We start from the raw sequence: 72,089 nt of genomic DNA, 5'->3' as shown, positions 1-72,089 counted from the left end.
AATACCTCCACACCATAACCACATAGTGACTGAAAAATACCCCCATACTGTTACTGAATAATACCTCCACACCATAACCACATAGTGACTGAATAATACCCCCATACTGTTACTGAATAATATCACCACACCATAACCACATAGTGACTGAATAATATCCCTGTACTGTTACTGAATAATACCGCCACACCATAACCACATAGTGACTGAATAATACCCCCATAATGTTACTGAATAATACCGCCACTCCATAACCACATAGTGACTGAATAATACCCCATACTGTTACTGAATAATACCCCCATACCATAATCACATAGAGACTGAATAATACCCCCGTACTGTTACTGAATAATACCTCCAAACAGTGACTGAATAATACCGTCATACTGGTACTGAATAATACCTCCACACCATAACCACATAGTGACTGAATAATACCCCATACCGTTAATGAATAATACCTCCACACCATAACCACATAGTGACTGAATAATACCCCCATACTGTTACTGAGTAATACCACCACACCATAACCACATAGTGACTGAATAATACCCCCATACTGTTACTGAATAATACCTCCACACCATAACCCCATAGTGACTGAATAATACCCCCATACTGTTACTGAATAATACCGGGACACCATAACCACATAGTGACAGTATAATACCCCCATACTGTTACTGAATAATACCTCCACACCATAACCACATAGTGACTGAATAATACCCCCATACTGTTACTGAATAATACCGGGACACCATAGCCACATAGTGACTGAATAATACCCCCATACTGTTACTGAATAATACCTCCACATCATTACCACATAGTGACTGAATAATACCCCCATACTGTTACTGAATAATACCTCCACACCATAATCACATAGTGACTGAATAATACCCCATACAGTTACTGAATAATACCGCCACACCATAACCACATAGTGACTGAATAATACCCCCATACTGTTACTGAATAATACCGCCACACCATAACCAGATAGTGACAGAATAATACCCCCATACTGTTACTGAATAATACCGCCACACCATAACCACATAGTGACTGAATAATACCTCCATACTGTTACTGAATAATACCACCACTCCATAACCGCATAGTGACTGAATAATACCCCCATACTGTTACTGAATAATACCTCCACACCATAACCACATAGTGACTGAAAAATACCCCCATACTGTTACTGAATAATACCTCCACACCATAACCACATAGTGACTGAATAATACCCCCATACTGTTACTGAATAATATCACCACACCATAACCACATAGTGACTGAATAATATCCCTGTACTGTTACTGAATAATACCGCCACACCATAATTACATAGTGACTAAATAATAATCCCATAATGTTACTGAATAATACCGCCACTCCATAACCACATAGTGACTGAATAATACCCCATACTGTTACTGAATAATACCCCCATACCATAATCACATAGAGACTGAATAATACCCCCGTACTGTTACTGAATAATACCTCCAAACAGTGACTGAATAATACCGTCATACTGGTACTGAATAATACCACCACACTATAACCACATAGTGACTGAATAATACCTCCATACTGTTACTGAATAATACTGCCACACCATAACCACATAGTGACTAAATAATACCCCCATACTGTTACTGAATAATACTGCCACACCATAACCACATAGACTGAATAATACCATCATACTTTTACTGAATAATACCACCACACCATAACCACATAGTGACTGAATAATACCCCCATACTGTTACTGAATAATACTGCCACACAATAACCACATAGTGACTGAATAATACCCCCATACTGTTACTGAATAATACCAACACACCATAACCACATAGTGACTGAATAATACCCCCATACTGTTACTGAATAATACCGCCACACCATAACCACATAGACTGAATAATACCCCCATACTTTTACTGAATAATACCGCCACACCATAATCACATAGTGACTGAATAATACCCCATACTGTTACTGAATAATACCGCCACACCATAATCACATAGTGACTGAATAATACCCCATACTGTTACTGAATAATACCACCACACCATAACCACATAGTGACTGAATAATACCCCCATACTGTTACTAAATAATACCCCCACACCATAACCACATAGAGACTGAATAATACCCCCATAGTGTTACTGAATAATACCTCCACACCATAACCACATAGTGACTGAATAATACCCCCAAACTGTACTGAATAATACCGCCACACCATAACCATATAGTGACTGAATAATACCCCCAAACTGTACTGAATAATACCGCCACACCATAAACACATAGTGACTGAATAATACCTCCATACTGTTTCTAAATAATACCCCCACACCATAACCACATAGTGACTGAATAATACCCCCATACTGTTAATAAATAATACCCCCACACCATAACCACATAGTGACTGAATAATACCCCCAAACTGTACTGAATAATACCGCCACACCATAACCACATAGTGACTGAATAATACCTCCATACTGTTACTAAATAATACCCCCACACCATAACCACATAGTGACTGAATAATACCCCCAAACTGTACTGAATAATACCGCTACACCATAACCACATAGTGACTGAATAATACCCCCATACAGTTACTGAATAATACCTCCACACCATAACCACATAGTGACTGAATAATACCCCCATACTGTTACTGAATAATACCACCACACCATAACCACATAGTGACTGAATAATACCCCCATACTGTTACTGAATAATACCCCCACAGCATAACCACATAGTGACTGAATAATACTCCCATAATGTTACTGAATAATACCGCCACACCATAACCACATAGTGACTGAATAATACCCCCATACTGTTACTGAATAATACTGCCACACCATAACCACATAGTCACTGAATAATACCCCCATACTGTTACTGAATAATACCGCCACACCATAACCACATAGTGACTGAATAATACCCCCATACTGTTACTGAATAATACCGCCACACCATAACCAGATAGTGACTGAATAATACCCCCATACTGTTACTGAATAATACCGCCACACCATAACCACATAGTGACTGAATAATACCTCCATACTGTTACTGAATAATACCACCACTCCATAACCACATAGTGACTGAATAATACCCCCATACTGTTACTGAATAATACCTCCACACCATAACCACATAGTGACTGAAAAATACCCCCATACTGTTACTGAATAATACCTCCACACCATAACCACATAGTGACTGAATAATACCCCCATACTGTTACTGAATAATATCACCACACCATAACCACATAGTGACTGAATAATATCCCTGTACTGTTACTGAATAATACCGCCACACCATAACCACATAGTGACTGAATAATACCCCCATACAGTTACTGAATAATACCTCCACACCATAACCACATAGTGACTGAAAAATACCCCCATACTGTTACTGAATAATACCTCCACACCATAACCACATAGTGACTGAATAATACCCCCATACTGTTACTGAATAATACCGCCACTCCATAACCACATAGTGACTGAATAATACCCCATACTGTTACTGAATAATACCGCCACACCATAACCACATAGTGACTGAATAATACCCCCATACAGTTACTGAATAATACCTCAACACCATAAGCACATAGTGACTGAATAATACCCCCATACTGTTACTGAATAATACCACCACACCATAACCACATAGTGACTGAATAATACCCCCATACTGTTACTGGATAATACCCCCACAGCATAACCACATAGTGACTGAATAATACCCCCATAATGTTACTGAATAATACCGCCACACCATAACCACATAGTGACTGAATAATACCCCCATACTGTTACTGAATAATACTGCCACACCATAACCAGATAGTCACTGAATAATACCCCCATACTGTTACTGAATAATACCGCCACACCATAACCACATAGTGACTGAATAATACCCCCATAATGTTACTGAATAATACCGCCCCACCATAACCAGATAGTGACTGAATAATACCCCCATACTGTTACTGAATAATACCGCCACACCATAACCACATAGTGACTGAATAATACCTCCATACTGTTACTGAATAATACCACCACTCCATAACCACATAGTGACTGAATAATACCCCCATACTGTTACTGAATAATACCTCCACACCATAACCACATAGTGACTGAATAATACCCCCATACTGTTACTGAATAATATCACCACACCATAACCACATAGTGACTGAATAATATCCCTGTACTGTTACTGAATAATACCGCCACACCATAACCACATAGTGACTGAATAATACCCCCATAATGTTACTGAATAATACCGCCACTCCATAACCACATAGTGACTGAATAATACCCCATACTGTTACTGAATAATACCCCCATACCATAATCACATAGAGACTGAATAATACCCCCGTACTATTACTGAATAATACCTCCATACAGGGACTGAATAATACCGTCATACTGTTACTGAATAATACCACCACACTATAACCACATAGTGACTGAATAATACCTCCATACTGTTACTGAATAATACTGCCACACCATAACCACATAGTGACTAAATAATACCCCCATACTGTTACTGAATAATACTGCCACACCATAACCACATAGACTGAATAATACCATCATACTGTTACTGAATAATACCACCACACCATAACCACATAGTGACTGAATAATACCCCCATACTGTTACTGAATAATACCGCCACACATAACCACATAGTGACTGAATAATACCCCCATACTGTTACTGAATAATACCAACACACCATAACCATATAGTGATTGAATAATACCCCCATACTGTTACTGAATAATACCTCCACACCATAACCACATAGTGACTGAATAATACCCCCCATACTGTTACTGAATAATACCGCCACACCATAACCAGATAGTGACTGAATAATACCCCCATACTGTTACTGAATAATACCGCCACACCATAACCACATAGTGACTGAATAATACCTCCATACTGTTACTGAATAATACCACCACTCCATAACCACATAGTGACTGAATAATACCCCCATACTGTTACTGAATAATACCTCCACACCATAACCACATAGTGACTGAAAAATACCCCCATACTGTTACTGAATAATACCTCCACACCATAACCACATAGTGACTGAATAATACCCCCATACTGTTACTGAATAATATCACCACACCATAACCACATAGTGACTGAATATATCCCTGTACTGTTACTGAATAATACCGCCACACCATAACCACATAGTGACTGAATAATACCCCCATACAGTTACTGAATAATACCTCCACACCATAACACATAGTGACTGAAAAATACCCCCATACTGTTACTGAATAATACCTCCACACCATAACCACATAGTGACTGAATAATACCCCCATACTGTTACTGAATAATACTGCCACTCCATAACCACATAGTGACTGAATAATACCCCATACTGTTACTGAATAATACCGCCACACCATAACCACATAGTGACTGAATAATACCCCATACAGTTACTGAATAATACCTCAACACCATAAGCACATAGTGACTGAATAATACCCCCATACTGTTACTGAATAATACCACCACACCATAACCACATAGTGACTGAATAATACCCCCATACTGTTACTGGATAATACCCCCACAGCATAACCACATAGTGACTGAATAATACCCCCATAATGTTACTGAATAATACCGCCACACCATAACCACATAGTGACTGAATAATACCCCCATACTGTTACTGAATAATACTGCCACACCATAACCAGATAGTCACTGAATAATACCCCCATACTGTTACTGAATAATACCGCCACACCATAACCACATAGTGACTGAATAATACCCCCATAATGTTACTGAATAATACCGCCCCACCATAACCAGATAGTGACTGAATAATACCCCCATACTGTTACTGAATAATACCGCCACACCATAACCACATAGTGACTGAATAATACCTCCATACTGTTACTGAATAATACCACCACTCCATAACCACATAGTGACTGAATAATACCCCATACTGTTACTGAATAATACCTCCACACCATAACCACATAGTGACTGAATAATACCCCCATACTGTTACTGAATATATCACCACACCATAACCACATAGTGACTGAATAATATCCCGGTACTGTTACTGAATAATACCGCCACACCATAACCACATAGTGACTGAATAATACCCCCATAATGTTACTGAATAATACCGCCACTCCATAACCACATAGTGACTGAATAATACCCCATACTGTTACTGAATAATACCCCCATACCATAATCACATAGAGACTGAATAATACCCCCGTACTATTACTGAATAATACCTACCATACAGGGACTGAATATACCGTCATACTGTTACTGAATAATAACCACCACACTATAACCACATAGTGACTGAATAATACCTCCATACTGTTACTGAATAATACTGCCACACCATAACCACATAGTGACTAAATAATACCCCCATACTGTTACTGAATAATACTGCCACACCATAACCACATAGACTGAATAATACCATCATACTGTTACTGAATAATACCACCACACCATAACCACATAGTGACTGGAATAATTACCCCCATACTGTTACTGAATAACCGCCACACAATAACCACATAGTGACTGAATAATACCCCCATACTGTTACTGAATAATACCAACACACCATAACCATATAGTGATTGAATAATACCCCCATACTGTTACTGAATAATACCTCCACACCATAACCACATAGTGACTGAATAATACCCCATACTGTTACTGAATAATACTGCCACACCATAACCACATAGACTGAATAATACCCCCATACTTTTACTGAATAATACCGCCACACCATAATCACATAGTGACTGAATAATACCCCCATACTGTTACTGAATAATACCACCACACCATAACCACATAGTGACTGAATAATACCGCCACACCATAACCACATAGTGACTGAATAATACCCCATACTGTTACTGAATAATACCACCACACCATAACCACATAGTGACTGAATAATACCCCCATACTGTTACTAAATAATACCCCCACACCATAACCACATAGAGACTGAATAATACCCCCCTTAGTGTTACTGAATATACCTCCACACCATAACCACATAGTGACTGAATAATACCCCCAAACTGTACTGAATAATACCGCCACACCATAACCATATAGTGACTGAATAATACCCCCAAACTGTACTGAATAATACCGCCACACCATAACCACATAGTGACTGAATAATACCTCCATACTGTTACTAAATAATACCCCCACACCATAACCACATAGTGAACTGAATAATACCCCCATACTGTTACTAAATAATACCCCCACACCATAACCACATAGTGACTGAATAATACCCCCAAACTGTACTGAATAATACCGCCACACCATAACCACATAGTGACTGAATAATACCTCCATACTGTTACTAAAATAATACCCCCACACCATAACCACATAGTGACTGAATAATACCCCCAAACTGTACTGAATAATACCGCCACACCATAACCACATAGTGACTGAATAATACCCCCATAACAGTTACTGAATAATACCTCCACACCATAACCAGATAGTGACTGAATAATACCCCATACTGTTACTGAATAATACCACCACACCATAACCACATAGTGACTGAATAATACCCCCATACTGTTACTGAATAATACCCCCACAGCATAACCACATAGTGACTGAATAATACCCCCATACTGTTACTGAATAATACTGCCACACCATAACCACAAAGTCACTGAATAATACCCCCATACTGTTACTGAATAATACCGCCACCATAACCACATAGTGATTGAATAATACCCCTATACTGTTACTGAATATACCACCACACCATAACCACATAGTGACTGAATACCCCCATACTGTTACTGAATACATACCACCACTCCATAACCACATAGTGACTGAATAATACCCCCATACTGTTACTGAATAATACCACCACACCATAACCACATAGTGACTGAATAATATCCCCATAGTGTTACTGAATAATACCACCACACCATAACCACATAGTGACTGAATAATACCCCCATACTGTTACTGAATGAACCGCCACACCATAACCACATAGTGACTGAATAATACCCCCATACTGTTACTGAATAATACCACCACACCATAACCACATAGTGACTGAATAATACCCCCATACTGTTACTGAAATATACCGCCACACCATAACCACATAGTGACTGAATAATACCCCAATACTATTACTGAATATACACCACACCATAACCATATAGTGACTGTATAATACCCCCATACTGTTACTGAATAACACCACCACACCATAACCACATAGTGACTGAATAATACCCCATACTGTTATGAATAATACCTCCACACCATAACCACATAGTGACTGAATAATACCGCCACACCATAAACCACATAGTGACTGAATAATACCCCATACTGTTACTGAATAATACCACCACACCATAACCACATAGTGACTGAATAATACCCCCATACTGTTACTAAATAATACCCCCACACCATAACCACATAGAGACTGAATAATACCCCCATAGTGTTACTGGAATAATACCTCCACACCATAACCACATAGTGACTGAATAATACCCCCAAACTGTACTGAATAATACCGCCACACCATAACCATATAGTGACTGAATAATACCCCCAAACTGTACTGAATAATACCGCCACACCATAACCACATAGTGACTGAATAATACCTCCATACTGTTACTAAATAATACCCCCACACCATAACCACATAGTGACTGAATAATACCCCCATACTGTTACTAAATAATACCTCCACACCATAACCACATAGTGACTGAATAATACCCCAAACTGTACTGAATAATACTGCCACACCATAACCACATAGTGACTGAATAATACCTCCATACTGTTACTAAATAATACCCCCACACCATAACCACATAGTGACTGAATAATACCCCCAAACTGTACTGAATAATACCGCCACACCATAACCACATAGTGACTGAATAATACCCCCATACTGTTAATGAATAATACCGCCACACCATAACCACATAGTGACTGAATAATACCCCCATACTTTTACTGAATAATACCACCACACCATAACCACATAGTGACTGAATAATACCCCCATACTGTTACTGAATAATACTGCCACACCATAACCACATAGTCACTGAATAATACCCCATACTGTTACTGAATAATACCGCCACACCATAACCACATAGTGATTGAATAATACCCCTATACTGTTACTGAATAATACCACCACACCATAACCACATAGTGACTGAATAATACCCCCATACTGTTACTGAATAATACCACCACTCCATAACCACATAGTGACTGAATAATACCCCATACTGTTACTGAATAATACCACCACACCATAACCACATAGTGACTGAATAATATCCCCATAGTGTTACTGAATAATACCACCACACCATAACCACATAGTGACTGAATAATACCCCCATACTGTTACTGAATGATACCGCCACACCATAACCACATAGTGACTGAATAATACCCCCATACTGTTACTGAATAATACCACCACACCATAACCACATAGTGACTGAATAATACCCCCATACTGTTACTGAATAATACCGCCACACCATAACCACATAGTGACTGAATTATACCCCAATACTGTTACTGAATAATACCACCACACCATAACCATATAGTGACTGTATAATACCCCCATACTGTTACTGAATAACACCACCACACCATAACCACATAGTGACTGAATAATACCCCCATACTGTTACTGAATAATACCTCCACACCATAACCACATAGTGACTGAATAATACCCCCATACTGTTACTGAATAATACCGCCACACCATAACCACATAGTGACTGAATAATACCCCCATACTGTTACTGAATAATACCACCACACCATAACCACATAGTGACTGAATAATACCCCCATACTGTTACTGAATAATACCACCACACCATAACCACATAGTGACTGAATAATACCCCCATACTGTTACTGAATAATACCTCCACACCATAACCACATAGTGACTGAATAATACCCCCATACTGTTACTGAATAATACCGCCACACCATAACCACATAGTGACTGAATAATAACCCCATACTGTTACTGAATAATACCTCCACACCATAACCACATAGCGACTGAATAATACCCCTATACTGTTACTGAATAATACCGCCACACCATAACCACATAGTGACTGAATAATACCCCCATACTTTTACTGAATAATACCTCCACACCATAACCACATAGTGACTGAATAATACCCCATACTGTTACTGAATAATACCTCCACACCATAACCACATAGTGACTGAATAATACCCCCATACTGTTACTGAATAATACCGCCACACCATAACCACATAGTGACTGAATAATAACCCCATACTGTTACTGAATAATACCTCCACACCATAACCACATAGCGACTGAATAATACCCCCATACTGTTACTGAATAATACCTCCACACCATAACCACATAGTGACTGAATAATACCCCCATACTGTTACTGAATAATACCACCACATCATAACCACATAGACTGAATAATACCGCCATACTGTTACTGAATAATACCTCCACACCATATCCACATAGTGACTGAATAATACCCCCATACTGTTACTGAATAATACCACCACACCATAACCACATAGTGACTGAATAATACCCCCATACTGTTACTGAATAATACCTCCACACCATAACCACATAGTGACTGAATAATACCCCCATACTGTTACTGAATAATACCGCCACACTATAACCACATAGTGACTGAATAATACCCCCATACTGTTACTGAATAATACCTCCACACCATAACCACATAGTGACTGAATAATACCCCCATACTGTTACTGAATAATACCACCACATCATAACCACATAGACTGAATAATACCGCCATACTGTTACTGAATAATACCGCCACACCATACCCACATAGTGGACTGAATAATACACCCATCCTGTCACTGAATAATACCTCCACACCATAACCATATAGTGACTGAATAATACCCCCATACTGTTACTGGAATAATACCGCCACACCATATCCACATAGTGACTGAATAATACCCCCATACAGCTACTAAATAATATCACCACATCATAACCACATAGTGACTGAATAATACCCCCATACTGTTACTGAATAATACCACCACACCATAACCACATAGTGACTGAATAATACCCCCATACTGTTACTGAATAATACCACCACACCATAACCACATAGTGACTGAATAATACCCCCATACTGTTACTGAATAATACCACCACACCATAACCACATAGTGACTGAATAATAACCCCATACTGTTACTGAATAATACCGCCACACCATAACCACATAGTGACTGAATAATAACCCCATACTGTTACTGAATAATACCACCACACCATAACCACATAGTGACTGAATAATACCCCCATACTGTTACTGAATAATACCACCACACCATAACCACATAGTGACTGAATAATACCCCCGTACAGTTACTGAATAATACCTCCACACCATAACCACATAGTGACTGAATAATACCCCCATACTGTTACTGAATAATACCGCCACACCATAACCACATAGTGACTGAATAATACCACCATACTGTTACTGAATAATACCGCCACACCATAACCACATAGTGACTGAATAATACCCCCATACTGTTACTGAATAATACCCCCAAACTGTTACTGAATAATACCTCCACACCATAACCACATAGTGACTGAATAATATCCCCATACTGTTACTGTATAATACCGCCACACCATAACCACATAGTGACTGAATAATACCACCACACCATAACCACATAGTGACTGAATAATACCCCCATACTGTTACTGAATAGTACCTCCACAGTATGCGCCAGGCGGACACTCAGGGTAAAATGAGAGAGAGGTCAAGGCAGGCAGCGTTCGGTCACAACTCTATGACCGGAAGAGCAAGACAACAAACACGCAGAGGTAAACAAACCTCTCAATGTAAACAATAGAGAATAATGGAAAATTAAAAATTTAAATGTAGATACCGATATTCAGGGGGCATTAGTAGATAAACTGAAAAGCATTGCAGTGATTAAAAAAAAAAGTATTGGAAAACCCCTTTAACCTAATTGCTCAGATCCAGAAGTATCTTTTGTATCCAGGAAACCTAGGTGGAATGGTGCGCATTGGCACTTTAAGGCGATGTTCACACGCTTCACAAAAAACGGCTGTAAAATACGGAGCGGTTTTCAAGGGAAACCAGCTCTGATTTTCAGCCGTTTTTTATGCATCAGCCGTTTTTTAATGTGTTTTTTACGGCTATTTTTGGAGCAGTTTTTCTATTAACCCAATGAAGAACGTGCCAGTGGGCTTATACAGTTTGATCAAAATGTTTACAAAGAACCTCATGTTCATGTTTCTAAATTATGCTTAGCGGCTCAGATCAACGTATATATTGTGGATTGTGCGGTCCATGTCTAGTTTCTCACAATGCTAAATTATATAAAACACTGCTGAATCCCAAGGACCCCATAATCCAACAGCTAAACTAATCAGCAGCACAAATCTCTCTCCTGATGGTTTGTTACAATGTATCAGTGCAGGTAAAATGTCTCAGTCTCTAGTCCAGGCTGTTTACCTCATAGAGGATTGTCTAGATTGGATACAATTGTAACAAACCCTCAGATGTGCGGAGTATTAGGTCTTTACAGGTGTTCAGTTGTTTTCGTTCACTGAAAACGTGCAGAGATCTTGAGTTAATAGGTATACTTACTAGTGGTCTGGGTAGTCCAGTCCTCGGGGGATGGGGTCGGAGTCTTGCAGGAGGATTTATCTTCTTCTTCCTCCCCCGCTCTACATTATTGGTGGCGGACCTGTCGGCTACTCACAGAAATAATTGAACCCTCCTGAAAATGACATTAGTATATATATTATCCCGGCTGGACTCTCGGGGGGCACCTGGAGCATTGGCGCAGTTCCCTGATGTGCGGTATAGATGATTGTGGGTGACAGCTCAGTGATCATCCGGATAATGAGTTTCTTGTGTTTGTCTTTTTCTTAAGTGTCCCCTGAAGAGTCCTGATGGCCTTATTTTTAGACTTCATGAGTTCTCTCTGCAATATTCACACCGTCAGATTAATTGCTGAATAATGATGATAATTTAAGTGACATTCAACTTCCTGTTGTAGCAAAGCCGAGTTTGTCAATCAGCTCTGTGGACATGTATGAGGTTCAGTCTTTAGCAAGTGTGACCCTTGGGCCTGACCTGAAAATTGTGCAGTAATGAAGTCGGACACAATGGTTCTCAATTGAAACCACAACTTTAATCCACTTGGGGGGCAATGAGGGAATGGTTACAGCATGGCACTCATCTTGGCCATTATGTAAAATGGTACAAAAGTCACAAACGGGCACAAGCTTGGCGGTGACAGCCACTTTGTGCGCACAGGACTTGGCGGTGACAGCCTCTCAGTGAGCACAGGACTTGGCGGTGACAGCCTCTTTGTGGGCACAGGACTTGGCGGTGACAGCCTCTCAGTGGGCATAGGTTTGGCAGATATAGGCTACTGGCAGCAACTGGCTGCCAGTGCTCCAGGGACACCTCTATAGTTCATTTTTATTGAACTTTTTCTTTTACAAGGTCTTGGCCGGCTCAGGAACTCAGGACCTGCTGTATGAGAGGCAGGAACAGTGACCACAGGCTGCACTGTTATCTATGAGAGGATGTTCTCTGTCTAAAAACCTGAATAGTAATCATCTTTACAAGCATAATGTACGAGTATATATATATATATATATATATATATATATATATATATATATATATATATATTCTGCGCTGGGTGATTTTAATTAGTTTAATGCTGGTTCTTCCCATTCTCAAGAATATGTATGTTTAGTCCCAGTTCTGGGTGTATGTTCAGCGTAGCGACCCACCTCATAGAGGTTACATTGTCGTGGCAGGTGGGCTCCCACAATTTGATCAAAATGTGCGCTAAGAACCTCCCTAAGTAGATTTAGCAGGTGGCATTAGTGTTCGCAGTGTGCTGTCGCCAGTGGTGGATTAACTAGACCATGGGCCCTGGGCTGTTACCCAAACTTGGGCCCCCCTTCCAGACCGCCGCCCTGCCGTGCCGTAACTATTTTTAACACTACCTTTTTGGGCAAGCATTAACAAATGGGTGGTACGATTGCCCTTGTCACAGAGCTGTGTCCCTACATACTGACAGTATCACACTGTGCTGGGACACATCCCCCTGACAAGGGGAATTGTCTATCAGTCCTGGACTGCACAAAGACTTTTTGTGAAATACAAGGATTTCCTATAATAAACTTGTCAGGAGAGGTGACAGATTCTCTATATATCTAGTGACTCACAGGTGACGACGTCTCAGATTCTAGTAGTATTTTTCCTCTTTTCTTCTCGATCCGTTCCAGTGCTCATGACGCCTTCTCCCGGCCATGACCCATATCTGCTGAATTTGCCACTCAGAAGTCTTCGGCTCCTCACTTTTCCAACATTTCCATACCTATAAACGAAGATAAAATTATCATGGTGCCACATACTGTACCCCCAGGGTAATGTTCACACGCAGAGTCAAAAACGGCTCAAGGGAAAACAGCTACTGATTTTCAGATGTTTTTTGAGCAACTCGCGTAATTCGCTGCGTTTTTCGCAGCATTTTCGCTGCATTTTTTTACATCCGTTTTTGGAGCTGCTTTCATTGGAGTATATGAGAAAACGGCTCCAAAAACGTCTCAAGAAGTGTCCTCACTTCTTTTGACGAGCCGTCATTTTGCGCGCCTGTATTTTGACAGCGGCGCATAAAATGACAGGTCGTCTGCACTGAACATCGTAAGACCCATTGCAAGCAATGGGCAGATGTTTGCCGATGTATTGGAGCCGTCTTTTCAGGCGTAATTCGAGGCGTAAAACGCCTCCATTACGTCTGAAAAGAGGTCGTGTGAACATACCCTAAATATAATAGCACCAAACACTACGTGCCTGAATATAATAATACCACACACTGTAAAACACCACATAGACACAGACCCCTGTACATAGTGCCACAAACAGCCCCCTGTACATAGTGCCACACACAGCCCCTTGTACATAGTGCCACACACAGCCCCCTGTAGAGAGCGCCACACAGTCCTCCCCCTCTTGTAAATAGCGCCAAAAAGCCTTCCCTATAAAGAGCGCCACACACAAACCGCTGTGGATAGAACTACACAGCCCCCTCTTGTATATAGTGCTACAAAGCCCTCCCCCTTTGTATATAGTGTCCCACTGCACTCCCCCTTGTATATAGTGTTACACAGCGCTCCCACTTTGTGTATAGTGTCACACAGCGCTCCCCTTTGTATATAGGGCCACACAGCGCTCCCCCCTTGCATATTGGGCCACATAGCACCCCCCCTTATATATAGTGACACAGAGCACTCTCCCTTTGTATACAGGCCCACACAGCGCTACCCTCCCCCTTGTATATAGGGCCAACCAGCACTCCCCCTTGTGTATAGTGTAACGGAGCAATCCCCCCCTCCTTGAATATATACACAGCGATAGTCCCCACTTAAAAAAATATATACAGTTTACTTACCTTACCCCGTGGCGGACGCGTGTGAATCCTAGTACCTCATCACGCCAGCCTGCGCAGGGAGTCTTCCCAGCGCCTTATAGGCTGCAAGCCGAATGTGACCGGCTGCAGCCTATAGTATTCATTCAGATACAAATGAATGTGGCTGCCGCTAGCACCGGGGCCCCTCCGGTGCTAGCGACGCCACCGGGCATGAGGGGGCCCGTGCGATCATGTGCCCGAACCGCCCTAATGATAATCCGCCACTGGCTGTCGCCATTTTCTTGTGTGCTCTATATATATATGTATTTATATATATCTTTATACTGTATACCTGCACATTATATGTTGATGAAATAGATGAAAAGTAAAAAAGTTACCTCTCCCCCAGTTAGGCCTTATTCACACGAATGTGTCAGTTTTGCGCTCGTAAAAAACGCCGCGTTTTTCTTGCGTTGCAGTTCTTTGTGACACCCACGTCTGCGTTTTTTATGCGTGTATTTCATCCGTATGTCACGCGTTTTTTATGTCAGCAAGAAAAACTGAAGGTGTTTTTTTTTCCTCTTTATTTCTTTAGCAACTGTTGTGTGAATCACGGACATTACACGGATGACGTCTGTGTGCTGTCCGTTTTTTTTCATGCACCCACTGACTTCAATGGGCTGCGTAGTGCGCACAAGCGCACCAAAATAGGATATGCAGGGAGTTTCATGCAACGGACACACACTGCGTGAAAAACAACGCATGTCTGAATAGCCCCATTGATTTTTATAGGTCTGTGTCGTGAACAAAACGGACAGCACACGAACGTGGAATACGCTCGTGTGAATAAGGCCTTAAGTTACTAACCAACACTGGGACCCACACGGATCGCAAGAATGGGGGTCATGAGCTCCCTGTTCTCCCTCACTGCAACCTCCACAGTCAGCAGCAGCTTGAATAAAGCACGCGGACTGCCGTTTGCGCATGCAGCCCCCCGCTCGATTTCAATGACCTCCTCACTGCCATCAGGCATTGAGGAAGAACAGGAGCTTCTCAACGAGAAGACAATTATCATCTATCCTGTGAATAGGTGATAATTGTCGATTCTGAGAATACCCCCTAATCTAGTCGCCAGCCTTTGAACCCTCTCCAGCTCTCCTATATCCTCTTTACAGCGTGGAGTCAAAAACTGAATACCATTTTCAAGATGTGGTCTTACAAGTGATTTATAGAGCGGTAATATTACATTGGAATCACAGGTTTTTATCTCTCTTTCTATACACCCTAAAATCATATTTGCTTTTGCGGCAGCTGCTTGACATTGAGTTGCTGTTTCGTTTACTTGTAACCAGAATACCCTGATCCTTCTCTTGTTACATTATCCCCAGTTTTATTCCATTTAATGTATATGCATCTGCCATGTTTTTGCCTATGCTTCCAACTTATCTGTAATATTTTATAGTCAAGCTGAGTTTTAATTATCCTACAAAGTTTTGTATCATCAGCAAAAGTTGACACCTTGCTATCAATCCCATCCACAAGGTCATTAATAAAGAGATTGAAAAGAAGTGGGCCTAACACCGATCCTTGTGGTCCCCGCTGCTGACTTCAGCCTATTTTGAGTAGATACGGGACGCAAGCGCGGGACAACAATGGGTTACCATAGCTGTATAACGACTCTTTCTTTTCTGTCCCTTAACCAATTCTGTACCCACTTGCATACATGATCCCCCAGTCCCTGTGTCTGTAGCTTCAGTACAAGACTGTTGTGTGGAACAGCATCAAATGCTTTTGCAATATCCAGATATATCACATCAGCCGCATGATCAACATCCAGTGCACTTACCTCCTCATAGAAACCGAGCCTGTTCGTTAGGCACGACCTGTTTTTCATGAATCCATGGTGGTTATCAGGTAATAGATCAATATACCTTAGCAGCTTATCTCTTAGAATACAGTCAAATATTTTACATACCACAGATGTCAGACTTACTGGACTGTAGTAACTTCCACATCCTTATCCTTCTTAAATATTGGTACAACATCAGCCGACCTGCAATCTTGTGGCACTGATGCTGTTACAGGAAAGTCTATTTCCCTTACACCTTAACGCTTTATGACATGGCACTCCCCGGCACTCCCCTGGCACAGCTGGCCTAGCCAGCCCCAGGTCACGGGCATGGGCATTGAGAGGCCAGGAGGGAGGCCCGTTTTTTTGTTGGATGGTACTCTTGATCAATCTGTGACTGGCACACATGACTGCGTGGAAACTGGTAATCTTGGGGACTGCAACTCATAGGACATTGATAATAATGGCAGCATTGAAATTGGCCATCATGGGATAGATAGGAATATACTCAAGGTTTTGTAAAAAAAAAATATATATATAATAATAATAATAACAAAGTTCAATGTTTCAGGGATTTTATTGTACATATAACATGGGATAGAAACAAAAATATCTACATCAATTAAATCAAAGACATTAATCATTAGATCTTAGTTTTATCTGTGTGCTATAACACATGACTCTGATGTCAACCTTGTTAGATTTGCGAACATTTACGAGGCCATGGACAACAATTGACGGGTGAAGGAACTGGAGAACATTTAAGCCTTAGGGTATAAGATTTAGGGTTGAAGACTTGTGTGGAATATATCTTTTTGATGCATTTACTGAACACTTCATCTCTTATACCATAGATAAGAGGGCTGAGGAGCCTTGGCAAACACATGAAAAACAAAAAGTTGGCCATGATCAAGATGGTAATGTAATCTCCGTTATATGACTCAGTGACTGAAGAGGTTAGTGACATCATGCATAACATGAGTTGAAACGTGTGAAGTATAAGGGTCCTACCAGCCCTGGAGGCAGAAGATTTACCAGAACCACTTTTTCGAGCGACCAACATAACCTTGATGTAGGTGAACAGTATGACAAGAGCCACCAGAAAAAGACTACCAATGTGGGTGGAAGATCTTAAAATGTTCTGCACAGGGTGGATTATGAGCCTTTCTTGTTTGCATAAGACATATTGGGAGAAAAAATCCTTTCCAACGGAATGGATGAGGACAACAAAATCTGCTACACCTGGCAGTAAACCAACAAACCACATCACCACCATGACGGAATATGTCCGTTTAGCAGTACATAAAATTGCATGTCTAAGAGGAAAACAAATCGCTATGTATCGCTCGAAAGCCATGGCCAACAAGTTGTATGGTGTGATCCTAAAAGTGGTCGCTGTTAGGGTGAGAATAAAATAACATATGGACACTTGATTATACAAGTTAAACTGATGAGACAATAAGAGAAAGAGTGTCTGGATGAGGTACAAAGTGTCGTTAATGAGCATATGAGCGAAGAGAATGTAGCGGGCATTGTCTCGTACATGAGTAGTGGTGAAGTAGACAATCAACAAAACCACCATAAAGTAGAGGTAAAGGCAAAAACAGAAAATTGTCAAGGTTAGGAAGACTATTTTCATGATGTCATTCATTTTAGAGGCAAAGATGGACATCTGGGTGACATTGTTGTACAGAAAAGTAGAGTTCCCCACCATCACAGAAGAGTCCTGGTGTCTCCCTAGAAAACAAACAAAAAACAGGAGCTGTTAAAATATTTAGAGAGTGGACCTAAGCTTGAGATCTAAAGGACATATCTCTCGGTGTAGCAGCTTATATGGAGGGTCTTCTGTATTATTGGCCTTGATACTAGATGATCAATCAGGCCTTTCATATATTAAAATTAAACATCTAGCTGTTCAATGGTTGCTTCAAAATGATTCAAAAAAATACTCAAAGACTTACTTTAAATGTAGAGTGACCATGGCCACCAAAATGTTAGGATTTATCACCATGTGGCTTTAATTTGCATCCAGCTGATATTTTTGAGTGATCATATTTAGTGAGTTAGTCTAATTCCCACAGAAAACCTCCCATGAGGAGCCATCTTCCATAAGCAGGGTCAGATTAGCCCGCCATAGTAGAAGAAAATCCTCCAGTGGGCCTAGTCTCTGACATAATAATAGGTCCCAAAGGTCCAGCAGAAGACAACCCTACTTGACTGTGGAGCCAATCGCTTTCCACTAGGGTCTATTCACAAATTATTAATTGAACTGTATTGATAATATGTTCTGTCTATATAATGGTAACATCAAAGATAATTGTTAAATTAAAAAAATATGGACGTGTACATGTTTAGTATAGGGTGGACCTGAAGAATCACTTCCTCTAGTGGGTCAAAGGAATTTTAGTCCAATGGAGTCCAGAACTACTTCTGGCTTCATAAGTGGAGCCTCACTGCCCTGTCCTCTTCATGGGTGGAGCCTCACTGCCCTGTCCTCTTCATGGGTGGAGCCTCACTGCCCTGTCCTCTGCATGGGTGGATCCTCACTGCCCTGTCCTCTGCATGGGTGGATCCTCACTGCCCTGTCCTCTTCATGGGTGGAGCCTCACTGCCATGTCCTCTTCATGGGTGGAGTCTCATGGCCCTATCCTCTTCATGGGTGGAGCCTCACTGCCCTGTCCACTTCATTGGTGGAGCCTCACTGCCATGTCCTCTTCATGATGGACCAACAGAGCATCATCACTGTAACCCCAGGGGGATTTAAAAGGTGAGTAACCTTTCTTTTTTTATTTTAGAACATTTACAGTAGCTACTGAAATGTAAAAAAAATCTTAGACAAACCCTTTAAGTTCACACAACATAACTAATCAACTGATTATAGTTTATGTTAGACATGATATAAGAAAGCTTTGAACCGACTCAGGACCAGCTACCGTTTAGCCTGTCACGATCTGTGGGTGTGTGGATGGGCCGCACCGCCGTAGCGGGATGGCAGCTGGCCAAACTGCAGTGTACCAAATCAATATATATAGTCCAAGCACTAGGGTACCTGTGATATTCCAGACAGTGGCAACGGCTAGACACAGATGGGATATTGATGGCAGGTGATGCAGACGAGACAGATGACACGAGACGTGGTGGAACACAGAAGAAGTGGCAGATGGGAGAACTTGACTCCAACAACTATAGAGGGCACAGGTACAACTACAACACGGGATACAGGATAAAGGTAGCGGGGCACGGGAACGGCGGGAACAGGATCACATTATGGGACCATTTTCAAAACTTCAAAAAGTCCTCCCTGGAGGGATGTCTCTAACCTGCAGGGGATTAGCCGTAATAATGCAGGACGGTTCTATGATACATTGGGGGGACTCCACAATGTCCTCTGTCTCAAACAACCTGGATAGGGAATCGGCCCTCACATTTTTGTCAGCAGGACGGTGGTGGAGCATAAATTGGAAACGGGTGAAAAACAGCGACCACCTGGCTTGACAAGGGTTTAGCCATTGAGCCCACTGGAGATAAGTGAGGTTCTTGTGGTCGGTGAAGATCAGGATGGGATGAGCTGCGCCCTTTAGCAGATGTCTACACTCCTCCAGCGCCAATTTGATGGCCAATAGCTTGTGATCCCCAATAGAGTAATTGCGCTCTGCAGAAGAAAAATGTCTAGAGTAATAGCCACACACCACTGCCTTGCCTTTGAAGCCTCTCTGGAACAGAAGTGCACCTGCACCAACAGAGGAGGCGTTCACCTCCAACGAGAACTGTCAAGAGACGTCAGGATGATGGAGGATCGAGGCTGAAGTGAAGGCTTTCTTGAGGCTATTAAATGCAGATTCTGCCTATGGGGTCCACACCTTGGCGTTCACACCCTTCTTGGTAAGGGTAGAGATGGGAGCCGTCAGTAATGAGAAGTTTGGGATAAACTGCCGGTAGAAGTTGGTGAATCCCAAAAAACGCTGTATGGACCGCAGGCCCTAAGGACGTGGCCATTCCAGGATGGACTTTACTTTCTCAGGATCCATCTTGAGACCTTGATCCGAGATGATGTAGCCCACGAAGGGCAGAGAATTATTTTCAAAGATGCAATTCTCCAGCTTAAAGGGAATGTGTTGCCAGAAAAACATGTTTTTTTTTTTTAAAATTAAACATTTAGTGTGTGGGTGATTAAACATTGTTCAAATTTTTTTTTTTTTTTTCGCGAGTCAGGAAATATTATAAATTATTTCTAATTTATAATACTACCCATTTTTGGTCACTAGATGGAGCTAGTTCCCAAAATTGCAGCATTGCAACATTGGGTTAAAAGCCCTCGCTCTAGTGAGCTCTCAGCATCCCCCCCCTCCTTTATCCTGGCTAGTGCCGGGATAAACGAGGGGTTTGAAAGGTTTAACCTCCTACACTGTGTGTCGCCATTTTTTGAGGTAACCCACAGTGTAGTAGGTTTACATACAGTAGTAAACACACACAAACACTAACATACATTGAAATCTCTTACCTGCTCCTGCCGCCGCGGCTCCCTCCGGCCCGTCCGCTCCGTTTGCTGCCGCTGTTCCATGTGCACAAGTCCGGAAGCCGCGACCGGAAGTAGTAATATTACTGTCCGGCCGCGACTTCCGGTCCACAGGAAAATGGCGCCGGACGGCGCCAATTTCGAATAGGACTGTGTGGGAGCGGCGCATGCGCAGTTCCCACACAGACGCCGTACACGGCAGTCAATGGGACGGGAGCCGTTCGCAGTCCCTATGGGACTGTGGCTGCCGTATTCCATGTCTGTGTGTGTCGTTAATCGACACACACAGAAATGGAACAAAAAATGGCAGCCCCCATAGGGAAGAAAAAGTGTAAAAATAAGAAACAGTAAAACACAAACACACAAATGAATATAAACGTTTTTATTAAAGCACTAACATCTTTAACATATAAAAAAATTATTTGTGATGACACTGTTCCTTTAACATACATGCAATTCTCCCGTAAATGCAGCAGAACTTGATGAACATCCTTCAGATGAGTCGCCAGATCTGGAGGGAAAATCAAAATATTTCATCGTGATAAACCACAACACAGACATAGAAGATGTCTCGGAAGATATCATTGACAAATTCCTGTAAGATCGCGGGAGCGTTACACAGTCCGAAGGGCATCACTAGGGATTCGTAGTGCCCGTCTCGAGTGTTGAATGCCGTCTTCCAGTCGTCACCTTAACGGATTCTGATCAAATTATAAGCCCCATGTAAGTCTAGTTTAGAGGAAAACCTGGCTCCTCGTATGCAGTCAAATTGTTTGGATATTAGTGGCAGGCAAATTGTATTTGATCTTGATCTGGTTGAGACCACGGTAGTCAATTCAGGGTCGAAGAGATCCGTCTTTCTTCTTAACGAAGAAGAACCCGGCCCCGTGTGGGGAGGAAGACTTTCGTATGAAACCCCTCTCCACATTCTCCTTGCTATAGGCCGGCATGGACTGAGACTCTGCCGAGGAGAGAGGATATACACGTCCACAGGGAGGAGAAGCGTTAGGAACCAGTTTAATTGGACAGTCGTAAGACCGGTGTGGAGGAAGCATCTCAGCCTCCTTTTTGCTAAAGACGTCTGCAAACTGGGAAAAATAAGTGGGTAATCTCGCTAATGACTGAGGCAGCGGAGGCTGGATGGGATGGATCTGTACCAGGCTGCGGTGGGAACATTTGGGGCCCCATTGGAGAACGTCCCCTGAATTCCAATCCAGGACTGGAGCATGCAACTGGATGGCAGACCCAGCAAAACCGGATTGACGGTTTTAGGCACTGGCAATTGCGACCGGGCCCCGAAGCCAGGGGGGCCCACGGCCCCCCGCGCCACATCAATAAAAAGTTACTATAGTAACTCGGGCCGCGGGCCCCTGTTACTATAGTAACATACTTTACTTACCTTCCTGGTTCCGGATTGCAGCGGAGGTCCTGACGTCAAGCGCTGTGCGCAGCGCATGACGTCACAGCGCTATGCACCGCGCACAGCATCGAGACGACAGAACTCCCGCCGCGGCCGAAGAGGAAGGTAAGGTTAGCCCTGACTGGTGGGGTCCGACTCCCGGGACCCGCCAATCAGCTGTTTTGAAGGGGCCGCAGCACTCGTACGAGAGCTGCTCCCCTTCATTCCGGTCACACTGTGAATCGGTGTCGGCGATTCACAGTGTGGGCGAGTAGTGAAATGAAGGGGAAGCAGCTCTCGTACGAGTGCTGCGGCCCCTTCAAAACAGCTGATTTTTCGGGTCCCGAGAGACACATCAGCTATTGATGGCCTATCCTGGGGATAGGCCATCAATGTTTAGGGACTGCACAACCCCTAAGCCTACGATGTAGCAGGCTTAGGGGGCCCATGAGACAGGATCACAGATTGTGTGATCCTGTCTGCTGGGCCCTGTATCTAAGCCAATCACATGGTAGGCTTAGATACATGGCCCATGAGTGATCCTGTCTGCTGGGCCCTGTATCTAAGCCAATCACATGGTAGGCTTAGATACATGGCCCATGCGTGATCCTGTCTGCTGGGCCTTAATCTAAGCCAATCACATGGTAGGCTTAGATACATGGCCCATGTGTGATCCTGTCTGATGGGCCCTGTATATAAGCCTACCACACTGTAGGTTTAGATACAGGGCCCCAGCACACAGTAATCTTATACTGTATAAGATTACTGTCTGCTGGACCCTGTATCTAAGCCTACCTTGTGGTAGGCTTAGATACAGGGTCCCACAGACAGTATCACACATCGGCCCTGTATCTAAGCCTAACACATGTGTTCCTAATAATTTTTTGTGTGTTTTCTTACAGGTTCGGTCGTTGGACTACGTCGGATTCCAGGTCTACTTCGATGACGGCTTTTTTTTTATTATCAATAAAATGGTTAATGAGGGCTGTGTGTTTTTTTTTTTATTTCAATAACATATTTTTTCTATGTCTTTGTGTTTTTTTTTAAACTATATTACTACCGCCTTAGTAATGGCCGCCGGCTGATTGACAGCATCCATTGCTAAGGCGGGGCTTAGTGTTAGCCGATGCAGAGGCTAACACTAACCCCCTTTATTACCCCGGTACCCACCGCCACCAAGGGTGCTGGGAAGAGCCGGGTACGATCCAGTACCTGACCATCTGTAGTGATGGTCGGCCACTGGGGTGGCCGCAGGCTGGTATTATCAGGAGGGGAAATGCCAAAAACAGTGGCCCTTCCTACCCTGGTAATGCTAGGCTGTTGCTGCTTTATTGTATCTGGCTGGTTATGAAAAATGGGGGGGACCCCACGTCATTTTTAAAAAAATGAAATAAAAAATAATTGGAAAGACCGATGTCGGGTCCCCCCCAATTTTCATAACCAGCCAGATACAACACAGCAGCAGCAGGCAGCATTACAAGGGTGGGAAGGGCCACTCTTTTTGGCCTTCCCCAGCCTAATACTACCAGCCTGCAGCCACCCCGGTGCCTGCTCGTCACTTCAGATGGTCGGGTACTGGTTTGTACCCGGCTCTTCCCAGTACTCCTGGTGGCGGTGGGTACCGGGGTAATAATGGGGGTTAGTGTAGCCTCTGCACCGGCTAAGATTAAGCCCCGCCTTAGTAATGGAGGTTGTCAATCAGCCAGCGGCCATTACTAAGGCGGTGATAATAAAGTTTAAAAAAATACAAGATCATAGAAAAAATATTTTATTGAAATAAAAAAACACGACCCTCATTAACCATTTTATTGAGAATAAAAAAAACGCCGTCATTGAAGTCCTTGAATCCGAAGTCCAACAACCGAACCTGTAAAAAAACACAAACACACAAAAATAATCAGTAACACATAAAGAAGCAAAATTATTATTCTTACCTATCCTGGGTCCAGCGCTGGAGACGCAATGTCAGCGAGCTGGGCCCTGTATCTAATCCAATCATGTGTGATACTGTCTGCTGAGCTGTGTATCTAATCCAATCATGTGTGATACTGTCAGCTGAGCCACTGTATCTAATCCGATCATGTGTGATACTGCCTTCTGAGCCACTGTATCTAATCCTATCATGTGTGATACTGTCTGCTGAGCCACTGTATCTAATCCTATCCATAGTTTATAGGGTCGTAGTGCCATAGATATGCTATGCTGTCTCCTATACACACTTTTTTTTTTGGGCGGACACATATGTATTGGGGCTATTTCCCCTGACATTTTAAGCACTGAGGGTATGTTCACACGGCAGCGTCTGTTACGGCTGAAATTACGGTGCTGTTTTCAGGAGAAAACAGCACCGTAATTTCAGCCGTAATGGCATTTGCAGGCGTCTTTCGCTGCGTCCATTACGGACGTAATTGGAGCTGTTTTTCTATGGAGTCCATGGAAAACGGCTCCATTTACGTCTGAAGAAGTGACAGGCACTTCTTTGACGTGGGCGTCTTTTTTACGCGCCGCCTTCTGACAGCGGCGTGTAAAAAAAAATGAACGTCGGCACAGAACATCGTAAGACCCATTCAAATGAATGGGCAGATGTGTGCCAACGCTTTTGAGCCGCATTTTTGGACGTAATTCAATGCTAAAACGCCCGAATTACGTCCGTAAATAGGGTGTGTGAACACAGCCTTAGTGACGCCCCCGGCTGCTAGTGCTGCATTGTTGGGTCACTTAGGAGACCCAGCGATGCAGCTGAAGGACCGTCGGCCATGAGAAGTTTGCGGGGGGGGGGGGGGGGGCCAGTAAGAATTTTTGCATCGGGGCCCATGAGCCTGTAGCTATGCCCCTGGCTTTAGGCAAGACAAGGAATGTAATCAGTTCCATGTGAAGGGCTTCAACTTGGAGCTTCAGTGGCTTGGCCTCAGGCACGATCAGATCGGGCAGAGGAAGACCATTCACCGAGGCAACAGCCAAAGACTTCTCCAAAGGAACATTGGGCAACTGGAGATGATCCACCAGATCCTGCTGGATGAAGTTTGCAGCAGATCCTGAGTCCAGATAGGCAGGGACCCGGTGCGTCTTTTCGCCAGACATTATAGTCACGGGGATGTTCAATTTGGGAGAGATTCTTTTATTTAGCGCCCTTCCGCCTAGGGTTGTCTCTCCAACCAAACCTAGGCACTGGAGTTTTTTGTTTTTTGGGGGCACAGACGTACAAAATTGCCTCCGAGGCCGCAATACAGACATAGCCCCGAAGTGCGTCTGCGTTGTTTTTCTTGGACAGACAATTTGAGGCAGTCTACTTACATAGGCTCCTCAGGTTGAGTAGCTAATGAGGGCAACAGGGGTTGCTGAGATGTAGGAGCCAGCCTAGGAAGTCTTCTGGACCGGCGTACCTCTTGAGACCATTCCTGAATCCACATGTCAATCCGGGTGGCTAGAAGAATGAGGTCATCTAGGGTAGAGGGCAGGTCTCGAGCGGCAAACTCGTCTTTGATTTCAGAGGATAGACCCTGCCAGAAGGTAGCCACCAAGGCCTCGTTGTTCCAGGACAGCTCTGCCGCCAGGGTACGGAACAGAATGGAGTACTCGCCCACAGAGATGTCTCCTTGGCGCAGGGTCAGCAGGGATGCAGCTGCTGAAGAGACTCATCTAGGTTCCTCAAATACTGTGTGGAAAGTTTGTAGGAAGCACTGTAAGTCATGGGTCTCTGGTCCCTGATGTTCCCAGATGGGATTCGCCCATGCCAGGGCATTGCCAGCCAGGAGAGAGACTATGAATGCGATCCTAGCACCATCAGAAGGAAATGCTCTGGCATGTAGGCTGAAGTGGATCTGGCACTGGTTTAGAAATCCCCTGCAGGACCTCGCGTCTCCGTCGTAGCGAGGATGTAGTGGCAACGAGAATCGGAAGTTGGTACTGGCACTAGCAGGAGGAACAGCTGGAGCAACAGGAGCAGGTGCTGTGGCGGTTGAAGCTTGTGTATCCAGCCGATGTGCAATGGAATTCACCACCAGGATGAGTTGGTCCTGTCTTGACCGAAGGTCTCGTATGTCTGCCTGCATGGCTTTTGACATCTTCATGGTCTTCGGTTGACCAGCGGGGTCCATGACCTGAGTGTACTGTGACAATCTGTGGGTGTGTGGACCCACTGGGCCGCACTGCCGTAGTGGGATAGCAGCTGGCCAAACTACAGTGTACCAAGTCAATATATATAGTCCAAGCACAAGGGTACCTGTGATAGTCCAGATAGTAGCAACGGCTAGGCACAGATGGGATCTTGACGTCAGGTGATGCAGACGAGACAGATGACACCAGACTTGGTGTAACACAGCAGACGTAGCAGATGGGAGAACTCGACTCCAAAACTATAGCGGGCACAGAAACAACTACAACACGGGATACAGGTAGCGGGGCACGGGAACAACAGGAAAAGGCTAAGACTAAGGAACCATTTGCAAGACTAACAGAGGAATACGAACAATGCTCAGGCAATGAACAAAATGACAGGGCCTTACTTAAGTCCAGGGTGAATATGGTGTAATTTGTGATGTTAAACATGTGCGCGCACTGGCCATTTAAGGCCGAGCGCGAGCGTGTGCATGCACCCTACGGGACACAGCAGAGTGGAGCCGAAGTGAGCTCTGGCGTCTCCTGGGGAGGAGATAAAGACCAGCGCTCACAAGTCCATGGCTGCGGCTGTCGACTGTGAGTAGTCCTGATGGTCCGTGGCCGTGGATGTCACATAGCCATTTTAACGACAGCCCTAGGATTGGACAGTAGTAGGCAAGCAGGGGGCCGATTCACCATCCTTGTCACCAAGGGATATGACTTGGGACTACTCCGGGGTGCGGAGTCTATGGGAACCACAAGACTTTACCCTTTAACACGTGTACAAAGATGTGGACTTTGCTGTAGGGATCCCCAGGTCGCTACCCCTGGAGTACTCTTCCTTGGTGACAACTGACGTTGGAAGACTAGCCCTAGGTCTGGGTAGGCGGCAGAGGTGCAAAATGATACATGTAGCAATAGGTCAGGCATACCTCACAACTTTCAAGTATCACAAAGAGGGACAACTCATGCGGCGCCACGCCTCTAATCCCACCCAACCCCCGCCCATACACACCCTATTCAGCCCACACAGTATAATGCACCCATAGTGCCTCCCACACAGTATAATACCAAATAACTGTCCCTACACAGTATAATGCCCTCTAGCTGCCACCATACAGTATAATACCCCCATAGCTGCCACCATACAGTAGAATGCCCCCATTGCTGCCACCATACAGTATAATGCCCCCATAGCTTCCCCTATACAGCATAATGCCCCCGTAGCTTCCCCCATACAGCATAATGCCCCCATAGCTGCCCCCATAGCTGCCTCCATACAGTATAATGCCCCCATAGCTGCCCTTATACAGTATAATACCCCCAAAGCTGCCCCTAGTGTCAGTGCCCTTGTAAATAGTGGCACAGTGCCCATGTAGGTAGTGCCACAGTATATTGCCCTCTTGTGCCACCATACAGTATAATGCCCCCATACAGTATAAGGACAACACAAATGCCACCATACAGTATAATGCCCACATAGACCAGGGATTCCGCGCCTAGAGGGAAGCCCTGATGTCACTGTCCATATATGGACAGTGACGTCAGTGGCTACTCTTTGAGCAAATCCCCATTGCCGACTCCGGCTGGTTATTCCGCTCCAGGAGGAGCCACTGACGTTAATGTCCATATATGGACAGTGACCTCAGGGCTTTCCTCTAGGAGCGGAATTCCCAGCCAGATCATCTACAACGGGGATTCCGCTCAAGGAGTAGCCACTAATTCTGAAGCAGGGAACTATCAGCTCCCTGCTTCAGAATTAGTTTAGAGCTCCTCCGCTCGCCGAAGACTCCCGGACACAGAGCTACTTTAAGTGCTGTGCTCGGGGAAGCCCTTCACAGTACTGTCCATAAATGGACAGTGACGTCAGTTGCTAATACTTGAGCGGAATCCCCGTTGCCGACTCTGGGCGGGGATTCCTCTCATAAATGGACAGTACCGTCTAAGGCGAGCGGAGGAGCTCCCTCTGCTCCACCGCTATGAACTAATTCTGAAACAGGGAGCTGATGATTCCCTGCTTCAGAATTAGTTTCACAGCGGGATATACCCCCGGCCGCCTGCTACAGCCGGAATCCGGGACTGTCCCGCTGAATTTGGGACGGTTGGGAGGTATGAGATAGGTAGATAGATAGATAGATAGATAAAATAATGTCATGTGTACCCAGGAACTAGATTGTTTAAACTGTGTACTCACCACTGTCCTGTGGCTTCTTCTCCTCTGCAGTGCTCCGCTCCGGTGGGTCTGCTATACTCTGCTCCCTTGCTCCAGGCAGACTGCTAGGGAGGCAGCGTCGTTGCAGGGGGCGTGACTGGCAACAGGGAGGGTACGGGGCCGGGCGGGACATTGCTCAGACCGCACGGGACTTTGGGACAGTGGTGAAAAACCGGGACTGTCCTGCCGGATCCGGGATGGTTGGGAGCTATGGGTCAGGGCAGGCAGCAGGCACGGATGGTCAAAAACAAGCCGAAGGTCAGTACACAGGGATTCAGAATACTTATCAGGGGAACGAGGAACACAAGGGAACTCTAGAAACCAAATTGTTCTGTCACTGGATAGAAGAGCAGGTAGAGCTTTTATAGGAGGTCAGGTGATGGAATGAAAAATTAGCGTGCGTTGATCCATTATAAATACAAGGGTCAGCGTGCACGTGCTCTAGGATTCGGGGGAGCGTGTTGGCGGTTGCAGCAGCCGCCAAACACCGAATGAGGAGGCAGAGGGAAGGCGCTCGGACCAGGACGCCGGGGATAGATCAGTAAAGATCTCTGGGGGCGGACCATTCAGCCATTTTTATCATTGTGATTCCGCTGCAAAATCGCACCTCAGTAAAAAAAAAAAAGCTTATACTTACCCAGATCTCTATACGTCCAGGACTGTCTCGTGGGATGACGTTTCATCCCATGTGACTGCTGCAGCGTCATAGCAGGAGGCCGAGCTGCAACAGACAGAATAGAGATGTGTCGCCATGACTACGGAGACCGAAGTAAGTATAGGATTTATTTTCTTTTTGTTTTTTTTAATTATTGTTTCCCGAAAAACTGCACCACAATTTAGCGAGGTTTTTCGTCTGGAATTCCCGGCGGGCTCCAGGGCGGATATGCTGTGTACTTTTATGCAGCGTATCTGCGCTGTGTGAACATAGCCTTATAGTGACTAATGTCACCCAACAGCAGCCTACTACCGGCGTCACCGCAATCATGTGACCAGTCACATGAACACTGGGACCAGGAGTGGTAGCGGCATCCTTTATTCTATACACAGCGGTCACTGAGCGCTGTGAACGTAAGTACAGGGAAGATAGCAGAGGCAAAAAACACTTCTTTCTTCTATTCGGGGTCCATGGCAATCTCTGAATGCCGGGCACCTGATACTCAGCTGCCCAACGCTCGGGCAGCAAGCTTAAACTCATGGGGTATATATACAGGGGCAGCCCTTAACGTATAGTTGCCTGCAGCACAACATATATTTCCATGGTCAAAAATTGACATTTTGTCTTGATTTTCTCCTCCAAAATATTTTTACGTTTTGGAACAGGTCGGTTAATACAAATCTCAACTCCTGGAGTCGTTTTCCAAAGCAACCAATCAGATTTCAGCATTTACATTTTTCAAAATAGGTCTGGAAATGTAAGCAGTGATCTGATTGGTTGCTATGGGCAACACCTGCAGTTCTTACTGGCACTAGTTTTCCTACATAGACAGGCTTCCAACATGAACGCCATAATTCGGACCCCAGAAAAGAACCCATAATTCAGATCCCTGACCAGGCTTCCGGCGCATTGCGTAAAGGGTCGTCCTGACACCTGGAGCCAAAGAAGAGCTAAATAGTAGTAGGAAGCGAGGAGAGGTCAATATTCCGTTACTATTGGATTAATTAAATAGATAACGGCGGATTAAAAAAAACAAAAAACTGTTAGGGGGTGTGTCATAAATATCAGATAGATGCGGAACCCACCTCTGGGACCCGCACCTCTCACTAGAATGGGGCCCCCAAACCCCGTTCTAGCTTTATGTGCTCACGCTGCATCCTGGCCACTTATTGATTACATGGTCGGGAGTTACGGAAACAGCGGAAGGGTATGTTCACACCGCCTATTTTCGGACGTTTTTCGGGAAATAAACGCCTGAAAAACGGCCCAAAAATCGGAAGCAGAACGCCTCTAAACATCTGCCCATTGATTGCAATGGGAAAGACGACGTTCTGTTCCGATGGGCCGTTTTTTTACACAGCCGTTTTTTCAAAACGGCCGACGGAAAATACGGCCGCGAAAATGAAGTGCAGGTCACTTCTTGGGACGTTTTTGGAGCCGTTTTCCATTGACTCTATCGAAAAAAGCTCCAAAAATTGCCGTAAAAAGCGCAGCGAAAAACGCAGTGAAAATCTCGAGTGGCTTAAAAAAGTTCTAAAAATCAGGAGCTGTTTTCCCTTGAAGACAGCTCCGTATTTTCGGAAGTTTTTGAGTTTGCGTGTGAACATACCCTTACTCGCATGCTACGCTGTTTCCCTAACTCCCGACCATGTAATTAGGAAGCGGCCGGGGGGCAGCGTGAGCACAAAAAGCTAGAATGGGATTTAGGGGGCCCGTTCTAGAGATATGTGGGGGCCCCAGGGTTGGGACCTGCATCTATCTGACATTTATGGCATTTCCTGTGGATTTATCATAAATGTCTCTGATGGGAAAACCCCTTTAAGAAAATTTCTGCAGCATTTCCGCTTGAACTAGCAGACAATCCGCTGGGGAAGAACCGCGTCCTTTCCTGCGGTTTTTACTGCCGAAAATGGTGCGGATTTTGCAGCGTTTTTTTCCAGCCTGTGTATGGAGACATCTCCTCTGAAAAACGCAGGAATTCAGTCCATTTTCCGCAGCAGTAATTGACATGTTGCGGAAATAAAAATACGAATTTCTGGAATGAAATTTTCCACGGATCGTGGATGACGTTTGTTCAATCACACCCACTTTGCTGCTATTTTATTCTGCTGAGTATTTTCCATTCGCAATTCTGTAACGTGTGGAAAAGCCCTTAGCCTTTCCGAAGTAAACCACATATTCACTGACGGCAAACAGAGATCTTGAAAGTGATATACGTACTAATAGTTTGTAAGCAGCAGCTGGGTAGTCCAGTCCTCGGGGGATGGGGTGGGATTCTTGCAGTTATCGTCTTCCAGGAGGATGTATCTTCTGTTTCTTCCTCCACTTCTGTGCATTATTGGTGGTGGACCTGTCGGCTACGAGCAGAAATAGTTCAATCCTCCTGAAAAATGACTTTATATTATCCCGGCTGGACTCTCGGGGGGCACATGGTGCATTGGCGCAGTTCCCTGATGTGCGGTATAGATGATTGTGGGTGACAGCTCAGTGATCATCCGGATAATGAGTTTCTTGTGTTTGACTTTTCTTAAGTGGCCCCTGAAGAGCCAGGTCTCCCTCCCTCATATGTAGACTTCAGGACTTGGGGAGAAGTTTTCTTTTTATTATCCGCACCGTCAGATTTATTCTCCCTGGACTCTGGCTGCACATCCACCACTCATACACTGGACACAGGCCATAGAAACACAAAACTAGAAAGAGAAACAGCAAGGAGCGTAACTAAAGGTTCATGGGCCCTGGGGCAAAAGTCCATTTGGGCCTTCCCCAACTTACTCTCATGGTCGACGGTCCGCAGCTTTCAGCTAAATCGCGGGGTCTTCTAAGTGAGAACAATGCAGCACTAGCAGCCCTGGGCGTTACTAAGGTCTTAAAACATCAGGGCCAAGGTTTCTGGCCTTGTGGTAGGCTTATATACAGGGCCCATCAGACAGGCTCACACATGGGCCATGTATCTAAGCTTACCATGGCCCATGTGTGATTATATCTGATGGGGTCTGTATCTAAGCCCACCACATGGTAAGCTTAGATACAGGGCCCCAGCAGGCAGTAATTTTATACTTACCGGCCTTTTCGGCTCTGGGCACAGCGGAGATCCTGACGCCGTCCAGCAATGCAAAGTTGTGCCATTATGCATTGTGACATCATAACGCGAAGCGTATACTGTTTGTTACTATAGAAACAGGGGCCTGTGTATTTTATTACATAGGCCCAAATTATTGTTACTGAATAATACCGCCACACCATAATCACATAGTGACTGAATAATACCTCCATACTGTTACTGAATAATACCTCCACACCATAACCACATAGTGACTGAATAATACCTCCATACTGTTACTGAATAATACCTCCACACCATAACCACATAGTGACTGAATAATACACCCATACTGTTACTGAATAATACCTCCACACCATAACCACATAGTGACTGACTAATACCCCCATACTGTTACTGAATAATAGCACCACACCATAACTACATAATGACTAAATAATACCCCATACTGTTACTGAATAATACAACCACACCATAACCACATAGTGACTGAATAATACCCCCATACTGTTACTGAATAATACTGCCACACCATAACCACATAGTGACTGAATAATACCACCATACTGTTACTGAATAATACCGCCACATCATAACCACATAGTGACTGGATAATACCCCATACTGTTACTGAATGATACCGCCACACCATAACCACATAGTGACTGAATAATACCCCCATACTGTTACTGAATAATACCTCCACACCATAACCACATAGTGACTGAATAATACCCCCATACTGTTACTGAATAATACCGCCACACCATAACCACATAGTGACTAAATAATACACCCATCCTGTTACTGAATAATACCTCCACACCATAACCACATAGTGACTGAATAATACCCCCATACTGTTACTGAATAATACCATTACATCATAACCACATAGTGACTGAATAATACCCCCATACTGTTACAGAATAATACCTCCACACCATAACCACATAGTGACTGAATAATACCCCCATACTGTTACTGAATAATACCGCCACACCATAACCACATAGTGACTGAATAATACCACCATACTGTTACTGAATAATACCGCCACACCATAACCACATAGTGACTGAATAATACCCCCATACTGTTACTGAATAATACCATTATATCATAACCACATAGTGACTGAATAATACCCACATACTGTTACTGAATAATACCTCCACACCATAACCACATAGTGACTGACTAATACCCCCATACTGTTACTGAATAATACCGCCACACCATAACCACATAGTGACTGGTAGGAAAACAGGGAAACAAAGATAGGATCCAGCGCTGGGATGCGTTTAAAATGGAAATCGATTTTTCCAAGTTTAATGTCATGAGTTAAAAGGAAGTCCAGTGGTATAGGTCCAGGGTGTGCATGAAGTGGAGGGAGGGTATCCTCTGTGGCCTACGTGTTTCGGACGATGCTGCGTCCTTAAACTTGGCTGTGATTCACATTTCGGACATCACAGCCAAGTTTAAGGATGCAAAATCGTCCGAAACGCGTAGGCCACAGAGGATACCCTCCCTCCACTTCATGCACACCCTGGACCTATACCACTGGACTTCCTTTTAACTCATGACATTAAACTTGGAAAAATCGATTTCCATTTTAAACGCATCCCAGCGCTGGATCCTATCTTTGTTTCCCTGTTTTCCTACCTGTAACCCGTGTGCCGACACGAGGAACCGGGCGCTATCAACGACACACAGGAGTGTGTCAGGTGAGCTGGAGGATTTCTCCACAAATTTTTCTTTTGGACACATAGTGACTGAATAATACCACCATACTGTTACTGAATAATACCGCCACACCATAACCACATAGCGACTCAATAATACCCCTATACTGTTACTGAATAATACCACCAAACCATAACCACATAGTGACTGAATAATACCCCCATACTGTTACTGAATAATACCACCACACCATAACCGCATAGTGACTGAATAATACCACCATACTGTTACTGAATAATACTACCACACCATAACCACATAGTGACTGAATAATACCCCCGTACTGATACTGAATAATACCCCCATACTGTTACTGAATAATACCGCCACACCATAACCACATTGTGACTAAATGATACCCCATAATGTTACTGAAAAATACCACCACACCATAACCACATAGCGACTCAATAATACCCCTATACTGTTACTGAATAATATCACCAAACCATAACCACATAGTAACTGAATAATACCCCATACTGTTACTGAATAATACAGCCACACCATAACCACATAGTGACTGAATAATACCTCCATACTGTTACTGAATAATACCACCACACCATAACCACATAGTGACTGAATAATACCCCCATACTGTTACTGAATAATACCACCACACCATAACCACATAGTGACTGAATAATACCCCCATACAGTTACTGAATAATACCACCACACCATAACCACATAGTGACTGAATAATACCCCATACGGTTACTGAATGATACCGCCACACCATAACCACATAGTGACTGAATAATACACCCATGCTGTTACTGAATAATACCTCCACACCATAACCACATAGTGACTGAATAATACCCCCATACTGTTACTGAATAATACCATTACATCATAACCACATAGTGACCGCATAATACCTCCATACTGTTACTGAATAATACCGCCACACCATAACCACATAGTGACTGAATAATACCACCATACTGTTACTGAATAATACCGCCACACCATAACCACATAGTGACTGAATAATACCACCATACTGTTACTGAATAATACCGCCACAACATAACCACATAGTGACTAAATAATACCCCCAAACTGTACTGAATAATACCGCCATACCATAACCATATAGTGACTCAATAATACCCCTATACTGTTACTGAATAATACAGCCCCACCATAACCACATAGTGACTGAATAATACCCCCATATTCTTACTAAATAATACCCCCACACCATAACCACACAGTGACTGAATAATACCCCCATAGTGTTACTGAATAATACCTCCACACCATAACCACATAGTGACTGAATAATACCCTCATACTGTTACTAAATAATACCCCCACACCATAACCACATAGTGACTGAAAAACACCCCCATACTGTTACTGAATAATACCGCCACACCATAACCACATAGTGACTGAATAATACCCCCATACTGTTACTAAATAATACTGCCACACTATAACCACATAGTGACTGAATAATACCTCCATACTGTTACTGAATAATACCACCACACCATAACCACATAGTGACTGAATAATACCTCCATACTGTTACTGAATAATACCTCCACACCATAACCACATAGTGACTGAATAATACCTCCATACTGTTACTGAATAATACCACCACACCATAACCACATATTGACTGAATAATACCCCATACTGTTACTGAATGATACCGCCACACCATAACCACATAGTGACTGAATAATACACCCATCCTGTCACTGAATAATACCTCCACACCATAACCACATAGTGACTGAATAATACCCCCATACTGTTACTGAATAATACCATTACATCATAACCACATACTGTTACTGAATAATACCGCCACACCATAACCACATAGTGACTAAATAATACCACCATACTGTTACTGAATAATACCGCCACACCATAACCACATAGTGACTGAATAATACCACCATACTGTTACTGAATAATACCGCCACAACATAACCACATAGTGACTAAATTTTCCCCCCAAACTGTACTGAATAATACCGCCACACCATAACCATATAGTGACTCAATAATACCCCTATAATGTTACTGAATAATACAGCCCCACCATAACCACATAGTGACTGAATAATACACCCATATTCTTACTAAATAATACCCCCACACCATAACCACACAGTGACTGAATAATACCCCCATAGTGTTACTGAATAATACCTCCACACCATAACCACATAGTGACTGAATAATACCCTCATACTGTTACTAAATAATACCCCCACACCATAACCACATAGTGACTGAAAAACACCCCCATACTGTTACTAAATAATATTGCCACACCATAACCACATAGTGACTGAATCAGACCACCATATTGTTACTGAATAATACCGCCACACCATAACAACATAGTGACTGCATAGTACCCCCATACTGTTACTGAATAATACCGCCTCACCATAACCACATAGTGACTGAATAATACCCCCATACTGTTACTAAATAATACCCCCACACCATAACCACATAGTGACTGAAAAATACCCCCATACTGTTACTGAATAATACCGCCACACCATAACCACATAGTGACTGAATAATACCCCCATACTGTTACTAAATAATACTGCCACACCATAACCACGTAGTGACTGAATAATAACCCCCATACTGTTACTGAATAATACCACCATACTGTTACTGAATAATACCGCCACATCATAACCACATAGTGACTGGATAATACCCCATACTGTTACTGAATGATACCGCCACACCATAACCACATAGTGACTGAATAATACCCCCATACTGTTACTGAATAATACCTCCACACCATAACCACATAGTGACTGAATAATACCCCATACTGTTACTGAATAATACCGCCACACCATAACCACATAGTGACTAAATAATACACCCATCCTGTTACTGAATAATACCTCCACACCATAACCACATAGTGACTGAATAATACCCCCATACTGTTACTGAATAATACCATTACATCATAACCACATAGTGACTGAATAATACCCCCATACTGTTACTGAATAATACCTCCACACCATAACCACATAGTGACTGAATAATACCCCCATACTGTTACTGAATAATACCGCCACACCATAACCACATAGTGACTGAATAATACCACCATACTGTTACTGAATAATACCGCCACACCATAACCACATAGTGACTGAATAATACCCCCATACTGTTACTGAATAATACCATTACATCATAACCACATAGTGACTGAATAATACCCCCATACTGTTACTGAATAATACCTCCACACCATAACCACATAGTGACTGACTAATACCCCCATACTGTTACTGAATAATACCGCCACACCATAACCACATAGTGACTGAATAATACCACCATACTGTTACTGAATAATACCGCCACACCATAACCACATAGTGACTGAATAATACCACCATACTGTTACTGAATAATACCGCCACAACATAACCACATAGTGACTAAATAATACCCCCAAACTGTACTGAATAATACCGCCACACCATAACCATATAGTGACTCAATAATACCCCTATACTGTTACTGAATAATACAGCCCCACCATAACCACATAGTGACTGAATAATACCCCCATATTCTTACTAAATAATACCCCCACACCATAACCACACAGTGACTGAATAATACCCCCATAGTGTTACTGAATAATACCTCCACACCATAACCACATAGTGACTGAATAATACCGCCACACCATAACCACATAGCGACTCAATAATACCCCTATACTGTTACTGAATAATACCACCAAACCATAACCACATAGTGACTGAATAATACCCCCATACTGTTACAGAATAATACCACCACACCATAACCGCATAGTGACTAAATAATACCACCATACTGTTACTGAATAATACTACCACACCATAACCACATAGTGACTGAATAATACCCCCGTACTGATACTGAATAATACCCCCATACTGTTACTGAATAATACCGCCACACCATAACCACATTGTGACTGAATGATACCCCATAATGTTACTGAAAAATACCACCACACCATAACCACATAGCGACTCAATAATACCCCTATACTGTTACTGAATAATATCACCAAACCATAACCACATAGTAACTGAATAATACCCCATACTGTTACTGAATAATACAGCCACACCATAACCACATAGTGTCTGAATAATACCTCCATACTGTTACTGAATAATACCACCACACCATAACCACATAGTGACTGAATAATACCCCCATACAGTTACTGAATAATACCACCACACCATAACCACATAGTGACTGAATAATACCCCATACGGTTACTGAATGATACCGCCACACCATAACCACATAGTGACTGAATAATACACCCATGCTGTTACTGAATAATACCTCCACACCATAACCACATAGTGACTGAATAATACCCCCATACTGTTACTGAATAATACCATTACATCATAACCACATAGTGACCGCATAATACCTCCATACTGTTACTGAATAATACCGCCACACCATAACCACATAGTGACTGAATAATACCACCATACTGTTACTGAATAATACCGCCACACCATAACCACATAGTGACTGAATAATACCACCATACTGTTACTGAATAATACCTCCACACCATAACCACATAGTGACTCAATAATACCTCCATAATGTTACTGAAAAATACCACCACACCATAACCACATAGCGACTCAATAATACCCCTATACTGTTACTGAATAATATCACCAAACCATAACCACATAGTAACTGAATAATACCCCATACTGTTACTGAATAATACAGCCACACCATAACCACATAGTGACTGAATAATACCTCCATACTGTTACTGAATAATACCACCACACCATAACCACATAGTGACTGAATAATACCTCCATACTGTTACTGAATAATACCTCCACACCATAACCACATAGTGACTGAATAATACCTCCATACTGTTACTGAATAATACTGCCACACCATAACCACATAGTGACTGAATAATACCCCCATACTGTTACTGAATTATACCACCACACCATAATCACATAGTGACTGAATAATACCCCATACTGTTACTGAATAATACCACCACACCATAACCACATAGTGACTGAATAATACCCCCATACAGTTACTGAATAATACCACCACACCATAACCACATAGTGACTGAATAATACCCCATACGGTTACTGAATGATACCGCCACACCATAACCACATAGTGACTGAATAATACACCCATGCTGTTACTGAATAATACCTCCACACCATAACCACATAGTGACTGAATAATACCCCCATACTGTTACTGAATAATACCATTACATCATAACCACATAGTGACCGCATAATACCTCCATACTGTTACTGAATAATACCGCCACACCATAACCACATAGTGACTGAATAATACCACCATACTGTTACTGAATAATACCGCCACACCATAACCACATAGTGACTGAATAATACCACCATACTGTTACTGAATAATACCGCCACAACATAACCACATAGTGACTAAATAATACCCCCAAACTGTACTGAATAATACCGCCATACCATAACCATATAGTGACTCAATAATACCCCTATACTGTTACTGAATAATACAGCCCCACCATAACCACATAGTGACTGAATAATACCCCTATATTCTTACTAAATAATACCCCCACACCATAACCACACAGTGACTGAATAATACCCCCATAGTGTTACTGAATAATACCTCCACACCATAACCACATAGTGACTGAATAATACCCTCATACTGTTACTAAATAATACCCCCACACCATAACCACATAGTGACTGAAAAACACCCCCATACTGTTACTGAATAATACCGCCACACCATAACCACATAGTGACTGAATAATACCCCCATACTGTTACTAAATAATACTGCCACACTATAACCACATAGTGACTGAATAATACCTCCATACTGTTACTGAATAATACCACCACACCATAACCACATAGTGACTGAATAATACCTCCATACTGTTACTGAATAATACCTCCACACCATAACCACATAGTGACTGAATAATACCTCCATACTGTTACTGAATAATACCGCCACACCATAACCACATAGTGACTGAATAATACACCCATCCTGTCACTGAATAATACCTCCACACCATAACCACATAGTGACTGAATAATACCCCCATACTGTTACTGAATAATACCATTACATCATAACCACATAGTGACCGCATAATACCTCCATACTGTTACTGAATAATACCGCCACACCATAACCACATAGTGACTAAATAATACCACCATACTGTTACTGAATAATACCGCCACACCATAACCACATAGTGACTGAATAATACCACCATACTGTTACTGAATAATACCGCCACAACATAACCACATAGTGACTAAATTTTCCCCCCAAACTGTACTGAATAATACCGCCACACCATAACCATATAGTGACTCAATAATACCCCTATAATGTTACTGAATAATACAGCCCCACCATAACCACATAGTGACTGAATAATACCCCTATATTCTTACTAAATAATACCCCCACACCATAACCACACAGTGACTGAATAATACCCCCATAGTGTTACTGAATAATACCTCCACACCATAACCACATAGTAACTGAATAATACCCTCATACTGTTACTAAATAATACCCCCACACCATAACCACATAGTGACTGAAAAACACCCCCATACTGTTACTGAATAATACCGCCACACCATAACCACATAGTGACTGAATAATACCCCCATACTGTTACTAAATAATACTGCCACACTATAACCACATAGTGACTGAATAATACCTCCATACTGTTACTGAATAATACCACCACAACATAACCACATAGTGACTGAATAATACCTCCATACTGTTACTGAATAATACCTCCACACCATAACCACATAGTGACTGAATAATACCTCCATACTGTTACTGAATAATACCGCCACACCATAACCACATAGTGACTGAATAATACACCCATCCTGTCACTGAATAATACCTCCACACCATAACCACATAGTGACTGAATAATACCCCCATACTGTTACTGAATAATACCATTACATCATAACCACATAGTGACCGCATAATACCTCCATACTGTTACTGAATAATACCGCCACACCATAACCACATAGTGACTAAATAATACCACCATACTGTTACTGAATAATACCGCCACACCATAACCACATAGTGACTGAATAATACCACCATACTGTTACTGAATAATACCGCCACAACATAACCACATAGTGACTAAATTTTCCCCCCAAACTGTACTGAATAATACCGCCACACCATAACCATATAGTGACTCAATAATACCCCTATAATGTTACTGAATAATACAGCCCCACCATAACCACATAGTGACTGAATAATACCCCCATATTCTTACTAAATAATACCCCCACACCATAACCACACAGTGACTGAATAATACCCCCATAGTGTTACTGAATAATACCTCCACACCATAACCACATAGTGACTGAATAATACCCTCATACTGTTACTAAATAATACCCCCACACCATAACCACATAGTGACTGAAAAACACCCCCATACTGTTACTGAATAATACCGCCACACCATAACCACATAGTCACTGAATAATACCCCCATACTGTTACTAAATAATATTGCCACACCATAACCACATAGTGACTGAATCAGACCACCATATTGTTACTGAATAATACCGCCACACCATAACAACATAGTGACTGCATAGTACCCCCATACTGTTACTGAATAATACCGCCTCACCATAACCACATAGTGACTGAATAATACCCCCATACTGTTACTAAATAATACCCCCACACCATAACCACATAGTGACTGAAAAATACCCCCATACTGTTACTGAATAATACCGCCACACCATAACCACATAGTGACTGAATAATACCCCCATACTGTTACTAAATAATACTGCCACACCATAACCACGTAGTGACTGAATAATAACCCCCATACTGTTACTGAATAATACCACCATACTGTTACTGAATAATACCGCCACATCATAACCACATAGTGACTGGATAATACCCCATACTGTTACTGAATGATACCGCCACACCATAACCACATAGTGACTGAATAATACCCCCATACTGTTACTGAATAATACCTCCACACCATAACCACATAGTGACTGAATAATACCCCATACTGTTACTGAATGATACCGCCACACCATAACCACATAGTGACTAAATAATACACCCATCCTGTTACTGAATAATACCTCCACACCATAACCACATAGTGACTGAATAATACCCCCATACTGTTACTGAATAATACCATTACATCATAACCACATAGTGACTGAATAATACCCCCATACTGTTACTGAATAATACCTCCACGCCATAACCACATAGTGACTGAATAATACCCCCATACTGTTACTGAATAATACCGCCACACCATAACCACATAGTGACTGAATAATACCACCATACTGTTACTGAATAATACCGCCACACCATAACCACATAGTGACTGAATAATACCCCCATATTGTTACTGAATAATACCATTACATCATAACCACATAGTGACTGAATAATACCCCCATACTGTTACTGAATAATACCTCCACACCATAACCACATAGTGACTGACTAATACCCCCATACTGTTACTGAATAATACCGCCACACCATAACCACATAGTGACTGAATAATACCACCATACTGTTACTGAATAATACCGCCACACCATAACCACATAGTGACTGAATAATACCACCATACTGTTACTGAATAATACCGCCACAACATAACCACATAGTGACTAAATAATACCCCCAAACTGTACTGAATAATACCGCCACACCATAACCATATAGTGACTCAATAATACCCCTATACTGTTACTGAATAATACAGCCCCACCATAACCACATAGTGACTGAATAATACCCCCATATTCTTACTTAATAATACCCCCACACCATAACCACACAGTGACTGAATAATACCCCCATAGTGTTACTGAATAATACCTCCACACCATAACCACATAGTGACTGAATAATACCGCCACACCATAACCACATAGCGACTCAATAATACCCCTATACTGTTACTGAATAATACCACCAAACCATAACCACATAGTGACTGAATAATACCCCCATACTGTTACAGAATAATACCACCACACCATAACCGCATAGTGACTGAATAATACCACCATACTGTTACTGAATAATACTACCACACCATAACCACATAGTGACTGAATAATACCCCCGTACTGATACTGAATAATACCCCCATACTGTTACTGAATAATACCGCCACACCATAACCACATTGTGACTGAATGATACCCCATAATGTTACTGAAAAATACCACCACACCATAACCACATAGCGACTCAATAATACCCCTATACTGTTACTGAATAATATCACCAAACCATAACCACATAGTAACTGAATAATACCCCATACTGTTACTGAATAATACAGCCACACCATAACCACATAGTGTCTGAATAATACCTCCATACTGTTACTGAATAATACCACCACACCATAACCACATAGTGACTGAATAATACCTCCATACTGTTACTGAATAATACCTCCACACCATAACCACATAGTGACTGAATAATACCTCCATACTGTTACTGAATAATACCACCACACCATAACCACATAGTGACTGAATAATACCCCCATACAGTTACTGAATAATACCACCACACCATAACCACATAGTGACTGAATAATACCCCATACGGTTACTGAATGATACCGCCACACCATAACCACATAGTGACTGAATAATACACCCATGCTGTTACTGAATAATACCTCCACACCATAACCACATAGTGACTGAATAATACCCCCATACTGTTACTGAATAATACCATTACATCATAACCACATAGTGACCGCATAATACCTCCATACTGTTACTGAATAATACCGCCACACCATAACCACATAGTGACTGAATAATACCACCATACTGTTACTGAATAATACCGCCACACCATAACCACATAGTGACTGAATAATACCACCATACTGTTACTTAATAATACCGTCACAACATAACCACATAGTGACTAAATTTTCCCCCCAAACTGTACTGAATAATACCGCCACACCATAACCATATAGTGACTCAATAATACCCCTATAATGTTACTGAATAATACAGCCCCACCATAACCACATAGTGACTGAATAATACCCCCATATTCTTACTAAATAATACCCCCACACCATAACCACACAGTGACTGAATAATACCCCCATAGTGTTACTGAATAATACCTCCACACCATAACCACATAGTGACTGAATAATACCCTCATACTGTTACTAAATAATACCCCCACACCATAACCACATAGTGACTGAAAAACACCCCCATACTGTTACTGAATAATACCGCCACACCATAACCACATAGTCACTGAATAATACCCCCATACTGTTACTAAATAATATTGCCACACCATAACCACATAGTGACTGAATCAGACCACCATATTGTTACTGAATAATACCGCCACACCATAACAACATAGTGACTGCATAGTACCCCCATACTGTTACTGAATAATACCGCCTCACCATAACCACATAGTGACTGAATAATACCCCCATACTGTTACTAAATAATACCCCCACACCATAACCACATAGTGACTGAAAAATACCCCCATACTGTTACTGAATAATACCGCCACACCATAACCACATAGTGACTGAATAATACCCCCATACTGTTACTAAATAATACTGCCACACCATAACCACGTAGTGACTGAATAATAACCCCCATACTGTTACTGAATAATACCCCCATACTGTTACTGAATAATACCGCCACACCATAACCACATAGTGACTGAATAATACCCCCATACTGTACTGAATAATACCGCCACACCATAACCACATAGCAACTCAATAATACCCCCATACTGTTACTGAATATTGCCTTTCACTTTCCCTTATTTTCCCACATCCGGCCCAGACCATGGTGACAACTTATTCCAGCCACTACTCGTCTCTGCAGAATTTGACCCAAAGACATGTTGGTTTCTTAGTTTTCCAGTATCCCCAACACCTATACCCCATCCTCTAAAAAAACTTGTAATCCACAGTGCCCCAGATGGATATAATGATCCCTTAGTGCTCAACACATTAAAAGTGCCGCCTCAGTAACCGTGCCCCCACGCAGTTATAATGCCCCCTTTGTGCCCCCTTTATATATAACCACACACAGCCCCCTGTAGCTCACAGCACTCACCCCTTGTATACAGTGCCATACAGACCCACCTAGTTGATAGTGCCACACAGGCCCTGTCCCTTGTATATAGTGCAACACAGCCCCTCCCCTTGTATATAGTGCCACACAGCTCCCCTCTCCTCTTGTATATTGTGCCACACAGCTCCCCCTTGCCTTGTATATAAAACCACACAGCTGCCCCCTTGTGTATAGTGCGACACAGTAACCCCCTCCCCTTGTATATAGTGTCACACAGCTCCCCCCTACCCTTTTTATATAGGGCCACACAGCTCCCCCCTCCCCTTGTATATAGTGCCACACAGCCCACCCTAAAAAATAAAAAGAAATTGGACTTACCTTGCCCCGTTCACGTAATGGACGGAGTGCTTCACAGCCTCCGGGCGGGACCCTTGCTCAGGCCAGCGTAATTAAGTGACGTCATCACTCCGGCATGCGCAGGGATTCTTTCTAGCGCATTATAGGCTGCAGGCATAACATGGCCTGCAACCTATTGTATTCAATTGTATCTGCGTCCTGAGGGGGCCCTTCCCAGTGCTAGCGACGCAACCGAGCATGTTATGTGCCAGGCGGCGTGGGCTCCGTAGAAGCCGCTATAGTGGGCAGGTGGCCCTGGGCAATTGTAAACGTGTTGCGGGCAGCCGTGCGACCGCTGCGACCCTTATAATTACGCCACTCAACCACCCCACTCCAAAGCTTCTTCCACCCTATCATGCAACCCAAGATTGAACATGTCCAACCCAATCGCAGTCAGGTGGACCCCATCAGGCCTGAACAGCTCCGTCGCACCCCCTTCCAAAAGCCTGTGATGCACCGCGACGCCAGCTAGGTTCCTGACAATGGAGGCCATTTCTTTGTTTATTCTACTGCTCGACTTGTCAAGCGCCACCAGGTTCTTGGCATGCTGCCAGATAAGCTGAGGCACAGACCAGACCAGTCTCACTCCTGGACAACACCAGGATCCTCCCCCTCATCCCTCTTAATGTGCTTCTCCAGGGGAACTTGCTCTACATTGTTGCCCCCCAAGATCAACACCAGAATGCTAGCAGCCTCCAGCAACTGTGTGAGGCGGGCCAACTCAAACCAAAAACTTCAAACCACCGAAGCACTTCCTGGGTGTAGCGTATATGGCTGCAGGCCATCGGGTTTACTCACCTGCCGATGCCCGCAGCCATGGATCAGTGAGTGCTGGCTCGCAACTCCTTCCTAGGAGACGCCAGCGCTCACTTCTGCTCCGGGCCGCTGTGATCCCAGAGCCTGTAGAGGATTTATTAACCAAAGCACGGTTCATTTTAGGCTACGGGCTCATCTCTTCCCCTCTGAGGAGGCCAAAGTAGCATTTATCATCTCCCCCCTCGCTAGCAAGGCCCTCGCATGGGCGAACCCAATCTTGGAACAACAAGGACGTGTATCCTCGGACCTAGCCTTGTTCCTGCAGTCCTTTCGTGCCGTGTTCGAGGAGCCGGGCCGAACATCCTCTGCCGCAGCCACTCTATTGACCTTCAAGCAAGAAGGTTCCACAGTAGGGAAGTATGCTATCGCCTTCCGTACCCTGGCAGCAGAGCTTGCATAGAACAATGAGGCACTGGTGGCGACCTTCTGGCAGGGACTGCCCTCTCACAGCAAGAACGAACAGTTAGCCCGTGACCTTCCTTCTACCTTGGATGCCCTCATCCTGTTAGCCACTCGGGTTGACATGAGAATCCGGGAGCGCATTCAAGAGGTTCGACAGGAGAGCCGGGCCCACAGACCAGCACCCTCGGTCCAGAGGCCACTATTGCCTACCCCTAGTGCGCTACCTGAAGAACCCATGCAGGTAGACAGAGTGCGGTTGTCCGAACAAAAGAAGCAGCACAGACGCTCCTCTGAACTATGTATGTATTGTGTCCTTAAGGGTAATTTTGTGCGCCAATGCCCACAGAAACCGGGAAACTCCAGCACCTAGAGTTGGTTGGAGAGGCAACCCTAGGTGGGACGTCTCCAAACGTTAAAACCTCTTCCAAATTATCGATTCCTGTGGCCATCGTCTCCGGAGAGACGTCACATCCCTCCTCTGCCTATCTTGACTCCGGAGCAGCTGCTAATTTCATCCAGCAGGATCTAGTGGATTGTTTACATCTACCCACAGTTCTTCTGGAGAGACCCCTGGCTGTTGCCTCTGTGAATTGTCTACCATTGCCCGATCCGATTATGTTCATCACGGAGCCGTTGACACTATGTGTCGGTGTTCTTCACTGGGAGCAGATCTCCTTCCTTGTACTACTCAAGGCTATCAATTCTATCCTACTGGGTCTGCCATGGCTTCACCTACACGCCCCGGTTCTTGACTGGAGTTCCAGAGAAATTCTTCAATGGGGTCCAGATGCCATAGCCATTGCTTGTAACAAGTCCGTACTGTTATGCCCCCTCTGCCTCAGTCACTCTCCGATCTACCATCTCAGTATGCCAGTTTTGCGGATGTCTTCAGCAAGCAAAAGGCTGGGACATGGCCTCCACAACGGAATTATGACTGTGCCATTGAACTGGTTCAAAATGCTTCTCTTCCCCGTGGACAGGTGTCAGGGATCATTACTATGTATATTGTCTGAAAAATATTATCCTCACACATATGTATATACATTTCAGTTCTTTGTGTAATATACTGATATATATAACAAGTTCTTTGTTCATGTCGAACACACCTATGGAAGACACCGCCCCCTGGAATGCAAAGAGGAGTGTGCAGAAGAATGTATAGGAAAACTTATAGGGAGGGGCATGTGTCTTCTCTGTGTGTGTTTCTTTGTTCTGAATAAAGTTCAGTTCCTCCTGGCTGACATTGAAGCTGTACCTCAGACATTTGTGTGGTGTACTTCTCTCCAGGCATGCCTTCAGCTTTCAATTTACAGAGGTGGTTATTCGGTGTGAAATACGGACCTGACATTTTGGCACCCCAGATGGGACCTCACTCGAGGAAATATCAAAATCCGGACAATCGACAATCACAGGGTGAAACAGAGGACTCAAAGTTGCCCACTGAAGGAATTTGATCACCTCCGCAATAACACGGTAAGCGAATTGATTTTATAAATCTTCGTCTTATCTGTGTTAGTGGACAGTCTTGTGGCAATCTGTAGAACCCTTTTGTTGATTTCCTGGATTATCTCAGGCGACAGAGGTGATATTTTCCGCTGTGAGGTTGAAAACCTGTGAGACCTTAGTCGCGCCCGACTAACCATCCTCTGGGTAATTAGAGTCTAAATAAAAGATTATATAACCGACCAGAGAGCTGCAGACTGTGGAATTTTAATATTTCCAGCGAAGCCAGAGAGTCTAATTAAATATTTTTATATCCTAGCGAGACGTAATAAATTACATTGCAGACTAGAGATGATACTATTTCGGCGAGACTTAGCGTTGGAGACTGTGAAATTATATTATTTCCTGCCAGACCAAGAGTTGCAGATCGAAAATTGTTATATAAATTACGTGTATAATATGGACTGTTAGAATGGATGGTTTACGGTCCATATTCAAATCATCAGGATCACCCGATCCTGTTCATGATTTGGTGAAGTGAATGGAAGTTAGGAATAAGAAAGGTATTGTATGTTATATGTATTAGAAAACACAGGACCAGCCGACGCCCGGTAATGGTGTCCGTACCTCATGTTGAGTGTGTCCTCATTGTGGGTGGGAAACCACCCCCCTCTCACAGCTGTGCAATGTGTTTCCAATGGGAGAGGCTGCCCCCCCCCACCACCCACCCCTGATGTGGCCACGCCCGGCCCAACCAAATCAGTATGAAATAATCACCTTGTTAATTTTGTCATTTGTAGTGTTTTTTTTCTATTTACAGAAGTTCCAGTCTAGTTCACTGATGAAACAACACGTCATCATAATATAGAGATGGTGGCCGACAGATTGAACAATGTTACAGATTATGTTTGATGTTTTGAACATAGATAATTCCTATACAATGGTGTGATGAATGATTGCAGATACGTATGTTGTTTTGCCGGCATTGAAAGTGTTAAAGAGGCTCTGTCACCAGATTTTGCAACCCCTATCTGCTATTGCAGCAGATCGGCGCTGCAATGTAGATTACAGTAACGTTTTTATTTTTAAAAAACGACCATTTTTGGCCAAGTTATGACCATTTTTGTAGTTATGCAAATGAGGCTTGCAAAAGTCCAAGTGGGTGTGTTGAAAAGTAAAAGTCCAAGTGGGCGTGTATTATGTGCGTACATCGGGGCGTTTTTAATACTTTTACTAGCTGGGCGCTCTGATGAGAAGTATCATCCACTTCTCTTCACAACGCCCAGCTTCTGGCAGTGCAGACACAGCGTGTTCTCGAGAGATCACGCTGTGACGTCACTCACAGGTCCTGCATCGTGTCAGACGAGCGAGGACACCGGCACCAGAGGCTACAGTTGATTTTGCAGCAGCATCAGCGTTTGTAGGTAAATCGATGTAGCTACTTACCTGCAAACGCTGATGCTGCTGCAGAATCATCTGTAGCCTCTGGTGCCGATGTGGCCGTCACGATGCAGGACCTGTGAGTGACGTCACAGATCTGCACTGCCAGAAGCTGGGCGTTCTGAAGAGAAGTGGATGATACTTCTCTTCACAGCGCCCAGCTAGTAAAAGTATTAAAAACGCCCCGATGTACGCACCTAATACACGCCCACTTGGACTTTTACTTTTCAACACACCCACTTGGACTTTTGCAAGCCTCATTTGCATAACTACAAAAATGGTCATAACTTGGCCAAAAATGCTTGTTTTTTAAAAATAAAAACGTTACTGTAATCTACATTGCAGCGCCGATCTGCTGCAATAGCAGATAGGGGCTGCAAAATCTGGTGACAGAGCCTCTTTAAGATTGTGAGACTAGAAGTTGTGAGAAATGAGTGTGTGACCCCCCTCCCTCTCCCCTGTAGTGTGCTGTGTTTGGGAGGAGGAGGAGGGGGGGCTGACTGGGTGCAGTCTGCAGGGCTGATGAGACAAAGGGATTTCAATATGCACTGCAGAGATATATATATATCAGTAATGTGTACAAACCTAAATAAATTTCTTCTCTTTTGCGCATGCGCTGATGTGAATCAGATTTCATGTGTTTTGATGTTAATTCAGATGTATTAAACTTTAGATACTGTGAGACACGGGGTTTTGAAAATGTATGTGCCCCCACCGTTCCCTATTTATATATACAGTTTATTGGTTTGCAGTAATTAATGTTATCAGAGATAATATTTTTTGTTTTATTGAATAACTAACTACAATTGTTTTGTTTTTGATTTCACACATGAGTTATGTCATTGTAAAGATCAAATGTATTTTCGTCAGGAAAAAGTCATTTTTGTTTCAGGCTGTTGCACATTACAGGGGGTTAAACTAGTGCCGCACAGATAGAGTGCCAGACTTTGTTATGTTGAGATGTAGTTTTGAACTCTGCTACATTACTTTCGCAGAGTCCACAAAGGGGGGAAGGGTGAAGGAACTGATCAGGTACAATTTTGGTTTGATCAGGTACAATTTTGGTTTGTTTTGAGTTAATTAATTTGGTTTCAGAAGATCTAAAAATGTGTAAGAGACCTCAATGAGTAATCCAGATTAAATGTGTATGAGAGTAACCTACATTTTGAGGTTTGTGTAGATGGTTGTGTAAGAGACCATCCCCCTCCAGCAAATTTACACAGGAGGCAGAGGTGACGTCACTCACACGAGTCTTTATGGATTTAGATGAGGGAGAAGGCAAAACAAAAATTGTCTGGACATTGTTAATTTGATGTAAAGTTTTTAGGAATGTTTTCTTTTTATTTGTTTTTGTATTAATCAAGTATTTGCAGAACCTGATAAAAGTGAGATTCTCAAAGTGCTCGTGATTATCAGATGAGTGTGGAGAAGAGTATAACATTTGGTTTTATTTTAGAGAATGAAGACGCCACCCCTTTGAGATGTTCTATCTATATGTGACATGGGTTTTTAATGTAAATTTGTAATAAAGAGATATTTTATTATACAGTATGTACAAGCCGGGATACGAGGCACCAGGTAAATTACCCAGAAACCACTCTCACCTTCTTGTTCATCTCAAGGAGCGGAGCTGGAGGTGCTCGCTGAGGCTTGTAACCTGGCAGAAGGTAAGACGGCCGACATTTACACTGACTCTAGGTACGCTTTTGGCATCGCCCACAATTATGGGCCCATTGGTAGTAGGAACTTTATTGGATCATCGGGTAAGCCAATTGAGAGAGCGAGAGAAGACAGAACTGACAACAAGGGTATATGCAGCCAAGTGTCAGTAAATTGGCTTGTCCCTGGATACAATAATGCCACCACTAGGTTTGTAGCAGCCGGCGTGATGTGCGCACGGCATGACATAGGTGAAACTGCAAAGGTACCTGTGAAAAGTGCAGCCCGGCCAGATTACCCGTCCCAGCGACTGCAGAACATACAACTACCCGAGGTAGAAGTGTATGACAAAGTGCTCATGTGTGTAGACCTGTTCTCAGGGGGGGCCTGAAGCCCGGCCTGTATTTTTCCCACTGCAGACCTTGTGTGTAAGTGACGGGGGGAACAATGTTATCCCAAGTATTGAACTGGTGTTTGTACAATGATAAGATGTCAGCAGTTCTCTAGACATTGTCCCAAAGTTAGTTTGTTTAATAACTGTATTTAAGAAGGGTTGTGGGAATATTAAATACTGAGGTTAAGTTTTATGTAAAGTTCTGGACCAGCCTTAGCATTGGACTATTAGAGTCATGCGTCAGATAAAAGGTACAGAAGCGGAATATTCCCATTAGAAAACATTTTTATTTGTTTATTTTTGTTGTGAAAGGGAAATTTTAGAGCAGAGAATTCTGTGCAGTGTATATGTGTAAGTATAGATATGTATATAAAGAAGAAGAATCAGTTTGTAAGTTTTAGTTACTGACCAGTGTGAACGTTTAAAATAAATCTGTCATTGTTAATGTTCTCCTTCAAGTTAATTATCTGATTAAGATCAATTACTGATTAGGCTATGAAAAGCTTGTTCTTCACAGGAAGAGTCCAACTGGGAGCGGAAGGCGTGAGAACCAGATTCTAACAGAATGTGGACGGATAAGGGAAGATGAACCGGTAACACCCAAGGCACTCTTGATGGCACTTGCATTGATGGTGCATGACCTCACATATGCCCCAAGACTGCAAGGATCGATTTGGTAAGATCTAATTGGTATGTCCCAGGTTTTACAGCTGTTGCTGCATTTTCTGTTAGAGCTGTTTGATTTGCCTACAGAACAGTCCTGGCAGACCGGTGCCAACCTTATCATACCCGCCTCCCACGAAGAGAACAGACCTTGAGAGGCCTTCCCAGGTAGAACGAACCAGATTAGAGTAAGAAAAATTGGTTTGAGACACTTGTCAGATAAACATGTGGAATCTGTGTATGTTTCTGTGAGGTGGAGATGTTCTAGGCGATCAGCTGAGATCAAGGTACAAATCCTGCTGAAAGAGTATCACCAAGTGCGAATGAAATGTACCCAGTAATCACACATCTTCTAGGTGCCCTGTCCATTGTAACAGAGAAGTTTTTCCATATATATATATATATATATATATATATATATATATATATATATATATATATATATATATATATATATATATAAAGGTGTTTGATGTTGTTTAAGGGCCTGACATTATTGTATGTACTTAGAACAACGTTTATAATGTATGAGGATGATGTTATCACCAGATTAGTATTTATTTTAACAATTGACAAGAGTTGGGGGTCCCCAGCAAGTGCCAGTAAATATGAACTAAAAGACTTTTAACACGATGAACTCCATCACTGAGATGCGGCAGGCGCAGCCTGAGCCAGTACAACGCGTTTATCATGAACTGACGGCAGTGTCACAATTCTAAGCGGCCGCCCAGACAAGTAACTTGCCAGAGGAAGAGTACAGATGCGGAGGGTTTGATAGTCACAATACAACTCCACTAATCCGCCTACGTGGGATCTCACCCCAGGCTCACAACATGAGGTGCTATGTACAGCCTGATGACGTAAACTAAAGGAGACGGTGTCGGACAGATGAGAAGGACCAAACCAAGTCCTGATGACATCAGCAAAGTAAAGACCAAAGACCTGAGTGAATCCGTCAGCAGGATCAAGTGTTTTGATAATTAAGTGACCAGGAGGGGGTAATAATAACTCCCCCACTGGACACCAACGTAGTCTGACTCCACAATTGTGTGGGTTACCCTGAGGGTGACAGTCAGTGAAGAGCAGAAGACAGGAGAAGAAGAAGACGATGGTGTACAGGACTGGCAATGAACTGATGGGACCCGAGACCTGAGGGTGATAGCATGAGATTGGTGATAGCATTATGTTATTAGCTGAGGCCCTATTGTTTATAATGTCTGAGGTTTATAATTATAATGTGTGTAAATATGCCACGGTACTGCAAATTACAATCTGAGGAGTTTTATGTGAAGGTGTGAAGTGAAGGTCACTGTGCTGCCCATGACCTGTCATATCTGCAGGGGTAAGAGTCCCATCAGGACAGTAAGTGACAGTGCGACAGTTGTTACCATTAATAAAATGTAGACCGGATTAATATATATATATATATTACAACCAGCAGCGGTTTGTAGATTATATCAAGACAACCATCCTGTATCCAGAGGAGAATAGGGAAAGTTAGGACCACTCCGACACCTTGGAAGTCCAGGTACAAAGGGGGGTTACTCATCAGGAGTAGCTCGTCTCAAGCTGGTGAAGAAATCCAAAACCCCTACCCGCCTGGTTCGAGTGGTCAGTGGTAGGTTGCTAGGCAAGACTCAGGGATAGAATAATATTTTTAGGGGGGACTGTCAGGGATCATTACTATGTATATTGTCTGAAAAATATTTTCCTCACACATATGTATATACATTTCAGTTCTTTGTGTAATATACTGATATATATAACAAGTTCTTTGTTCATGTCGGACACACCTATGGAAGACACCGCCCCCTGGAATGCAAAGAGGAGTGTGCAGAAGAATGTATAGGAAAACTTATAGGGAGGGGCATGTGTCTTCTCTGTGTGTGTTTCTTTGTTCTGAATAAAGTTCAGTTCCTCCTGGCTGACATTGAAGCTGTACCTCAGACATTTGTGTGGTGTACTTCTCTCCAGGCATGCCTTCAACTTTCAATTTACAGAGGTGGATATTCGGTGTGAAATACGGACCTGACACAGGTATATCCTCTCTCCTTGCAAGAGACTTTATCCATGTCAGCCTATATCAAGGAGAATTTGGAGAGGGGTTTTATACGAAAATGTGCCTCCCCGACCGGGGCTGGGTTTTTCTTTGTTAAGAAGAGAGACGGATCTCTTCGACCCTGTATTGACTACTGTGGTCTCAACCAGATCACGGTCAGGAACAAATACCCGTTGGCACTTATATCTGAGGTGTTTTACCGTATACCGGGAGGCAGAATTTTTTCAAAATTAGACTTGCGTGCGACTTATAATTTGATTCGAATCCATCAAGGGGACGAGTGGAAGACGGCGTTCAATACCCAAGATGGGCACTACGAATACCTGGTGATGCCCTTCGGACTGTATAATGCTCCTGCAGTCTTTCAGGAATTCGTCAATGATATTTTCCGAGATCTCCTCTATACCTGTGTTGTAGTCTATCTCGATGATATTTTGATTTTCTCACCAGATCTGACTCATCGGAGACATGTCCGTCAGGTTCTACTGCGACTAAGGGAGAATCGCTTATATGCCAAGCTGGAGAAGTGCATCTTTGAAAAGTAGTCTTTGCCCTTCCTGGGCTACATCATCTCGGATCAAGGTGTTAGGAATACCGTCAGCCATTACCAACTCCAGCCACAAGAGGCCACTATAACCCATTGAACTTGCCCTTTTCCAAGATGGCCAGTTTTACTTCGGAAGAATACATTTTGGTTCCTGTTTCCTGTTTGGGCCTATAAATAGGTACTTCCAGAATTTAGCCTTTGCTTGAGTATCTGTTTGCTCTGCCCCTGCTGCCTTGCACTTGCTCCTGTTGGAATATTTACCTACTTGTGTACCGACCCGGCTTCATCTGACTACATACTTGTGTACCGACCCGGCTTCATCTGACTACCTGCTTGTGTACCGACCCGGCTTCCTCTGACTACCTGTTTGTGTACCAACCCGGCTTCATCTGACGACCAGCTATATCTGTATGTTTGCTCTTCAGCTAAAAGGACCCAGCTTAATACACCAGTATCGTGACACAAGGCCTCAAGATGGATCCTGATAAACTAAAGTCTGTCCTGAGGTCCATACAGCGTTTCCTGGGATTCGCCAATTTCTACCAGCAGTTTATTCCAAACTTCTCATCTCTGATGGCTCCGATCTCTACCCTTACCAAGAATGGTGTGAACGCCAAGGTGTGGACTCCAGAGGCAGAGTCCGCATTTGTTAGCCTCAAGAAAGACTTCACTTCAGCCTCTATCCTCCATCATCCAGATGTATCTCGGCAGTTTTCATTGGAGGTGGACGCTTATTCTGTTGCTGCAGGTGCACTTCTGTTCCAGAGTAGCTCCAAAGGAAGGGCAGTAGTATATTGCTATTACTCAAGACTTTTTTCTTCTGCAGAGCGCAATTACTCTATTGGGGATCGGGAGCTACTGGCCATCAAATTGGCTCTGGAGGAGTGGAGATATCTTCTAGAGGGTGCAGCTCACCCCATCTTGATCTACCCCAATCACAAGAACCTCACCTATCGCCAGTCCGCTTAACGACTAAATCCCCGTCAAGCCAGGTGGTCGCTGTTCATCACCCATTTCCAATTCGTGCTCCAGTACCGTTCCGCTGACAAGAATGTGAGGGCCGATGCCCTGTCCAGGTCATTTGAGACGGATGACACGGTGGAGGCCCTTCAAAGTATCATAGACCCGTCCTGCATTGTCACTGCCAATCCTTTGCAGGTTAGAAATATCCCTCCGGGGAGGACTTTTGTTCGGTTGGCAGACAGGAGAAGAATTCTCCGCTGGGGACACAGCTCGAAACTGGCTGGGCACGCTGGTGTTCGTAAGACCTGGGACCTGATTGCTCATCTCTTCTGGTGGCCCACGCTACCCAAAGATGTTGTGGACTTTGTCTCTTCCTGCACGGTGTGTGCTTGTAACAAGGTTACACACTCCAGGCCTGCCGGCCTGCTCCAACCTCTGCCTGTACCCAATGCCCCCTGGCAGCACATTGCGATGGACTTTGTCACAGACCTTCCGCCCCCAGCAGGATGCAACACTGTCTGGGTGGTGGTGGACCGGTTCTAGAAGATGGCACATTTTATCCCACTGACCGGCCTACCATCTGCTCCCCGACTGGCGAGTCTCTTCATTCAGTACATCTTCCGCTTGCATGGCTTGCCCCTTCACATTGTGTCAGATCGGGTGGTTCAATTTACCTCAAAGTTCTGGAGAGCCCTCTGTAAACTCCTGGATGTGAGATTGGACTTTTCCTCAGCCTATCACCCCAAGCCCAATGGGCAAGTCGAAAGGATCAACCAGATCATGGAGAATTATCTCTGCCACTTTATCTCCTTGCAGCATGATAACTGGGTACAGCTTCTTCCATGGGCCGAGTTCCCGTATAACAACCACACAAGTGAGTCCACCACTACCACTATGTTTTACATTGTGTGGAGTCAACATCCTAGAGTACCTCTTCCTGTGTCGACTACATCTCAGGTACCCACTGCATTTGGGGACTTTCTGCAAATCTGGCAACAGACCCGGTCCTCTATTTTGCTGGCAGTCGATAACATGAAACCAAAAGCGGATACAAAGAGAAGAGACCCACCTCAGTATCTTCCAGGTACCAAAGTCTGGCTGTCCTCACGGAACATTCGTTTGAACGTGCCTTCATACAAGTTTGCTCCCAGGTTCCTCGGTCCTTTTGAGATTCTGCAACAGATAAACCCAGTCTCGTATAAAATGCGGTTGCCTCATACCCTCAGAATTTCCAACTCCTTTCATGTGTCCCCCGTGAAACCCGTGGTCCTGAACCGCTACAGTAAGACTTCCGGTTCCCAGTGGTTCTTGTGATGTGTTTGAGGTGAGGGAGATCCTGGACTGCAAAAGGGTAGGAGGAAGGACTTTCTATTTGGTGGACTGGAGAGGGTTTGGTACTGAGGAGAGTTCCTGGGAGCCGGAGGAGAACCTCAGTGCCCCTGCTGTCATTAAGGAATTTCTCTCTTGCTCTGATCCCAAGAAGAGGGGGCGTTAGAGGGGGGATACTGTAGCGTTCATGGCTGCGGGCCGTCGGGTTTACTCACATCCCGCAGCCATAGATCAGTGAGCGCTGGCTTGCATCTCCTTCCTAGGAGACGCCAGCGCTCACTTCCGCCCCGGGTCGTTGTGTCCCATAGGGTGCGCGCACACGCTTGCGCCCGGTCTTAAAGGGCCAGCGCGCGTACATATGAAACAATCATCATCATCAACTACACATGATTCCTGGACTATAAGAAGGGCCCTGCCTAATCCTTGCCTGAGCGTTGTTAGAGTATCCCAAGTCTGTCTTGCAAATGGTCCCTTAGTGTTTTCTCGTTCCAGTTGTTACCCGTGCCCTGTTACCCATATCCTGTATCCCATGCGGTTTTCTAGTTTCTGAGCCTCTTAGTGTTGGAGTCGTGCCCTACTGCACCTGCTGTCGTTTGCCATGTCCGGTGTCTTCAGCCACGTCCAGTGTCTTCTGCCACGTCCAATGTCGTTTGCCACGTCAAGTGTCTTCTGCCTCTTTCCAGTGTCTTCTGCCACGTCTAGTACTCTCCGTCATGTCTGGCGCAACCTGCTGCACCTACCTCCATCCATGCTGAAGCCACAGCCACTCTCTTGACTAATTCAGGTACCTGTGTATTACGAACTTCTATAGATGTTTGTATGGACAGTGACTAGGCCAGCTTCCTCTCCGCTACAATGGAGTGGCCTAGTGGGTACACATACCCTGTGATTCTGACTCTGGGCACTACCTTGGCCCTCAGGAAACCATGCTGTAGACCGCTTTCTGGTGCTTCAGCTCCCCTCTTGGCCCAGTCGTCGTAAGAAATATAAAGGACAACCTGAAGCACAGGAAGGCCGACCCTCCAGGAGAAACACACATGGACCACATCCCAAAACCGCTCAACATATGAACCATAAACTCACAAACTTTTAAGTTGTAACGTCTATAGCCATGGCCCGTCGTTCTGACTTACCCCTCGACGGCCATGGCCATGGACATCCGAGTTCCATGCAGCGTCATCCTCCTCTGAGGTGCCGCCACTCACTTCCGGGTATCGAGACTGTCTCCGGAGGACGCGCGTGCGCGCGTGCACGAACTTAAAGGGCCAGTGCGCGCATAATTGCAGGAAGTCTGCAATCTAGCTTAGAATGCTACTGGGCTATAAAAGGGGCCCTGCCGTCTTGTTCTTTGCCTGAGCGTTGTTCGTTACCCAAAGTTTGTCTTGCTAATAGTCCCCTAGTGTCTTCCAGTTTCCTAGTATTCCCTGTTCCTGTATCCTGTTCCCGTGCTATCAAGATCTAGTGCCGCGCTGAGCTGTTGCCATGTTGTGCTGCATTCCACGCCTGTTCTGCTACGCCACGCCTGATGTCTACCTGCCGCCTAGTCCCAGCCAAGCCTGCCTTGCTACTGTCTACATTGCCTCAGGTACCCGCTCTGGACTATAGACTCTGTACTATACCTGTTTGGCCAGCTGCCATCCCGCTACGCGGTACAGCCCAGTGGGTCCACACCCCGCATTGTGACATAAGTACAGTGCCCAAATAATACTGCCATACAGTACTCAGCTAATACCATCATGAAGAGATCAAATGACAATGCCATAAAGTGCTCAATTCATCATCACCACCACTGACGTATATTTACAATTTCCCGACATCTTATAGCTCCTGACCGGCTCCTCTCTTCTCCTCTTGTCTCCACTGCTGGCGGACTCCCACACCGCAGACGCTCACCTCCTGGCCTGGCCTCTGTGACTCCTATTGTGAACGCGCACTTACTTTTCCTGCCTTTAAGGGTTAGCGCGCGCCAAATTCTATCCAACTTTCCTGGTTATAAAAACGGATCCTCCCATATTTCAACCAGTGTCTGACCAATTCGATTCTACAATGTCTTGCTGTATTATTTTATATTTGGACTACCTGTTATTGACCTCTTGCCTAAACTTTGACCATTCCTGACAGTCACCTGCCCTGACCACTTGTCTGCTAACCATGACGTCCCTCTGCCGTCTGCTCTGACCTCTGACTCTGCTTACCATGAGTGAACGTCAGGCACCTGCCATGGCCACTTGTCTGTTAACTGTGACGACGCTCCGTGGCCTTTCCGTGAACATCTGCCGCCTGCCCTGGCCGGTGCTGTACCGGACTCTGCATTCTGTCTGCTGTCATTGTACCTCTCTTGCCCATGTCGGCCATTTTTAAAGGAGACTATTCTGGGACTCAGAAGTAACTTCAACTCTCACCCCATACCACCAGTGATGAGAAATTACTGACCAATGAGAATCGGAATCAGAGGAAAACCCTTGGATTACAACTACACTAATATCCTACTGACGACCTCTGAGGATCTCCTGCAGGGCAGACATTTGGCATGCTACTACTAATGTGGATCTTTGAGTCTGTCAGCAGTGGTGGTCATTACTAGCCTGCATCAGTGTACCGCTCTGTCCGAAGTATAGTTGGGCTGTGCTCTAACCTTTCCCCCATTTGGGATTAAATTATATTATACTCCACCCCCACTTAGATCACTCATTCTTCTTTGCAGAAGGTCCCACCCCAGCGGAAACATTGTGATTGTCAGCAGAGTTCTGCATGGAGGCTATAGGATAGTGAGATAGTAGGGGAGGGGGTAAGGGGTCTGGGTATAGCATGCTTGATCTCCTAATCCAGACAGATATTTATTTTATGTTATAAATATTTTATGCTTTTTTGTGTATTTTCTACACTGACCAGCTATTTTTTAACTTTTTCCCATGGTCGCATTCAAAGAGTTATAACTTTTTTTTTGTTTGCATCGACATAGCTGTATAAGGACTTTTGCAGGACAAGTTGTATTTTTGCATATCACCATTTTGGGGTACATATAATTTATTGATGAATGGGGGGGGGATAGAAAAAAAAACCAGTAAATTTGCCACACTTTTTTGCGTCCTAAATTTACGCAGTTTATTCAATAACTTTATTCAGTGGGTGGTTACGATTGCGACTATACCAAATATATTTGTTTTTTTTATGTTTTACAACTTTTACACAGTAAAAACACATTTTTTCAAATGTAACTTTTTTATTTTTCCGCCGATGCAGCTGTATGAGGGCTTTTTTTTTTACATGGGATTTTTATTTATTTATTACAAACTTTATTCAACTTTTTTTTAACTTATTTTTAGTCTCACTAGGGGACTTTACTGTGCGATCATTTGATCACTTTTATAATACACTGCAATACTTCTGTATTGCAGTGTATTATTGCAGGTCAGTGTAAAACCAACAGCCATCTGTTCGGCCATGACTCTTGCATGGCCTAACAGGCATTAATTAGAGGCAGTCCTGGGGGCCTTTGTTAGTCCCCAGGCTGCCATAGAAGCCTCCGGCACCCTGCGATCGCATTGTGAGGTGTCAGTGGGGTGAGAGAGGGAGCCCCCTCCCTCCAAAACCACTCAGATGCAGCGCTCGCTATTGAGCGCCGCATCTAAGGAGCTAAACGGGCAGATTTCGATCCATCTGCTTGAGCAGCGCTGCACCAAGCCTTCAGCTACCTCCGGTAACTGAGAGTGGGGAAATTTAACTGCTCCCGGCGGCGCTGTTTTATTCTGATACAGCGCAGTGAAAAGACGTATTGGCGGTCACTTTTTACTGCTTTTATGAATTGTCAAAGTCATAACTGGGACCCATTATACCCATTAATAATGCGGGGATCGTAAAATAGGGTATTTGGGACACCACCCAACACTCGGACTCTGCAGTAACAATTGTGAGGTGCCAGGGTAGTGGTTGTGCCAGGGTAGTGGTTGTGCCAGGGTAGCGGCTCTGCCAGGGTAGTGGTTGTGCCAGGGTAGCGGCTGTGCCAGGGTAGTGGTTGTGCCAGGGTAGCAGCTGTGCCAGGGTAGTGGTTGTGCCAGGGTAGTGGTTGTGCCTCTTGCACAACTATAAAAAGTGAGCATAACAGCTACTGCTCTCTTTTGTCTGTCAACACAATTTGTCTGAATATACTGCACTGTGAGAAGCCCCTGCTTGATTTTTTCTAGTTTATCTACGTAAGTAAATGAGAATTTAAAAAAAGTAATTGAGAAATATGCAAAACGTCTCCTTATATAATATTACTGCGAGGCCTTGTTTTTGTGGGACAAGTCATGTTTTTATGCGCCATCTTGGGGTAAATACAGGACAGTGTTTCATGACTTTTCTATTTTTAGGTCGACATAGTTGTATGAGGCTTTGTTATTTGCAGCACTAGTACTTTCCTGGGAAAGCGCCGCCAGTGCATGGAACGCGTTTATTTTACGCGAGCGTAGTTAAATTATGCGTAGCAAAATAAAAAAGCGTCATGTAAATTCTAGGTTGCGTAAAGGGTGCCGATAATTCGCCAAATGTTCCCGTAAAGTCAATGGGAGTAATTAATACACGCCAAAAGACGAGCACAAAACGTGTCAAAAAGCATGCCAAAACACGCCAAAAACCCATGCATTTGAGAAAGCGCTTCACAAAAACGCTAGCGTATTTGACACGTTTACGCGTCATTTTTTCTCAATGCCATATGAACATTTCCTAAGGGCGTCTATGGAGTCAGTGGGAGAAAAGGCATCTGCTATGCAGACTACTGCAATACATTTTGTCTTGCCAGTCTCCCTGGCATTCACCTGGCACTCCTCTAGCACAGCAGGCCCAGACAGCCCCAGTTTACTGGCATGGGCATTGAAAGGCCTGTGTGACACACATGGCCGTGGACCGTCGGGATTACTCACCCCCCGATGGCCGCAGCCATAGATCAGTGAGCGCTGGCCCGCATCTCCTCCTCAGAAGACGCCAGCGCTCACTTCCGCTTCACTCTGCTATGTCCCACCTGAGTTGTATATCAAATTAGCCCATGATCACCCTGGACTATAAGAAGGGCCCTGCCCCTTCCTTCATTTCCCGAGCGTTGTTTTGTTTACCCATGTTAGTCTTTGCAAATGGTCCCTTAGTGTTATCCAGTTCCCAGTGTTCCCATACCTGCTACGTTTATCCTGTATCCCGTGCTGCATTGTTCCTGTGCCATTGAGATTTGGAGTCGCGTTGTGCCGTATACTATGCCTTCCGTGTTACACCTCACCTGGTATCTGCCTGCTGCCAAGGTTCCATCCGAGCCTACCATCTCTACTGTCTGAAGTTACCACGGGTACCCTTATTGGAACTATAGACTTTGACTTGGTATCCTGTTGGCTGGCTGCTATCCCGCTACGATGGTATGGCCCAGTGGGTCCACACACCCATCGTGACAGTACGCTCAGGCTATGGACTCCGCTAGTCAGCCCAAGACCATGTCGACATCTCAAGCCATGCAAGCAAATCTGTGAGACCTTCATTCACAACAGCACCAACTCCTCCTGGCAGTGAACTCCATTGCACAGCGGCTGGGTGCTGCAGCCTCCTCAGCTTCTGTTCCAGCTGACCCTCCCGCTACACCTCCTGTCAATACCAGTGCTGATCCCCGATTCTCGCTACCTTTACTGCCTCACTACAACGGAGATGCAAGTACCTGCAGGGGATTCCTCAATCAGTGCCAGATCCACATCTCTCTACATGCCAGAGCGTTCCCGTCTGATGGCGCCAGGATCGCCTTCATTATTTCTCTGCTCACTGGTAAGGCCCTAGCATGGGCGAACCCGATCTGGGAATGACAAGGACTAGAGACCCGTGACTTCCAGGGGTTCCTACGGACATTTCGCACTTGTTTGAGGAGCCTGGATGAGTCTCGTCGGCAGCTGCCTCCTTGCTGAACCTTTGCCAGGAAGACACCTTCGTGAGCGAGTATGCCATTCAGCTCCGTACCCTGGCGGGTGAGCTGTCCTGGAACAACGAAGCCCTGGTCGCTACATTCTGGCAAGAACTGTCGTCCGAGATCAAGGACGAACTGGCCGCTCGTGATCTGCCATCTACCCTGGACGACCTCATTTTACTTGCCACCCGAGTTGATATGAGGTTCCGGGAACGATCCCAAGAGATTTGTCGGGAGAGAAGACTCCCTAGGCTGGCCCCCACTTTCCAGCAGTCCCTGTTGCCCTCACCAGGTTGCCCACCTGAGGAGCCTATGCAGGTGGACCGGCTTAAGTTATCCGTTCAGGAGAAACAGAGCAGACGCACTTCGGGACTTTGTCTGTATTGCGGCCTCAGAGGCCATGTCATGTGTCTGTGTCCTCAGAAGCCAAAAAACTTCATCGTCTAGGCTTGGTTGGGGAGAAAACCCTAGGCGACACAGCGCTGGATAGAGAACTCTCTTCTAAACTGTCCATCACTGTGACTATAATATCCGGCGAGAAGACCCACCGGGTCTCTGCCTATCTGGACTCTGGGTCCGCAGCCAGTTTTATCCACAAAGACCTAGTGGATCTCCTCCAGTTTTCCACAACCTCCCTGGAGAGGCTATTGATCGTCGCCTCGGTGAATGGACTACCTCTGCCAGACCCGATTGTAGCTGTGACCAAACTGCTGGGGCTCCAAGTGGGAGCCCTTCATTCTGAGCTCATCTCGTTTATTGTTCTACCCAAGGCCATCAACCCTGTGCTGCTGGGCCTGCCCTGGCTCCGACTACATGCCCCAGTTCTGGACTGGAATTTCGGAGAGGTTCTCCAGTGGGGTCCCAAGTGCCTCAACCGCTGCCTGGGGCAGATCCATCCAGCCCAGCCTCCTTGGCCTCAGTCATGGGCAGGATTGCCTTCTCATTATTCTCTGTTCTCGGATGTCTTCAGCAAGAAGGAGGTGGAGACGCTGCCCCCACACCTGGCGTATGACTGCCCTATCGAGCTGGTTCCTGATGCGTCCCTTCCCTGTGGTAGGGTATACTCCCTCTCCTTGCCAGAGACTCAGTCTATGTCAGCCTATATTAAGGAGAGTTTGGAGAGGGGTTTCATATGAAAGTCCTCCTCCCCGGCCGGGGCCGGGTTCTTCTTCGTCAAAAAGACGGACGAATCTATGTGACCCTGCATCGACTACTGGGGTCTTACCTAGATCACGGTCGAAAAAAGATATATCCGTTGCTACTGATTTCTGAACTTTTTGACCGCATACGAGGAGCCAAGATGTTTTCTAAACTAGACCTGCGTGGGGCTTACAACCTAATCCGGATTCGCCGGGGTCACGAATGAAAGACGGCATTTAACACCTGGGACAGGCACTATGAATATCTGATGATGCCCTTCGGCCTGTGTAACGCTCCCGCGGTCTTCCAAGAATTCGTCAATCACATCTTCCGAGATCTCCTCTATGTTTGTGTTGTGGTCTATCTCGATGACACCTTAATTTTTTTCCCAGACCCGACGACTCATCAGAGACATGTCCATCAAGTTCTGCTGCAATTGAGGGAGAATCACCTGTACGCCAAGCTGGAGAAGTGCATGTTTGAGAGGAATTTTCTACCCTTCCTGGGCTACATAATCTCAGACCAAGGTCTCAAGATGGATCCGTAGAAAGTAAAGGCCGTCCTGGAATGGCCACGTCCTTAAGTCAAGGTCCATACAGCATTTCTTGGGATTCGCCAATTTCTACCGGCAGTTTATCCCAAGCTTCTCCTCACTGACAGCTCCTATCTCTACCCTCACCAAGAAAGACATGAACGCCAAGGTATGGACTCCAGAGGCTGAATCCGCATTTAATAGCCTGAAGAAAGCCTTCACGTCAGCCTGTACCTTACATCATCCTGATGTATCTTGACAGTTTTCGTTGGAGGTGGACGCCTCCTCAATTGGTGCTGGCGCACTTCTGTTCCAGTGAGGTCCCAAAGGCAAGGGAGTGGTATGTGGCTATTACTCTAAACTTTTCTCTTCCGGAGAGCGCAACTACTCGATTGGGGATCGGGAGTTACTGGCCACCAAGTTGGCTATGGAAGAGTGGAGACATCTACTAGAGGGTGCAGCTCATCCTGACAGGGTAAAACTTCCTTTTCCCCTGTTATCTCACACCGAATAACCACCTCTGTAAATTGAAAACTGAAAGCATGCATGGAAAAAAGTACACCAGACAGACAAGTGTTGGTAGACATCTTTCCCTCAGTCAAGTAGGAAGTGAACTGAAACTTTTTATTGAACAAAGAAAAGAAACACAAAACTCCTCCCTAGAGATGTGGGACGTGCTTAAGCCCCATTGGCTCCTCAGCTGTAAGTTCTTCTGTACACTCCTCTTGCATTCCAGGGGTGGTGTCTCCATAGGCGTGCCCCTGATATATTCTCCATTTTGTTAGATTCCAGTTCTTTGTGTAATATACTGATATATACATACATATATGCGAGGATAATATTTTTGCAAACCATATACATGGTAATGATCCCTGACAGTCCCCCCTAAAAATATTATTACTTTATCCCTGAGTCTTGCCTAGCAACCTACCACTGACCACTTGAACCAGGCGGGTAGGGGTTTCCCTGACAATCCCATCCTGATATTTAGTGACCACAAGAACCTCACCTATCTCCAGAAGGCCCAACGGCTGAACCAACGTCAATCCAGGTGGTTGCTGTTCTTTGCCCAGTTCCAGTTTGAGCTCCACTAATGCCCAGCCAACAAGAATGGGAGGGCCGATGCCTTATCCAGGTCGTTCGAGAAAGAGGACTTCATGGAGTTTCCACAAAATATTATTGATCCATCCTGCATTATCTCTGTCAAACCTCTGCAAGTTAGCGACGTCCCTCCGGGGAGGACTTTTGTATGCCTGGCAGACAGCGGGAGAATCCTCCACTGGGGACACAGCCCAGACTGGCAGGTCACGCGGGTGCCCGTAAGACCTGAGACCTGATTGCCCATCATTTCTGGTAGCCCACACTGCCCAAAGACATCATGGACTTTGTTTCGTCCTGCACGGTTGGCGCGGCTAACAAGGTTGCTCACTCCAAACCTGCTGGCCTGCTCCAGCCGCTGCCTGTGACCAATGCTCCCTGGCAGCATATAGCAATGGACTTTGTTACGGACCTGCCTCCCTCTGCAGGATGCAGTATGGTCTGGGTGGTGGTGGACCGATTTTCGAAGATGGCTCAATTCGTTCCACTGACCGGTCCGCCTTCTGCTTCTCGACTGGCCAACCTCTTCATCCAACACATCTTCCGCCTGCACGGCTTACCTCGGCATATCGTGTCTGATCGGGGGGGTTCAGTTCATCTCAAAGTTCTGGAGAGCCCTCTGTAAACTCCTCAATGTAAAGTTGGACTTTTTCTCTGCCTACCATCCCCAGTCCAATGGTCAAGTCGAGAGGATCAATCAGATCATGGAGAACTACCTGCGACACTTCATCTCCAGACAGCATGATGATGGTGCAGCTTCTTCCTTGGCCGAGTTCTCGTATAATAACCATACAAGCGAGTCCACTCGAACTACACCATTCTTAATCGTCTACGGCCAACACCCACAAATTCGTCTCCTGGTGTCCTTTACATCCGAGGTGCCCACAGATAGGCAGACACAAGGAGAAGAGAAACTCCCCAGTTTCTTCCAGGTACCAAGGTCTGGCTGTCCTCTAGAAATATCCGGCTGAGGGTGCCATCATACAAGTTTGCTCCCAGGTTCCTCAGACTCTTCGAGATCTTGCAACAAATCAAACCAGTCTCCTACAAGCTTTGGCTGCCTCCTACCCTCAAGTTCCCCAGCTCCACTCCTGAAGCCTGTGGTCCTGAACCACTACACCAAGATTCCTAGTCCTGCAGTTGCCCCAGCGGTTCATCGAATACATTTGAGGTTAAGGAGATCTTGGACACCAAGAGATTAGGAGGAAGAACTTTTTATTTGGTGGATTGGAGGGGGTTTGGTCCAGAAGAGAGGTCCTGGGAGCCAGAGGATAACCTCAATGCTCCTACCCTCGTGAAGAGGTTTCTCTCCCGGACTGGCTCCACTTCACTCTGCTGTGTACCGTAGGGTGTGCGCACACGCTCGTGCCCGGCCTTAAAGGGCTAGCGTGTGCACCTGAATTGCATATCAAACTAGCTCATGATCACCCTGGACTATAAGAAGTGCCCTGCCCCTTCCTTCATTGCCTGAGCTTTGTTGTGTTTACCCGTGTTAGTCTTTGCAAATGGTCCCTTAGTGTTTTTCAGTTCCCAGTGTACCTGTACCTGCTACCTTTATCCTGTATCCCATGCTACCTTGTTTCTGTGCCATTGAGAGTTGGAGTTGTGTTGTGCCATATACTACGCCTTACGTGTTACACCTTGCCTGGTGTTTGCTTGCTGCCAAGGTCCCATCCAAGTCTACCTTTGCTACTGTCTGAAGTTACCACAGGTACCCTTATTCGAACTATAGACTTTGACTTGGTATCCTGTTGGCCGGCTGCTATCCCGCTACGGCGGTACGGCCCAGTGGGTCCTCGCACCCATCGTGACAGCCAGGAGGGATCCACATAATTTCTTCGGGTGGTATCCTTGGTCGAGCTGTAACTGGCATGTGGGTACTTGGCATGACAATTATGGTTGCACTGTGGTTAACACTCTTATGGGGGTACCCACTAATGCTCTTAGGGGTGAGTTGTACTTTTATTGAGGAACTGTATCTGGGGCACTTTGGCTGGCATGCAATTGGGGGAAATGGGACTTATACACCTTGGGTCATGTCTTGTGGATACTGTGGTATGGGGGCACGATTTGCAAAGTTTGCCTTTGCTACCAAACGAGCTTGAGGTGCTTCCCATGATTGATGAGCTGATTCTTCTAAGTCTTCCCATACTAGTTTTGTAAAAAAAAAAAAAAAAAATTATAAAAAAAAAGTTCAATGTTTCAGGGATTTTATTGCACATTTAACATGGGACAGAAACAAAAATGTCTACATAAATTTAACCAAAGACATTAATAATTATATCTTCGTTTTATCTGTGTGCTAAAACACATGACTCTGATGTCAACCTTGTTAGATTTGTTAACATTTACGAGGCCATGGACAACAATTGACGGTTGAAGGAACTGGAGAACATTTAAGCCTTAGGGTATAAGATTTAGGGTTGAAGACTTGTGTGGAATATATCTTTTTGATGCATTTACTGAACACTTCATCTCTTATACCATAGATAAGAGGGCTGAGGAGCCTTGGCAAACACATGAAAAACAAAAAGTTGGCCATGATCAAGATGGTAATGTAATCTCCCTTATATGACTCAGTGACTGAAGAGGTTAGTGACATCATGCATAACATGAGTTGAAACGTGTGAAGTATAAGGGTCCTACCAGCCCTGGAGGCAGAAGATTTACCAGAACCACTTTTTCGAGCGATCAACATAACCTTGATGTAGGTGAACAGTATGACAAGAGCCACCAGAAAAAGACAACCAACGTAGGTGGAGGATCTTAAAATGTTCTGCACAGGCTGGAATATGAGCCTTTCTTGTTTGCATAAGACATGTTTGGAGAAAAAAACTTTTTCAACAGAATGGATGAGGACAACAAAATCTGCTACACCTGGGAGTAGACCAACAAACCACATCACCATTATGACGGAATATGTCCGTTTGGCAGTACATAGAATTGCATGTCTAAGAGGAAAACAAATTGCTATGTATCGCTCGAAAGCCATGGCCGCCAAGTTGTATGGTGTGACCCTAAAAGTGGTGGTTGCTAGGGTAAGAATAAAATAACATATGGACACTTTATTATAGAAGATAAACTGATGTGCCAATGAGAGGAAGAGTGTCACGATGAGGTACAAAGTGTCGTTAATGAGCATATGAGCGAAGAGAATGTAGCGGGCATTGTCTCGTACATGAGGAGTGGTGAAGTAGACAATCATCAAAACCACCATAAAGTAGAGGAAGATGCAAAAACAGAAAATTGACAAGGTTAGGAAGACTATTTTCATGATGTCATTCATTTTAGAGGCGAAGATGGACATCTGGGTGACATTGTTGTACAGAAATGTAGAGTTCCCCACCATCACATGACTTAAGGTATGTTTGATGCTTCCGCTATCTACGACCTTACACCCCCCAAACCCCAATAAGAGACCACACATGAATTTTGGTGTAAAGGCCACAGCAGCCATTTATTAAACACACCTTTTTCCTGATAAAAGAGCATAACCATAAACACATCATAACTCCATGATAACATCCTGCTCTATTTCCCAACTCCAGATAAAGGATCCTTGAAGGCACTTCAATCGTTAAATACCAAACTCCATCGTTTCCTTATTAGGTCTGGACCTCTTACCCTACAGCCGTTCTGCACCTGACCCGAGGGCACCAACCATGTCCAAGACCTCTCACTCCCTTCCTGGGGACCCTGCCCATCAGGAATATATATGAGCTGGGTAACCACTCCCCAGCCCCTCCAATACTATCCCGGGTTAAACGCCCCGAGTTCTCTTCCAACAATCTCCATTGTTGCTTCTCCTTCTTACCATTACGTGCCTCCAAAGACCCCTCCTCCTACCGCCATCGCTACTGTGACAAAAGAAAAACCCCAACCGACAAATTCCCATAAACAGGAGAAAAGTACTGGGAGGGCGGGCGGGACAAAACTTTCTCCTGTTGTCCAGCGGGAAAGAGGGCTGCCTCTTCCCCGCATGGACTTATATACTTTATTCTCCACCCACCACATATAGATACATTTTGCCCCATGTCCCTTTCACATAACCCTCCAATCCCTATAAATATAGCCTAAAACATAATACCTAGAACATAATAGCCTAGAACTCCCAAACACCTAGTCATGCGCTTCCTTCATTACGGCTGCGCCTACATTACGCTGGGCTTACTTGACTTAAGGTATGTTTGATGCTTCCGCTATCTACGACCTTACACCCCCCAAACCCCAATAAGAGACCACACATGAATTTTGGTGTAAAGGCCACAGCAGCCATTTATTAAACACACCTTTTTCCTGATAAAAGAGCATAACCATAAACACATCATAACTCCATGATAACATCCTGCTCTATTTCCCAACTCCAGATAAAGGATCCTTGAAGGCACTTCAATCGTTAAATACCAAACTCCATCGTTTCCTTATTAGGTCTGGACCTCTTACCCTACAGCCGTTCTGCACCTGACCCGAGGGCACCAACCATGTCCAAGACCTCTCTCTCCCTTCCTGGGGACCCTGCCCATCAGGAATATATATGAGCTGGGTAACCACTCCCCAGGCCCTCCAATACTATCCCGGGTTAAACGCCCCGAGTTCTCTTCCAACAATCTCCATTGTTGCTTCTCCTTCTTACCATTACGTGCCTCCAAAGACCCCTCCTCCTACCGCCACGACAATCATGTGTGACCCC

The 72,089-nt window shown here is 44.2% G+C and overlaps 2 protein-coding genes across 3 annotated transcripts; both read right to left on the bottom strand.

Annotated features, from left to right (window-relative positions):
• Window positions 1-18,272: 18,272 nt before the first annotated feature.
• Window positions 18,273-33,604, bottom strand: LOC142740371 (odorant receptor 131-2-like). 2 transcript variants are annotated; one of them, XM_075849920.1, is made up of 3 exons: window positions 33,559-33,604; window positions 32,718-33,187; window positions 18,273-19,354 (listed from the first exon to the last, which is right to left on the bottom strand). In XM_075849920.1, exon 3 carries the CDS (start codon window positions 19,329-19,331, stop codon window positions 18,315-18,317), a length of 1,017 nt encoding a protein of 338 aa, XP_075706035.1. In that variant the 5' UTR covers window positions 19,332-19,354; window positions 32,718-33,187; window positions 33,559-33,604; the 3' UTR covers window positions 18,273-18,314. The 2 variants fall into 2 exon arrangements, with proteins under 2 accessions (XP_075706035.1, XP_075706034.1); XM_075849919.1 differs by having other exon boundaries at window positions 33,270-33,567.
• Window positions 33,605-69,740: 36,136 nt separating this feature from the next.
• Window positions 69,741-70,748, bottom strand: LOC142740437 (odorant receptor 131-2-like). The gene has a single exon (XM_075849963.1). The coding sequence runs from the start codon at window positions 70,746-70,748 to the stop codon at window positions 69,741-69,743; it is 1,008 nt and encodes a 335-aa protein (XP_075706078.1).
• Window positions 70,749-72,089: the final 1,341 nt, after the last annotated feature.

Source organism: Rhinoderma darwinii, chromosome 2, assembly GCF_050947455.1.
Source record: "Rhinoderma darwinii isolate aRhiDar2 chromosome 2, aRhiDar2.hap1, whole genome shotgun sequence".
Classification (NCBI taxonomy): domain Eukaryota; kingdom Metazoa; phylum Chordata; class Amphibia; order Anura; family Rhinodermatidae; genus Rhinoderma; species Rhinoderma darwinii.
This window is presented reverse-complemented; position numbering and strand designations above follow the sequence as displayed.

What these genes read in the sequence shown, in the direction of transcription:
- LOC142740371 (XM_075849920.1), bottom strand. Translation starts at nt 19,331, where the DNA reads ATGGTGGGGAACTCTACTTTTCTGTACAACAATGTCACCCAGATGTCC.
- LOC142740437 (XM_075849963.1), bottom strand. Translation starts at nt 70,748, where the DNA reads ATGGTGGGGAACTCTACATTTCTGTACAACAATGTCACCCAGATGTCC.